This window comes from Zea mays, chromosome 4, assembly GCF_902167145.1.
Source record: "Zea mays cultivar B73 chromosome 4, Zm-B73-REFERENCE-NAM-5.0, whole genome shotgun sequence".
Lineage (NCBI taxonomy): Eukaryota > Viridiplantae > Streptophyta > Magnoliopsida > Poales > Poaceae > Zea > Zea mays.
Window position 1 is genome coordinate 9,639,061 of NC_050099.1, and position 72,089 is coordinate 9,711,149.

Genomic DNA, 72,089 nt, shown 5'->3' on the forward strand with positions numbered 1-72,089 from the left:
AACCAAAGCAAATGTATAATTGCAGAATTGAACTAGTTTGCATAAGGTAAGTGCAAAGGTTGCTTGGAGTGAAACCAATAATTATTTCTACTAGATATGCATGGATTGTTTTCTTCTTATTTAACATATTGGACCACGCTTACACCACTATTTTTGTTTTGCAAATTCTTTGTAAAATTCTTTTCAAGAACTTTTTGCAAATAGTCAAAGGTATATGAATAAGATTGAAGTAAGCATTTTCAAGATTTTGAAATTTTCTCCCCCTGTTTCAAATGCTTTTCCTTTGACTAAAAACAAAACTCCCCCTCAATGAAATTCTCCTCTTAGTGTTCGAGAGGGTTTTACAAATTTTTGAAAATACTTTCTCCCCTTTTGAAAACACATTAAGATACCAATTTGAAAACTTTATTTTTAAAATTCAGTGGTGGTGTGGTCCTTTTGCTTTGGGCTAATACTTTCTCCCCCTTTTGCATGAATCGCCAAAAACGGATACTTGTGAGTGAAATATAAGCCCTTTTTACTTTCTCCTTAATGGTAAATAAATACGAGTGAAGATTATACCAAAGTGGAGAGTATTATGTGGAGTGATGACGAAGGATAAATAATATTGATGGAGTTGAGTGGAAGCCTTGTCTTCGCCGAAGACTCCATTTCCCTTTCAATCTATGACTTAGCATAGAAATCACTTGAAAGCACATTAGTCATAGACATAAAGATGATCAAAAGATATATCAAATTAAGCATAATCATAGTTCTATGAAACATAGATTGCTCCTCCTAAATATGTGCATGGAGAGGAACACATATTTTGGCCTTAAATGCCAATTGCACATAATTAGGTTAATGAGAACATATCTATATCATAGAGAATGTGAAGTGCATTGTGTCATAGTATAAGTGTGATGCTCATGACAGTTTATGCACGTATGAAAGCATGTTATAAACATCTTAAGCATTTGCCCTTAAGGATTTCAAAGAGGCTTAAGGACCATCCACATTTGGAACAAAAGCAGCTTATCCTCGTTACAAGGTTAAGCTTTAAGCTCTTTGACAATAAAATTACTTCATCTAGTTTTAACAAAGATGCATTAATGCAGGAGTTAGATTTTTGAGAAGTTAAACTAGGTATGAAGCAGGGCTAATGCATGGACATGCTTTCTCTTCCTTTTATACAAGATATGCAAAGAATGTATATAAGAGGAAGATTTAGGTACATGTATAAATGAGAGGAAGTAGTTTTACCCTTTTGTACCTTCGCATAGAGACACTCTCTTCATTATGCTTTGTCCTTAGTCTTAGTTGCTTAAGACCTATATTCAAGACAATGTATGGAAATATTTTGCATAGGAGAGAGTTTTACAACTAGTGATCCTTCTCCAAGTCATTTGTTAGCATATATCAAATGGATCACAAATTGCATAAATGTATCATGAATTCTCCTTTTAACTTAGTGCATATCAAGAGAGATATCGATTGATAGTATATGCGGCACTAAGAAACTTAAGTGTTAATTGAAGTTATTCAATGATCAAACAAATAACAGATGTGATCAATAGAACAACATATGCATTAGATAAGCTTAGAATAGGAGAATCCAGTAAATATGCTACTTTAGCAATGAAAGCTACAATCCTTGATAAAGGTGACATTATTTTAACTAGGTTGGATTGATATATAGTAGCATACTTCATGAGAAACTTATTCTCATGCAAGAGACTATATGAGATTACTAAGATAAAGCGATAGTCTCAACATAATCAAGATATAGAAATGGACTCCCCCTAAAGATATGCATCAAGAATTTGTATGGGTTGGATAGATGCACCAACTTTTAAAGACAAATAGGGAGAAGCATTATACATCTTCATCAAGGCTTATAAAATTTGCAATAAACAACTTATGCTAGGCATACTCACAATGAAAAAGGTTTAGAATGCTTACAACCACACCATTGATTGTTTTGATGATATTATTGTCCCAGTAGGTGTTGTTGTTCTTGATGTCTTTCTCTTTCATTTGAGTGTCCTCCCTTTGTAATTGTCTCTTTTTCCTTTCAAACTTATTGAAAATACTTAAGAGAGATGTTAATAGCTCAAGGGATTATATGATGAAGGATGATTTCTTTATATAAAGAAATATTAACAATTCATCATCCAAAAGTCACACAGACAAGAAGTAAACTCCTTAATATTAGTGCACATCATTAAGAAAAAGAAATATGCACCTTTTAAACATTTTGATTAATCATAGGAAATTTACTTCTTCATATTGAATTTATTAATCATTATTTAGAAGCAATTCAATATGAGAACATATATAGCAAAGGCATGAAATAAATTCTAATGGACTAGTGCATTTATGAGAACGAGATTGAATGCACACTTAGCAAAAATTAAGTCCAATAAAGAATATTTTCTTCACATAGGTAGAATAAGATAATTTAGAGTAAATAACCATTGATGGGAAAAAGAGTTCCCATACCTTTGCTTTTACCTTTCTTCCTTTAGGTGAAGAGTACCCCTAGAGGCTTGTGACTTAAACATGCACTTTCTCTTTTGTAGATTTCCATAAGTAAGCTCAAGAGATACGTTGTTAGTAACACAAGCACTAGTTTCCCTTTTTGTAATCATTTTGATTTTGACAATGAATGAAAAGTGGATTCTAAAGCATGGAAATTTTATAATGTGAACTAGATTATTCCATGATATATGCTTAGTTTTAACTTATAAAACAAGCATAGTTAATTCCTTAAGATAACAGGAACAAATCTAATTCAATCATGGAGAGCGATGAATGTAGAAGAATCCTATCCAATTTAAGCAAGAAGCACAATAGCATAAGTCATTGGATTGAATTTTATTTTTATGTTAGATTACACACTTCCAAAGAGAAACTTATTCTCTACAAGTGAGACTACTTGGGTTACTTAGATAAAAGCATTAGTCTCACTATTCTAGTTGTAGAGAGAATTTTCCTTTTATAAGTGTCCTAAGGATTTGAATTCCTTATATGACACCTTATTGGAATATCTCTCTATAACTAGAATCATGGCAATATTAAGATAATTAGTGAAAAGCATGCCATGAGGTACTTGCAACAATTTAAAGCATCTAGATTGCCATAGTATAGAAATGATGAGTATGCAATCTACCATATGAGAGAAATTTCTCCAAAGAATGGTGACATATTTTTTAAAGACATTTGAAGTGCTTCTTTTTCTATGTGACTACACAAGACACATGAGAAATGATAATTTAAGATACTTGCACTTACAAACATAAGTGTTACCATCCTTTGGCTTTCCTCCATGTTATAAGCCTTGATTTTTCCGCACAGTATTATTCCTTATTTCCTACAACATCAATATATTCCCCGAGATGATATGAGTTTTGGACATAATAAATTGAAATAGCTTTGGGTCAATTTTGGAAATATAGATCATTGAAGATTGATAGCTTGAGTTAATAAGAATTCAATTGGCTCTCTCAAGCACCCTAAAGCTTCATATCATCTCCTTCTCCTGCAAAGCTTATCAAGCATATTTTGGTACCCATCTCTTGATGGGTCCATCAAGGTTAGTCAATAAAGATCTAGGAACCCAAACGTTCTTTGTTTTAGCACTAGGTAAACTCATTACCTTTCTAGCACAAGTTGCAATTTTGGGTTGCCTAGTTACATGAGAATTAATTGATAAGCTAGGAGTGGGATGGTTACCAATGGGACAATCCTTGCATTGATGTCCCTTTTTTCGGCATAGGTAGCATAGGCGATCTTCAAGTCTTGAAGATTTCTTCCTTCCTTGTTTCTTGCTTGCTACATGGTTAGTGAATATTTTCTTTTCTAACATTATGCCTTTTTGTTTTAAATGGGGACAAGACCTAACTAAGTGTCCCTTCTTTGAGCATTTAAAACAAAGTTTATCATCCTTGTTAATAATCAAGTCATTTTTAATATAGGGACATGACCTAATCGAGTGTCCCTTTTCAAAGCATTCACTACACTTCTTACTTCTCTTAGTGTGAAGTGTGGCTTGATCATTACCTTGGATGTTACCTTGCATGGAGGCATGGTTGAGGCCTTTGGCAGAGGTATTGATCTTCTTCTTTTGTTCCTTCCTCTTGACAATCCTCAAGTCCTTGACATTTTCTTCAAGGGAATTAGTGCATGCTACGGTTGTTCCCGTCTCAAGCTTCTTCACCATGTGATCACGGTTATCTTGAGAAGGTTGAGCAATGCACTTCCTTTTTAGTTGTGTCAAGCTCATTTTAGCCTCTCATTGTCTTCTTTGAGCTTTTGATATGTATCATATTTTGTTCTTGCAAATTCTAGCTCAAAGGAAGATTTGCTTGTCGACGGACAACAAGCACTAGCACATGGTAATATAGTTTTAATTTGAATACATGTGCATGAGTGAGGTTGTTGGGATTTTATGTTTTCTATCACAACCTCATCAGCAATGTTTAATTTGATATGATCATCCATAAGATTTTCATTAGAATCTCGAAGCATATCATATTTATCTTGAAAAGCTAGATTTTCAATTTTTAGCTTTTCTACTTGGTCCTTAAGCAAGGCATTCTTATTTACTAATTGAGCGATACAATATAAAGAGTTATCTTGCTCAATTGAAATATTTTCATACCTTTGGACCAAATCAACATGAGAGCACTTTAGCTTCTCATGTTCTTTAGTCAACTCATCAAAGCTTAGCATTTTTATGGAGAGAATATCTTCTAGCCTTTGACGAGCTTCGCTTTGCTCTCTCGCTCTTTTTAGAAGTTTGAGCATGACCGCCTTATCTTCTTGACTTAATGAGCGAAGAGTTGCATGAAGCTTTTTTCATCATCCTCATCCTCATTTGTGCTTCCACTATCATTTTCATTAGCCACACAACATATGTGGGAATCGAAATGGGAAGACACACCTTTTGGAGAGGTGGATTCATCGTTTGGTCTCCATCGTTCATTTTATTCTTCTTCCTTGCAAGGGTTAGTATCATAAAGACTAAAGTAAGTGGAAGCAACAAATGAACTAACATGTTTGGACTCATCAAATTTACTTTTAATTCTAGTCCAAATATCAAGTGCATCAGGAATATTTTCATAATAATTCATTATGAAGGCATGATAATCTTCCTTGCTAAGAGAATTAACTAAGATGTCAAAAGCTAGATAGTTTAAGCGTATATATCTTTGATCTTCCTCGGAAGCATTTTTCCTACCATAACTAGGAGGAATAATACTCTTGTCTAAAATTTGTTCTAATTGTGGATCTACAGTTCTAAAAGCATTTATCACCCTAGTAGACCATGAATCACAGTTAGAACAGTCGGGAAGTAATATCTCAAGAGTTACCTCCTTCGGAGTTGTCTTCTTGTTCTTTTGGGATCTTCTTCGAGCCATCACTTCGAGTTGTTAGACTCAAAATGAAGTGCCTAGCTTTGATACCAATTGAAAGTCGCCTAGAGGGGGGTGGATAGGCGAAACCTAAAAATTATAACTTTACACCCCAACTAGATCCCTTGATTAGTGGTTAGAACAAGATACACAATTAACGGAGAAAGAACTAAGTCCTTTGCTTGTAAAGAGTATTGCTTTCAAATAATGCGGAATTGATAAATCAATACAACTAATAGGTCTATGAGAATAAAGCAAGAGGGCTTAAATAAGAAGAGCAATAACACAAGTTCTTTCTTGCAAGGTGTTGCTTCACTAAATGAGAATTTAATTTGAAGCAACACTAAATAATGTTAGAAAAGAATAGTGCAAGAAAACTTAGCATGAGGGAAAGCAAACAAATCACAAGAAATGAACACAAGAGACACCGGTGATTTGTTTTACCGAGGTTCGGCCCTCGAAGGCCTAGTCCCCGTTGAGGAGTCCACTAAGGACGGGTCTCTTTCAACCCTTTCCCTCTCTCCACCGATCACCAAAGACCGGCGAGCTCTTCTTCTTCTCAAGGATCACTTAAGACCCCGCAAGGATCACCACACTCTTTGGTGTCTCTTGCTAGCTTTACAAGCCTCCAAAACTTTGGAGGAAGTTCAATGGGAGTCAAAACACCACACACAAATGAACACAAGATATAGCACACACTTTCTATCAATAAATCTCACAAGGCACTAGTGCTAAACTCACACGAGTAGCTCTCTCTTGCTTGCTCTCTCTTTTGTGGCACTTGTGTTGGTTGTAGTGGTCTAAATCTCGTGTATAGGATGGATCAATGAATATAGGTGGTTCGGAGGGATTGAATATGTCAACTATATGACTTAGAATGTTGCTTGGGCTCCCACACCTTGAAGTGGCCGGTTGGGGTGGTATTTATAGCCACCAACCAAATTGTAGCCGTTGGAGAAGGCTGCTGGCGATGGGCGCACCGGACAGTCCGGTGCGCCACCGGACAATGTCCGGTGTGCCACCATGTCATCCTGCCGTTAGGGCTTGGAGCTGGTCGACCGTTGGAGGCTTTGTCCTCATGCGCCACCGCACAGTCTAGTGCTACACTAGACTGTTCGGTGCCCCTCTGACCTTCTGCTCTGACATCTGAATTGCACTGTTTACTTTGTAGAGTCGACCGTTGCGCGTAGATAGTCGTTGCTCCGCTGGCACACCAGATAGTCTGGTGAATTATAGCGGAGTTGCGCCCGAGAAACCCGAAGGTGAAGACTTTGAAGTCGATCCTCCCTGGTGCACCGGACACTGTCCGGTGGTGTACCGGACACTGCCCGGTGGCACATCGGACAGTCTGGTGCGCCAGACCAGGGCACACTTTGGTTTCCTTTTTGCTCCTTTCTTTTGAAGCCTAACTTGTTCTTTTTATTGGTTTGTGTTGAACCTTTGGCACCTATAGAATATATAATCTAGAGCAAACTAGTTAGTCCAATTATTTGTGTTGGGCAATTCAACCACCAAAATCATTTAGGAAAAGGTTTGACCCTATTTCTCATTCACTCTCGCTATATAGAGGGCTAGCCTGCCCTGCTAGCTAGCTATCAAGTTCTAGGCACGGATCGGATCGGATCAATCAACATTAATTTAATTACTTAATCATTAGTTCCCGATGAAATTAATATATGTTGAACAAAGTCTTTAATTTTTATTATATCCTTATATATATTATATAGTCATTATTAGTTTTAATTTAATCTAGAAAACCATTGTGATGTATGTGATGACATGTATATGTGCATGTGTGTACTACTACTCGCATAAGCAGTAAACAACAGTAAAACATGCACAATCACTAAGAACATAATGTACCCTGCGGAGGGACCCATGCTCAAGACATCGTTGGCTCTATTCACACGAGACATCTCGTGTGTATGTTCGATTTAGTCGTATGCAGTCGATGCAGGCAAATGTACGCATTGCAGTCCCTCGAACGACGTCGACAACGAAGAACCAGATCATCCTTGGTCGAGCGGACCGAGCGAGCAGTCGCGAGTACGCTCCCCAAAAACCTGATCACCCGCACACCTGTCCGATTTATCATGAGCCACGGCCCGGCTCGGCCGGCGGCGCCTGCGCACGATTGGGCAGTCCTCCATCATTTTCTCAACTTCTCAATAGATACACCAATTGTCCACCTATCTAAGTTAATTGATTTGTCCTTTGAACTTCCGGTATGGTACTAAAATATTAGTACACCATAGCATTAAAGTGGACCTTTAACATTTACTATTATTGAATATTAATTTGGGCCAAGCCCACATTAATCCAACAATCCCCACCAAGTGCTAAGTTACAATAAAAATGCTCTTATCATCTCAAACGTTTGATATAGAGGTGTTTCGATGGAGACAGTTAAGTTGAACATCCACCTAGAACCTAGACTACACTTAACCACAACTGCACCTAGAACTAATGAAGATATTTCAGTAATAACCAATTGGGTGAAACTTTATATATATACCATAGCTATTTGTTAGTATACTCAACCGATAATTATTGAGTGGACTTCAGTAATAATCGAGAACTAATGAACATCGTTCAGTAATAACCAATTAGGTGAAACTTTACTTAGGGTGACGAAAACCATATAGGATTTTTTTAATTATTTTTTACATTGAAGCACCGAGGAAACTCACCACCCAAGCAATGTGCAAATGGATGCCTCCTCATCCACCTCTTTCGTAACCAAGCATCAAAATTTTAGCACAATTTTCCTTGTGTAGAACTCCATCAGACGGTATATCTTTCCACATTCATTCTCAACTAATTTTCCTAGCAGCCTCATCCTTCTTGAGCCTTTGTTAATACAACCTAAAGGCCAGTATAAAATAACCAAAAATGACAAAATACATAAAACAAATAAATCACAAGAATAAATTTCTCCATGACATCTGCATTCAATCTGCTAGCTGATCATTCTATCGTGATTAGTGGGTTTTCTAAAGCACCAGAATAGGCAGTAGAATGAAGAGCCTCTAAAAGGAAAGTTTCAGGGTCACTTGATGATTTCGCAAGCTCTACCTTTAGCCTTAAAATCTAAAAAGTAAACCTGACACTATGTCAACAAAGAACATGATCTTTTAATCTAAAACGACATGTACAAGGGGATGACATCAAGATCAAATACCTATTCATTGAGCTCCCAATTAAGAGAGCAGGGTTGCGTACACAATCAATAAGCACCTCAACCTGGAATTCCAGGCATATAAGTCTTTAGGGCTCTATAACACCCCTGGATCCACAAACACCCCAGAATACTACTAAACTACACATCTAACATTCGTATATAAAATTTCGACAACATCTCCTTTGAAAATTGCATAAACGAGGAAGCAACAAAGTATAAATAGATATCATGATAAGAAAACATAATAGACATTAATAATCTGCTAGTAATGGGAAGACAACCATAACGGCATGAACTAAATTAACCAGTGCGCATAACTAGTTAGAAACAAACATCCTTTGACAAGAAGGTTCTAATTAAATCATGACTACGCCTAAGCAGCGTTATAATGAGAGTGAAGGTGGATTTGCTGCTACTTCCCACTTCCCTTAATGAGCAACAAGCACCTGCATTGAGTAATGCAAGTGTGAGATGAAACATCTCAGCAAGCGAATTGTTTTGATAAGATATTTAAACCACAAATTGAATTAATCAACATTTTTAAAAGAATCACAATTAAGATCAGAAATACTTGTAGATATAGAACTCAGTAGTCCCAATATAACCAATACCACCTCATTTCCTCGAACAACTACAATAGGTTGTATAACACTTCCCTGCATCAACAATACCTGCAAATATCACTTCAATGTATGCATAGGAATGCAATCTGTAGGTACATTCACTTGCCTTCATCGAAGAAGAAGAAATGTACTAGGCATGATCTGGAGTGTAGCCACCTTCTAGCGGGCATAAAACTTAGTACAAATATTTCACAAACATTTGCCAACAATCAACAAATCGCTCCTACACTTGAAACCAAGACCTAGTGGAAAGCCTCCCACCGTGAACCACATGCCATACAGCAGCAGTGCTGTTTGATAATTTTGTATCTTTAAAATTATAACAGTAGTGATATAAAACAAATAATCTAGGAGTATCTACACAAAATACCCTACAACTTAGGTATTTAATGGATAATTAAATTTTGCCATCTATAAGTTCTAAAACATCTGACAAGATAACTGACTGAATCTATTTTAGACAGCAGCGTAGTTAACTTCAAAATTCGATATCTTACAAACTACCCAACCAAAAATCATGAAATTCTAATGATAGTAAGAACTTTTATCCCTCTACAGAAGTCTCCATAGTTGTAAGAGCCAGTTCGGCCATTTACCTAGTGAAACCTACCAGTGAATATACCCGCTCATTTTTGTCAGGCAAACATGAACAGCCACAGTAAAACAAACATAACTGGAGTTTCATAATTCATATGAATGCACTCTTTAACAATCTGGAAAGCTTATGACATTATCTACAACTTTTCTTACAAACCCAAGGTTAAATTCTGTTGATAAAATTGCCTAAATCATAAGAGAACATATTCTGCACAGACTTATGAGACTGAAGAACTGCTATAATCAAACTACAATAACTTTCTGATTTGATGTCTGATTGAGGTGTTCTTCGTGGCCACAGAAATATCTACAAATTATCTACGACTTATATATAAAGTTTTCATTTTTTTGAGGTAACTAAGACCATGGAAAACTAACATAAACAGAAACTATTGAATCTGCCATTCCGTAGAAAACTAAATTCGAGATCAAAACCTAACCCCACATCTAATCCAACCTCTAATCCTTTAATCCCCATGATCCACAACCTCCAAAAGCACATAATTACAGGGAGGAACAAGGATTTCATCCATACCTAGGGTTTTCCCCAAGAAAATCTTCAAGAAGAGATGGGGAAGAACATCTCCTTGATCGTCTCTCCCTCTTCAATTCAACGTGCTCCACCCCTTCTCGATCCTTGCTGCGTGGAGGGAGATCTAAAGAGAGGAGGAAGCCGTGGAGAGGGGCTTCCATGGGAGGAGAGGGCAGCCAGCCAAGGGGAAAGGGGGAGGGGCGACCAAGAGTGTGGGGGGAGAAAGGGGGGCGGCCAAGAAGGGGCAAAAGGGGGAAAGGGCCAACACTAGGGTTTCTTTGCGGGAGAAACGAAACGACGCCATAGATGACTCTGACTTAGCATCCAACAGCCCACAATCCTTTTCCCAAATCCACGCACCGAAGATCAACCTTTGGCAACATTTTTTTGGGATATTACAGGCTCCACAAGTGTAGCTCATCATTTCACGACAAGTAGATGCTTTGGAACAACCACCTATTGCCTCAATTTCACACACACCACACAATTCGCTCTTGTTGGTAGTGAATGCAAAGTCCATTGTGTCTTCAATAGCTGACCGACACCTGCTTAGAACCATAATCAACATAAACTCCAACAGAATCAGATGGCCCCTAAATAGAAAATATGAACACCCTATTATCATCAGCTACTGTTGAGGGATTGGATGGAATGTGTAACCATATAAAAATAAAGACAACATACTGCAGATGTCTCAGAGGCTATTTTAGAACATACAATGTTGAGTTGCTGCTCTCCATTAATATCTATTGTATTAACACTAAGGAGGGTGCAACAAATGCTCATAAAAGTAATATTAAACTGTGAATTGGAGTTACCATTATGAAAGACATTTGTTAGGCACTACCACACGACAATGTATGCACATGTCTCTTTAAAACAGAAAGAATAGAAGTGTAACAAATAACGTATAGACAATTTATTTGGTAAAAAAAGGACAACAAGAAGAGTAGGATGGATCACGATGGGCATCCAAGTTGTTTCATCTCTCTGTGAAGAATCTTAGATGTATTGCACCCCTTGCAGCAGTTCTAAAAAGTTATTTAACCATATGATAAAAGTAGAAATATCTACGGTTGGATGAACAACATCCAAGAATATATAAAGTAATAAAAATTTGCATTTTGAATTTTAAAATTTTGAATGTAATTTTTGAGAGCAGAGATGATTTCTAATAAAAAAGTTGTCAACTAAAAAGTTTCATAACTTTTTGGAGATCCACAACTTTCATGTTGGTGGTTTTATCATCCAAAATCGTTTTGAAAACTCAAAAAATTAAGGATATAAATGATTTCTAGTGGCAGTTTTTTTAAGAAAACTGCCACTAGAAATTATGGTGGTTTTCTTAAGAAACCACCACTAAAAAATAGCACTTGAGGTTGATAACAGAATTCGTCTTTAAAAAAATAGTCCGCACTATGCAGGCTTTGGTGTAAAGCGATCACCGTGCATCGTCGTCCTCAACACACTTAGAAAAACTATATATATAAAATCCATAAATAAGAGAGGAAAGAACCCGTGCAGAAATCTTTTTGTTTACTGAATCTTTCTGGGAAACTTTTTCTTTATTAAATCGTTTTGGGGGAACATTTTCTTTACTAAACTACTAGGAGGCTGACATGAAGGGCCCTTCTTCCCTGATCCATTATTCTTGCCTCGCACCGGCTTCTCGTCATGGGCACATGCAGGCTTCTGGCTCGATCGGGCAGGGAGGGCCGGGCCTATATGTATGGGATGCTGCCGCCGTTAGCCAGCGAAGACGCGCACAAAGGTAAATGTGTAAGGCTAGGAGCTAGTGTACCATCAGATCAGATCGATCACAGCTTATAGGGGATGGTAGGCGGCGTGAGGAGGTGCGGCCTGGGCCTGGCCATGGCGGTGGCGCAGCTGCTCGCTGCGCTGGTTGTCGTTGCAAGCGGCGGCGCGGAGATGAGGCAGAAGCTGCCTGCTGGCAGTGGTAATGATGACGACCACGAAGCCGTTCTTAGCCGCCTGTCCAACGTCATTGATCCGTCGGGGAGCTGGCCTCCGCGTGCGGATGCTGTCATGGTGAAGCGGTGCGGCGGCGTCGCTGCTCCGCCGCCTTGCTACATCAGCATCCAGGCAGCCCTGAATATCGCACCAGCACCACAAGAAGCCAAGGAGGTGGAGGACAAGTACGTCGTGCATTTGCTCGCTGGCGTCTACGATGAGACCGTCAACATAACAAGAAGGAACGTGATGCTGATCCGCGATGGGGTCGTAGCCACTGTCATCACGGGGAACAAGAGCAATGCAACAGGCATCCCCATGAATATCACTACAGTTGAGCTATCATGCATGCATACAGTAAATCAGAACAGAACTATTAATTTGCTGCTGCTGCTGTAGATGCCTTAGGTCATGGCTTCATAGCACAGAACTTGACAATCAGAAACACAGCAGGGCCGGAAGCCAGTCAGGCCATGGCGCTAAGGTCAAATTTGAACAAGTCGGTCGTCTACCGGTGCAGCATTGAAGGTCATGAGTACACCTTGTACATGGAGAACGGTATCCAGTTCTACCAGCAGACCTCGATCTGGGGCACCGTGGCCTTTGTGTTTGGCAATACCCAGGCCATGTTCCAGAGCTGCCCGCAGCTGGTGCGCTGCCCACCGAAAGGCAAGCACAATGTGCTGACGGCATAGGGCTGCAACAACGCAAGCCACGAGTCCAGCTTCTCGTTCCACATGTGCACCGTGGAAGCGACACCGGGCGTGGACCTCGAAGGCGTGGAGACCTACCTCAGCCGCCCCTACAGGAACTTCTCCCACGTCACCTTCATCAAGTTGTATCTCAGTCGCGTGGTCAGCCCCAATGGCTGGGTCGTGTGGAACAAGAACAAGGTCGTCGAGGATACCACCCGGACCATCTTATACCTGGAATACGGCAACGACGGCGCCGGTGCCGACACAGCCGGCCGCGTCAAGTGGCCGGGCTTTCGCGTCCTCAACGCTGACGCCGAGGCGGCCGCGTACACGGTGGACACATTCATCAACGCAAGCAAGTGGGTCCCTGAGCCTATCCTGTACGACCACACCCTCGGTGCGGCGCCGCTGCCGCGCGCCTCACAGTGCTTCGCTCGGCGCGCTTAAGTTAGTACTATACTACGCAGGCTGGCGTTCCGTTTCAGATCCCACCACCTTATTACTATGGTATTTTATGTCTCTAGTATCCAGCCATGCATCATTGCCGAGATGAATTAAGGCATATTATGGCATGCATGACGTTGTATATTTCGCATATGCATGCATGTACCTAGACGGCTGGACCTCTACCTGTAGCTACCATTTCTCTACCGTTATTGTATGTATACTCTCTGTATGTGTGTCTATATAATATATATGTATCCTCAATCTATATAAATGGATTATATCTGTCATTATTTTATATGAGCTGATACACACAAGTAATTGTGATACAAGACCTACAAAAGTTGGTAATAGTACTGCTATATATAAGTAAGTCAACGGCCGGCCGACAAAATTTATACAATAACACAACTGTGCAAATAGATTTGAAAACAAATATTTTCTAGTATAAATTTTGACTATGTTGGTTGCTGTGATTGGCCACGCGGACACACAAATCGATCAGAATTCTTTTTGCAGTGATAACATTTTAGTGTTATGCGGTGCATAGGACTCACAAAAAATCAAATTAACTACCACATCATATCCACCTTCTCTCATCTTTATATATATATATATATATGGTTGGCAAGAGCTAATTAAATATGTGCAAAGCCAGCCAGACTGCATGTGGTTGCAATGGATGATATGCCACCCGCTGTAGCACGAATGCATGCATGATGGAGATTCTCTAACTAGAAGAGTTTCTGGCCGGGGGCTGAGCAGGTATGGAGCTGGGATAGTAGTAACGTGCAGTGCTCCAGCGCTTTCCGAAAGTTGTACGTGTCATCGATTTGTTAGCGCGCACGCACACACACGTACGTACGTAGAAATGCATGACAAGCTAGCCAACAGTCTTGGCAACTCCATTGGCCACCACGAGGTTCTCAGTTGTTGTGCCTAGGCAGTACATAGAGTTCTCTCTACTCTCACAATCAATCTTACAAATATTTTAGAAAATCAGGAAAAAGTAGGCAATGTGCTCAAACCTTGAATCAGCAATTAATGTATTTTAGTTTGAATGCACCCGCTTTTAACTTGGATCTGCTGCTATTGTTTCGGCCATGATAAGGACCGACAAAAGTGATTAATTCCCTGTTGCTGGGCCCACACACTAATACCCGTCGGTTTTTATTCTTGTGGGTATTTGAAGAGGCCAATGAGAGTTATTTAATCCCCATCGGCTGGCTGACTTCTTGGTCGGACGATGGAAATTAACTTAAGTCGGCTTCGCCACTAAAAAATAGCACTGACGGTTGACAACGGAATCCGCCTGTAAAAAAATGCACCCCACTATGCAGGTTTTGGTCTAAAGCAATCCCCGTGCATCGTCGTCATCAACACACTCGGGAAAACTATATATAGAATCCATATATGAGAGGGGAAAGAACTCGTTCAGAAATCTTTTTTATTTACTGAATCTTTCTGGGAAACTTTTTCTTTACTAAATCATTTTGGGGGAACATTTTCCTTTACTAAACTACTAGGAAGCTGACATGAAGGGCCCTTCTTCCCTGATCCATTCTTCTTGCCCCGCGCCGGCCTCTGGGGTGGTCGATCTCATCGTGGGCACATGGCTGGCTCGATCGGGCAGGGCAGGGCGGGCCTATATATATGGGATGCTGCCGCTGTTGGCTAGCGAAGAGACGCACAAAGGTAAGTGTGTAAGGTTAGGAGCCAGTGTACCATCACTCAGATCAGATCGATCGCTCGCTGGAGCTTATAGGGGATGGTAGGTGACGTGAGGAGGTGCGGCCTAGGCCTGACAATGGAGGTGGCCCTGATGCTCGCTGCGCTGGTTGTCGTTGCAAGCGGTGGCGCTGAGACGAGGCAGAAGCTGCCTGCTGGTAGTGGCAACGACGACGACCACTCAGCCATTCTTAGCCGCCTATCCAACATCATTGATCCAACATCATTGATCCACCGGGGAGCTGGCCTATCCAACATCATTGATTTGGGAATGATATATGTGGTTGATTCCCATCTTGGATGAAGTTGAAGTATCTTTTTGCATCATGTTATATGAAGTGTTGTAGGCATGTCATGCACATCGCATCATCCATCTTGCATTTTGAAGTTATGTCGATATCTTATGGTCCGACCGTACCGGTACATTTTTAGCATCGTACGTTGCTCGAGAAGGGGTATGATGCGGCTTCGTATCCTTAGAGGTATGAAGGCAGAAGTCATCCTTGCATTTGTAGACATTTGCACTCATGAGGTATATATGAAGTGTGACATTACTATGTTACTATTGTGGTTTCTACCTGCGAGGTGGGGTAACTAGGTGTGTTGTACGTTGTATTCGTGCTGCACCTTCTTAATAAGAAGTTTGTGAAATCAAGGGGTGGTAAAACTATGTTCTTATGTGGTTAAACAATTTGATATTATTTTACTTGCTGAGATGTGTCATCTCACTCTTGCATTACTCAATGCATGTACTTGATACATGTTAGGAATGAGGGGAGTAACAGCACATCCACTTTCACTCATAATAACGCTGCCCAGGCGCAGCCATGATTTAATTAGAAACCTGTTGTCAAAAGATGTTTGTTTTTTAACTAGTCGTGTGCACTGGTTAATTTAGTTCATGTCGCATGTTTAACTTCTCTTTGCTAGCCGATTAATAATACTTAGTATGTTTTTTTGTCATGATATATGTTTATACACTGTTGCCCCCTCATTCATGCAATCTTGCAAAGTAGATGCTGTTGAAATTTTATATATGGATGTCAGAAGTGTAGTTCAGTAGCATTCCGAGGTGTTTATGGATCCCGGGTTGTTATACCGCCCCTATAGGAACTTCTCCCACGTCGCCTTCATCAAGAAGTCTCTCAGTCGCATGGTCAGCCCCAACGACTGGGTAGCGTGGAACATGAACAAGGTCGTCGAGGATACCACCCGGACCATCGTCTACCTGGAATACGGCAACGACAACGCCGTTGCCGACACGTCCAGTCACGTGAAGTGGCTGGGCTTCCGCGTCCTAAACGCCGCCACCGAGGCGGCCACGTACACGGCGGACACATTCATCAACGCGAGCAAGTGGGTCCCTGAGCCTATCCAGTACGACCACACCCTAAGCGCGGCATCGCCGCTGTGCGCCTGACAGTGCTCCGCTCAGCGCGCTTAATTTAGTATTGTACTACATAGGCTAGCGTTCCATTTCGAGATCCCACCACCTTATTACTACAACATTGTATGTCTCTAGTATCCATCCATGCATCATTGTATGAATTAAGGCATATTATGGCATGCATGACGTCGTATATATCGTGTATGCATGCATGTACCTGGACCTCTACCTCTATCTACCATTTCTCTACCGTTATTGTATGTACTCTCTCTGTATGTATGTATATATATAGTATGTATCCTCAATCTATATAAATGTATTATATCTATCATTATTTCATATGAGCTAATACACACAAGTAATTGTTGATATAAGCTCTACACAAGTTGGTAATAGTACTGCTATATATAAGTAAGTCACCGGTCGGCTGACAAAATTTATACAATAACACAACTATGCAAATAGATTTGAAAAAAATATTTCCTAATATGAATTTTGACTACATTGGTTGCTGTGATTGGCCGCGGACACACAAATCGATCAGAATTCTTTTTGCAATGATAACATTTTAGTTTTATGCGGTGCATAGGACCCACAAAAAGAATCAAAGGCAACCTACAACGTTGTCTTCAAGAACGACGTGCCGCTACCAAAGCTAGGGGAAAAGAAAGGTGAGGCACCAGCACTGCGAGTGATGGGAACAAAGGCAACCTTCTACAATTGCACCATCGAAGGCGGTCAGGGTGCTCTGTATGACTAGACGGGTCTGCACTACTTCAAGGCATGTGCCATCAAGGGAACCATAGACTTCATCTTTGGATCTACCAAGTTATTTTAATGCAAAATCGTTTCGGTGTTGAAGGAGGAGGTGGCATTACCAATGGCGCCACCGGAGCAGGACTAGTCTAGAAATCCCATCAAAATCGCCCTAGGCAAGAGCGGGTTGGCATTCAAGACTTTCATAGTCGAGGGGGAAGGAGAAAAAATTTACTTGGGTAGGGTGGGTACGCATGTGATCTACTCCTACACCGATATAGGTAAGGAGATTGTAGGCATAATATCTGATGGTTAGGACGTCCAGACTGTCGAGAGGTACCACTCCTACGTCCATTACATCCTCTACTTTGTTTGTATATGATTATGTGATTAAAGGTGTTGTTGATTATGTATACTGATGAAAGGTGTTGTTGGGTTGCATTCTTTTTTATAGGGGGTACTACTGCGCCACTTTCAAGTGTTACGGGCTCGGGATGTCTCCAATGGTAACCTCAACTTTGACCTATGTGCAGGCAATACCCTTTATCGGGATACACTACATCTCGGGGGAGTCATGGATCCCGTCCCTACCACCCGCTGAAGAATAGGCTATTGCAAGAAGCATTTAGAGTCATATATGCTACTAGGAGCACCCCTAAAGTCAAAACAAGAAAGTTGTTTTGTTAGACATGAATTCTGCAGAACTAATTAAATTATCCACATTTGTTGGCCATGATTTTTAATTTGTATTACACCGTCCACATTATTTATCAAGGGTTTCGTCTACATATATAAATTGTATATCGTCTTTGACTTTTTCATGTGCATAGTTTTTTTTTACCGTGCACGTAAATATAGTGTATGCCTCCCTCTCTTTGGTGCGAGTGTGCCTAAGGAGAGCCAGAGCAGAGGTCGTAGCAAGCAGTGTTGATAGGTAGGCCGGCCGTAGGTGGCATAGGCGGCGGCCGCTGCAATGTTGATGGCCGGCGCTGTAACACCCTGGGATCCACAAACACCCCAAAATGCTACTAAACTACACATCTAACATTCGTATATAAAATTTCGACAGCATCTCCTTTGAAAATTGCATAAACGGGGAAGCAACAAAATATAAATAGATATCATGATAAGAAAACATAATAGGCATTAATAATCTGCTAGCAATGGGAAGACAACCATAACGGCATGAACTAAATTAACCAGTGCGCACAACTAGTTAGAAACAAACATCCTTTGACAAGAAGCTTTAATTAAATCATTACTATGCCTAAGCAGCGTTATTATGAGAGTGAAGGTGGATGTGCTACTACTTCCCACTTCCCTTGATGAGCAACAAGCACCTGCATTGAGTAATGCAAGAGTGAGATGAAACATCTCAGCAAGCGAATTGTTTTGACGAGATATTTAAACCACAAATTGAATTAATCAACATTTTAGAAGAATCACAATTAAGATCAGAAATACTTGTAGATATAGAACTCAGTAGTCCCAATATAACCAATACCATCTCATTTCCTCGAACAACCACAATAGGTTGTATAACACTTCCCTGCGTCAACAATACCTGCAAATATCACTTCAATGTATGCATAGGAATGCAATGTGTAGGTACTCTGTCTTCATACCTCTAAGGGTATAAAACCACATCATCCATAGATATCACTTCAATGAATGCATATGAATGCAATGCATATGTCCTCTGCCTTCATACCTCTAAGGGTATGAAGCCGCATCGTACCCCTCCTCGGGCAACGTACGATGCTAAGTTGTACCGGTACGGTCGGACCATAGGTCACGACCCAACTTCAGATGCAAGTGAATCATGAAATGTATATGGCATGCTGCATTAATCAATATACTTCACTTCCTTCACATACAATACAACCTCAAATAATACTTCATTTACCTTCAGATACAATACCAACCTCAAATAATACTTCATTTACCTTCAGGGGTGTGAATTAATCTCATGAGCCATACTCGAATCATAATCATCATCAATATATGATTGAGCATCAGTATAATGCAAGCAAGTAAAGCATCACTATAGAGTCCAATTATGAAAGAATCCAATACTTCTCAATATTGCAGGGTAGGCAATAGAAACAACAGGTCAGAACGGAAGCAACCACCGCTACATTCACTTGCCTTCATCGAAAAAGAAGAAATGTACTAGGCATGATCTGGAGTGTAGCCACCTATGGTTTTCCCCAAGAAAATCTTCAAGAATAGATGGTGAAGAACACCTCCTTGATCCTCTCTCCCTCTTCAATTCAACGTGCTTGTAACGCCCTGAATTTGGGGGTAGAATTTTTCTCTTCTTTTACTCACCAAATTCAGGCGTTACTCTCTTTTCTCTTCCCGTTTCGCTCCTTCTTCCCAATTTCAAAGCAATATAGCGACTGGTGTCCATATCATGTGTAAACAAAACCTAAGTGTCATGGGTGTTGCATCAGGTCGAAGCATATTTCTTTGTCTGATGTCGTGTTTAATCGCGTGTTCGTCTCGTCTCGTTGTGAATTTCATTTTGCGTTTGGATTCTGATCTGTGGTTGCGTGTGTCGTGGGTTTTTGACCCGTGGTGCGACCTAGCCCGACCCAGCCTAGCCCAGCCCGGCCTGGCCCGACGTGCCCCTGGCATCCCTGCCCCTCCCCCTGCGCACCCCCCTCCCCTGACCTCTTCCTCTCATTTGGGTTTTCCTGTGTAGCAACCTCCTCTCCCATCTCTCTCTCTCCCCATGGTGCCCTAGGTTTTGGAGACGGTGATCACCGGATTTGGACCCCGAGGTGAGCTTCCCTCTCCCTCTCTCCCTCCCTCTTCCCCTCCCCTTCTTCTTCGTGGCGCGCGGCTCCCCTAGCGCGCGGCCCCCCGGCGGCGCGGCCCCTTGGTGCGCGGCTCCCCAACGATGTGGCCCCTGCGCACGGCCCCCCGGCGGCGCGGCCCCTGCGCATGACTCCACCAGCGGCGTGGCCCCCTCCCCGCGGCCCCTACGCGCGACGGCGCCCCTTCCCCTGGCCCCGGCAGCGTGGTCCCCAGCCCCCTCGCACACCGCCCCTCCGCGGTGCGGCTCCCTAGCCCCCGGCGTGGCCCCTCGGCCCCTCCCCGGCGCGGCCCCTTGGCCCCCTCGCGCGAGGCCATCCTGGCCCCTGCGCGCGACCCAGTGGCTCCGGCGGCGCGGCCCCTCGGCCCCTGCGCGCGGCTCCCCGGCCCCGGTGCGCTCGTTCCCGCGGCGCGGCCCCTTCGCGCGCCCCGGCACGGCTTGCACCCCCCATTCAACCAACGCGTTCCCGCGCGCGCAACCTTACGCACGCAGTGATTGATTCTTGGTTTTATATAATTTAAAACTCTGTTTAGTTAGCATGCCGCGTCACGCGCTTCATCACGTGATGAATTTGTTTAATTTCAGATTCTATTAAAGTGCTGTGTCGCGCGCTTCGTCGCGCGACGTCCCATTTTATTTCAGGTTGTTTAATGTTTGACGTCGCGCGTCCAATCGTGCGACGTTCCATTTTAAATTTAGTTCAGTTGACGTATGCCATTGTGTGTTTCGTCGCGTGACGCTTAACGTCTCTTTATAATTATTGCAAGTGTCTCGTTGCGCGCTCTGTCACGCGACGAGTCGTTTATTTCCTAATTCAATTTAAGTGTTGTGTCGCGCGTTTCGCCGTGCGACAATCCTTTTAACTTACCTTAATTTGTTCGTAATAATTAAACATGGAACGTGACTTTACCTTATGCTTAACGCGATGGCTAAATTAATACTATTCTGTTTAGACGAGTACTCTGATTTATAATCGTGTAACGTGATCGCTCTTCGACCATATCCTCGACCGTTACTTTCTCTTTCTCGTTTAGTTGTAGGTGCGAGCCCTGCGTCGAACGTCTGTCTATTTATTGCATTCTATCGTATGGTATACTATTCCTTTGTATTAAAACTTGTGGAATATATGTTTGAAACTCGTATAGATAACAGTTAGTTGGCGGAGTCCGAAGGAGTTGCAAGTGAAGACCCTGAGCAGCAGTCGGTTGGTGAAGGCAAGTGTCCCTTGACCCATCTATGTCCTACTCATTCATATAATTCACTTCTCGCATTTACACACTTTATACCTAAGGATTGACTAGCTTTTGTTTATCTTGTCCTTGTTTACCTATTTTAGTTGGGTTATTATGGTTTAGCTTTATGCTGGTGCTTCACATTAATCAATGAACATGATGAGTGTTGGGGTCTTGTTCTCAAATGCTAAGGATTAAGAACAAGGCAACATAAAAAGTGTTAAATATTAGACTCCTTCGTCCTTGAGATCATTATGTCCCTTCGGATATAATGTATCTTGGACGAAGGTTATAAAGAGAAAAACCTTCGTAAGATTAATAAATGGTAGAAGAAAGCACATATATACAGAATATGAGTAATGATGTAGGTACGATCATCAACTTATTTTTATTGCCAATTTCATAAAAACAAATTACAAATGTACCTTCAGGTCGATGGAAAATAAAGGTACAATCGTGATGCGCGAAAGTGTATGTCAAGTCAGCGTGAACAGTACATACTGTTCATCTATTTATAGGCACGGGACGCAGCCCGTGTAAAATTACATTGATGCCCTTTACATTTGATAATAACTTTATGGCAATCCTTCGAGGTTTAACTTGACTTTTCATCCTTAATTTGGTTCCTCTTTTCCTTCGTCATGCCGAAGCTTTTCTGCACGTAGCTTCGTGATCGTCCTATCCTTCGTCGTGATCGCTTTCCACCCCAATCAAGCTTCGTCTTAACCATGTTCTTGTATATCCGCAACCTGACTCTGAAGATACCTGTTCACATGTTTCACTCGAAAAATATTGTCAAATTATGTTTTTGAGGAGCTTCGGAAGCCGAAGGCCCCCAATAGTAGCCCCTCGCAATATTAATTTACTGCAATGATAAATTCATATTGCGACATGGACGAAGGCTTTGAGCCGAAGGTCCGAAAAAACACCTTCCTTCTGCTAGAATAGCAGCAGTCATTGACAAACGGGGCCCTCCAGTTTCCAACATACTGGGTGTATAAATAAGAGCTCACCGCAAGTTTATTTGGCACGCTCTCTTGCCACCCGCTTTGACTCACCAAAAAAATAAAAATTTAGCTTGCACGCAACAGCACTTGCTCGGTTTTAGATTTTAAGCTTTGGTTTCGAGTGTGTTTTGCCAGCATTTTCGAAGATGCCTAAGGATAAGAAAGCCGTTGGTGGTTCGAAGCTAAGCCTTTCTGAGGAGATGCACCTGGGTTTTCTTGAATCAATGTCAAAGACTAATACGGAGAACATTACCAGGGAGATTTTGGAGGGTTTATCTAGAGATACTGGCGACAGTGAAAGTTATGATGTGGATAGCGGTGGTGAAGATTCCGAAGATCGACCCTAGCGACCAAGCCATGCAGTTTTTGGTAAGTCCAGTATTAAGGAAAATCATCTTGTCAACATGAGAGGAAGATACTTTCGGGACTTGTCTGTTGTGAGGGCTGACGAAGGAGAGAAGACTTGTCCGACTCCCGAAGAAAATGAAGTCGTGATATTCCGAAGCTTCTTAAAAGCTGGATTACGATTTCCCCTGAGTAGCTTTGTCGTGGAAGTGCTGAAGACATTTGAAATCTACCTTCACCAACTTATCCCCGAAGCAATCATAAGGATGAACATCTTTGTGTGGGCCGCGAGAAGCCAAGGTTTGGAACCTAACGCAAAAAGCTTCTATAACGTACACGAGCTATTGTATGAGACAAAACCATGGGGCAAAGAGCAGTATCACAACAACTTTGGGTGCTACAGCTTCGGCGCTCGGTCCGGGTCAAGCTGTCCTGTGCCAACTTTTCGAAAGAGGTGGCCCGGCGACTGGATGATAGAATGGTTTTACGTGAAAAATGACTTGAAATCACGTGAAGATATCAAAGGTATCATTATGCGCCCTATCTGGCAACGCTTTGGCCTCCGAAAGCCGAAGGTGGAAATGGATGAAGCAACCGAAGAATGCCAGAGAGCCTTCGGCGTGGTTTGCTCTTTTATTGGGACAAGGGATTTGGTCCAAGAGCATATTGCCTTCAGAGTATGGCCACTTGTAGAAAAATGGGAAATGCCGAAGGAGACCGTCCGGGAACCTGACGAAGGTGGACTAGTCAGGCTGAAATACACATTCAAATACGGAGATAAGTTTGTTGAACCAGATGACGACTGGTTAAAAAGTATTGATGCCATAAGTGACGAATTGCTTGGGGTATACTCGAAAGCCGAAGATACTGCACTATCAGCGGCCTTCGGAGGTCGAAAGAAGAAGAGGCTTAACCGAGTATTTGATGCAATTGGGTTTATCTACCCCGACTACCATTACCCAATGCGAGGCCAAAAAAGGAAAAATACTTCTCCTGCAAAGGAAATTGCTTCAGCTGCTCCTAGTGAGCCAGCACCGAAGAGGAAAAAGGTAAAGGTGCTCACACACCCTCCACGTTATATTGAGCCGGCCACAGTGCCTGAGTTTATTTGTGAGGCCTCTTCGGCCACCGAAGCCAGAGAACCAACTCCAGTGGCAAAAATCGAGGAAATGGACGAAGTACCAGCAACAGAGAGGACAGAAGAACCAAGGACTAAAGAAGCAAAAACATTAGAAATTTCAAGTCCTCCAACAAAAATTGAGGCCACAAAAAGCCAAAAGGGTCCAGCAGCGACCCCGAAAAGAAAAAGGATGGTTAATGTGCTAGATGTTTTGGAAACAATTAAATCTTCAAGCATAACTCCAAAGAAAACTGCTGAAGCTTCTGAAATGTCTACTGAAGCCTTTGTTGCTGAAGCTCTGAAGCAACAATTTGAAACTGAAGCTGGGCCCTCAGAGCCCACCAAGGTAAAACCTTTGAAAGCTGAAGAAAGAAAATTGACAGAGGTAACTTTGGAAACGGAAAAAATAAAAATGACAGAGCCAATTTTGATTGAAGAAATTGACACTGGTGCCCCCGAAGCATTTTCCAAAATACATGATTATATTGTGCGACATGCTTCGGGGAAGAAACTATCTGAAGAAGAGATTTTTGAAGCCAATCACTATGCCCGAGAACTGAAGTATCCGAAGGGGGCCGTAGTGTTCAATGGAACAGACGAAGATGACTTCCTGTACTGTCTCCCAGACAATAAAGAATTATCCGTCTGCCGAGAGATGGCTAGGAGCATGGGGTTCCCGAAGCTTGAAGCTGGCCTTTGCGCCATGACGAAGGAGGATCTTGCAGATAGCCTTGCATATAATAGTCTGAAGGTACAAAAATTGTAAATTTTGAAATTTATGAATTTTGAATTAGTCCTTTGCTGTTGTGTTAATCCATTTATTCTTTTGAATAGGGCTTAATACTCAGCAATGCCTTAAGGGCACAAAAGAATGCTGAAGACGAGAGCTGCACTATTGCTCTTAACAACCTTCGAACAGAGGTTATCAGGCTAAGAAACGAAGCCTTGGAAAAGGACAAAATCCTGGTTACATTAGTGGATAAGATAAAGGAAAACGAAGCTAATTCTAAAATTCAAGCCGAAGCTCAGAAGCGCGAAATCAAAGATCTTCGGAAACAACTAGCCCGAGCTAAAGAAGAACGCATTCTTGAAGAAACAAAGCGAGAACTAAGTGATCAATGGGCAAATCATTTGGAAGTAAATGTTGAAGAGCTTCGTGCTTCGAAGAAAAGGTGCTATGATAAATCCATAGAGTGTGTTAAAAAGATAAAATCCATCTTCGCCAGCGTCGGTGCATTTTCTAGTGAAGAAAATTTCACAAGAGGGAATCCAGAAGGCCCAATTGAATGGATTAGTCACGAAGCTGAGGCCTTCGAGGAAATCTTGAACAGTCGCGGGGACATTTGTGCTTTTTCGGGCGCCAGAGGGATTGTTACTATTTTGGAGAAGAAAGGGTGCGAACATGTAAAATCTTTAGCACAATCTGAAACTGCTTTATCCTCTGAAGATATTAAAGACCCTTCAGCCGAAGCAAGCCAGGTTGGTGGAAAATTTTTCACCGACGTTTGGGACAATGGCGGCCGAGAAATGGCTCAAGAAATCATTCAGAGGAGCGAAAAAGGCATTTATGACGCTAGGAAGGTAGCGGAGGCTGCTGAAAAAAGCACAGGGCCCGAAGGGCAGATAGGTATTAATTAGTGGTTTTTAATTCTGTTGTGATTTTTGATTTTGAACTTTGTTCGCGATTTGTAATAGTAATATAGCCGTGTCCTCTCCTCCCTCAGAACCTGCTGAGGCAGCTCCGGACCCCCCTGAAGGGGGACGACGAAATTAGACAAATGGCCGAAGCCATCATGGACAAAGTTGTCAATCAGCTACTAAACGAAGCTGCAGAAGTAGTTCTTAGGGAAGATTAAGTGCTATTGTAAAAATACTTGGAACCTGACATGTGTAAAACTTTGTAACTTTGAATGTAACATATAATCTATTTTTGGTTCAATTCTTTACGATGCATGAAATTTCGCGTACATACCGTTTTTGAGCCTTCGGCAAAAAAACACCTTCCCTTCTTTTCATGCTTCGTGAAGAAAATCTTTTATGTATCACAAGAATTTCCATACTTCTCTGATGAAGAATATCCAAGCTTCGTGAAAACATTCTTCGAAGCTATAAAAAAGTTTTACGTTGCCTCTCTGACAAAGCTATCCTTCGAAGATCAATACTGTGTCCCCTTCTTGTTCTACATGCGATATGAAGTATGATGCTTATGTTATGCAAAATGATGTGATGATGTTATGCTATGCAAAATGATATTTATGTCGAAGATACACACATCTCTGCAATAGAACACACAATCTTTTTATTTCAGCGCTGACTTTTCGCTGTAAGCCTCCCTTAGGAGCTTCTTCGCCTTTTACTTTCAGCGGAATCAGCGTTTATTTTTCGCTGTAAGCCTCCCTTAGGAGCTTCTTCGCCTTTTACTTTCAGCGAAATCAGCGTTTATTTTTCGCTGTAAGCTCTGCATTCCCTTCGGAACGACTTTTGAGCAGAAAACTTACACTGCGCTCCTTTAGGAATGACTTTTTACTACTTCGAAGAAGTTACAGTGTGCTCCTTAGATCAAGTTTTTGATAATTCGAAGGTTCCCCGTGCCTCCATAAATTCTTGTGCTTCGGTAACTCAAGCCTATGGAGAAGATATATTTTCATTATGATGATAAGCTAAACTGTTACAAGAATTTGGAAAAACGATAAAAGACACTTAAACTTCCCATAATTGTTCTTTACTACAAAGAAAGTAAAACTGAATGCGAAAATGCGAAAAGCTGTTGTCGAGGTAGGATATTTTGTCAGTAAATATGCTTCGACTCTGGCACAGTGCTATTGACTGTGCGAGCTTCGGACTCCTCCCTGAGGTCCCTCTGGGGGTGAGAGTGCTGGCTCCCTTCTGGCTGCGGACCACGTTGTATTGGTGGTGGTGGTGGAAGCTGCTGCCAGGAAGCTTGGGGTTGGCTTGCCGAAGCAACAGAGGCTGCAGGGTGATTGCCTACATATTCTGGAATGTAAGGCGAATGGTACGAAGCAGTATGCATGACCTGCTTTGACTGGTTCTGTTGCGCTGCAGCCTCTGCTAGCTCCTTTTGCTTCTGGATGGTAACATGGCACATCCTGGTGGTATGGCCCTTGCCTTCACCACAGAATAGGCAATACATTTTTCTTGGTTGATCTCCAAATCTTCCGCCGAAGCCCCTGCTGCCTCTGCCCCTTGGCGCTGGCGGCCGAAAAGGGCTTTGCTGTTGCCCCGAAACGTGCGATGAACATTGTGGCCTTTGTTGTTGAGTCCCTTTGTCATCACTTTGGGTAGAATTGTGAATTGACCTGACGTGCCTTGGATAAAATCTTCCTCCGAAGCCCCTGGCCATTTCAGAGAACCTGAAAGCTTCTTCCCTTCTTTGGCGAAAATCATTGTCAGCTCGAATATACTCATCCATCTTCTGGAGCAGCTTCTCCAAAGTTTGAGGAGGCTTCCTGGCAAAGTACTGGGCTGCAAGTCCTGGCCGAAGCCCCTTGATCATGGCCTCAATGACAATTTCATTGGGCACTATTGGTGCATGTGCCCTCAGACGTAGAAACCTTCGGACATATGCCTGAAGGTATTCTTCGTGATCCTGGGTGCACTGGAATAAAGCTTGAGCAGTGACTGGCTTCGTCTGAAACCCTTGGAAGCTGGTTATCAACATATCCTTCAGCTTTTGCCATGAGGTGATTGTCCCTGGCCTAAGGGAGGAGTACCAGGTTTGTGCGACGCTCCTGACAGCCATGACGAAGGACTTTGCCATGACCGCCGTGTTGCCACCGTACGAAGATATAGTTGCCTCATAGCTCATCAAGAATTGTTTTGGGTCTGAATGACCGTCGTACATGGGCAGCTGGGGCGGCTTGTAAGATTGTGGCCAAGGAATAGCCTGCAGTTCTGTTGACAAGGGAGAAGCATCATCAAAAGCAAAATTTCCGTGATGGAAATCTTCAAACCAGTCGCCCTCGTTGTAGAAGCCCTCTTGATGAAGCTCTCTGCGCGAGGGCCTTTGGTTCTGGTCATCTTGAGCAAGATGCCGAAGCTCTTCAGAGGCTTCGTCTATCTGCTTTTGAAGATCAGCTAGACGAGCCATCTTCTCCTTCTTCCGTTGGACCTGTTGATTGATCATCTCTAAATTTTGGATTTCTTGATCCAAGTCGTCCTCCGGAGGTGTTGGACTGGTGACCTTCCTCTTCTGGCTTCAGGCCTCCTTGAGAGAAACGACATCTTGGTTGGGGTCCAGCGGCTGCAGAGTGGCAGCCCCTGTCGTGGAAGCTTTTTTCAGCGGCATGACGAAGGTGACGCTTGCCGAAGGTGTTCAAAACTTAAAAAATGGAAGTGAGTTCACCGGAGGTGGGCGCCAATGTTGGGGTCTTGTTCTCAAATGCTAAGGATTAAGAACAAGGCAACATAAAAAGTGTTAAATATTAGACTCCTTCGTCCTTGAGATCATTATGTCCCTTCGGATATAATGTATCTTGGACGAATGTTATAAAGAGAAAAACCTTCGTAAGATTAATAAATGGTAGAAGAAAGCACATATATACAGAATATGAGTAATGATGTAGGTACGATCATCAACTTATTTTTATTGCCAATTTCATAAAAACAAATTACAAATGTACCTTCAGGTCGATGGAAAATAAAGGTACAATCGTGATGTGCGAAAGTGTATGTCAAGTCAGCGTGAACAGTACGGGAGTACTGTTCATCTATTTATAGGCACGGGACGCAGCCCGTGTAAAATTACATTGATGGCCTTTACATTTGATAATAACTTTATGGCAATCCTTCGAGGTTTAACTTGACTTTTCATCCTTAAGTTGGTTCCTCTTTTCCTTTGTCATGCCGAAGCTTTTCTGCACGTAGCTTCGTGATCGTCCTATCCTTCGTCGTGATCGCTTTCCACCCCAATCAAGCTTCGTCTTAACCATGTTCTTGTATATCCGCAACTTGACTCCGAAGATACCTGTTCACATGTTTCACTCGGAAAATATTGTCAAATTATGTTTTTGAGGAGCTTCGGAAGCCGAAGGCCCCCAACAATGAGATTATCTATGATACGCTATTTTCCCTTTTGGTTATGATGATGGTACTGTGACATTTAAGGGGGCTCGAGCTGTTTCTCGAGTGCCTCTCCGTAAGGACTGGTTCGTTGGATGATCGCCCGAGAAAACAGTGCAACCCTAAGGGTGGAATGGGACGCCCTTAGCTGAATAATTAGAAGAACTGAGTTGTAGTTCGCTTCGCCATCGTGCCGTCAATGGGGCTCGGTTTATGCGGCTCGCTCTGCCATGGTTGGTTTGCCCCTTGGGGAGGAGTACAGTACATTTAGGAAACCTAACAGGCGGCTACAACATCAGGAAATCTTTGTAAAGGCTACGTAGTGAGACCCTGCCTATTCACCTTAGTAGTGTTTAAGGGTTTGATCGGCTCGAGGCAATAGGGAATCACGGCTTGTGGGTAAAGTGCACAACCTCTGCAGAGTGTTATGAAACTGATATATCAGCCGTGCTCACGGTTATGAGTGGCCAAGGGTGCTCCATTGATTAGAGATACTTGATCAGAGATGTATGGTTTACAGGTGGTTATGAGGATGATGATTTTGGTTATGACTATGGTACTGGTAAGTGGTATTCTTTCTGTTTGGTTACATCGGGTTAATAACTTGGGTTAATTCTAAAACCTAGCCTTCTACTAGTAAATAATAACCTGACCAACTAAAAGCAACTGCTTGACTTAACTCCACATAAAGCTAGTCCACTACAGCCAAACGGGACATTTTGCTAAGTATTTTGATGTGTACTCACCCTTGCTTTACACACCAAACCCCCCCTAGTTTGTCCGCATTGCAACCACTACTTAGGTGAAGATGAAGCTGTGGCGGAAGGCTTCCAGAAGTTCCAAGAGTACGATGAGTTCTAGGCGTGGGTTAGCGGCAAACCCTAGTCGGCTGCCTGTGTAGGCCGTGTGTATCTACGTTTCTTTTCCGCACTTTGATTATTGTTAAAGACTATGTGGATATCTCGGACATCATGATGTAATTGACTATTATACCATCTTTTATGTCATTATTTGAGCACTGTGTGATGATGTCCAGTTATGTAATTGCTGTGTACGTGAATTGCTGATCCTGGCATGTACATGGTTCACATTCGGTTTGCCTTCTAAAACCGGGTGTGACATAGGTGGTATCAAAGCCGTGCTGACTGTAGGACCGCTAACCTAGAATAGAATGGTCATTCTAAGGATTATAGACCCCTATTCTTACCTTGACTTTGGTATCCCTTCAAAAGTTGGTCATATCGACCAAACCTATGTTCTACTATATATTATTATACCTTGCTGAAAATTTTGTTTTATTCTAATTCCTTACTTATTTATGGTCTACTTGCTGGTCATATTAGTTCTGTTCTCACTCTTATGCTTACAGTGTCTTTAGTAGATGGCTCGTCTTAGACACACTGCACAGAAGTCAGTCATTCCTTTCTTGCCCTCTCATCTCACTGAGCGTCTGCTTCGCCGTCCAGTGACTGGTCAGTGTAGCCATTTGGAGAGGCTGCACCACCGCCTGCACGAGGAGCAGGAGCGTCGACGACAGGAGCTAGAGCAGCAGGGCTCTTCTTTCTCGCTTTAGCAGGAGATAGAGTCTGTGAGGAGCTGTTCCCTGTGCTCCTGCTGGAGGCGCCCCCTACATCACCACTAAGCACCGCAGCCGCTGGAGTAGCTGCTGGAGGAGACCCAGACGACGGAGGTGGCGACAGCAGCTCGAGTCACGACATCGACCTTTCTGAGGAGCAGGAGTTGGAAGGATGGGTTGCTCAACCCATCACTCGTGACGTTGCTCGCGGGCGTCACTTCCACGATGCGCTCAACACCTTGCTACGCCAGGCACTCGACCGACGTACTTGGTCTATCGTGTATCACTGTGTGGTCTTCCAGCACAGTCGCAGGGTTTACCCGGACCGTTGGGAGGCGACCTGCTTGGTGCGCCATCCGGAGAATAGTCTCCGGGGTGCAGAGGTCTGCTCAGAGCACTATTTTATCTCTAAGCGAGACTCAGCTGAGGCGGCCATGCAAGATGCTGCACGGCGTGCACTTTCGCACTACTACTCAGTGCTCGGTGGGGTAGCTGATGGTCTCAACCTGAAGTATTACCCTCACCGCCCATCTGGCAGCACAGGAGGCGTGGTTGTCTCACCTGTCAGTGAGGACAATCCTAGGTTGAGCAGCACAGTCAACCTAGCCGCCATGCTAAACACGGAGGTGGACCATGCATTAGACGAGCTGAGTAGGGCTCGTGCTGAGATCGCCTAGCTGTGGGCTGAGCGCGCGGAGCATCGTCACCTGGAGGATCATTCTCCTGCTCCCGTCGGGACTCAGCACCCGTACCGCTCACCTTAGCGTGGACACAAGGTTTATGGCAATCCCGACTGCAGGGCCAAGATAAATTTAGAACCATAGCTCATCAGCGTCAGATCATGTAATTAATGAAAATATAAATATAGAAGCTATAGTTTTAGCATTAGTCTTACTCTTAGTTAGCCTTAGATAGACAGGGTAGCTTGCTTATCCTGTGCTTTTATGTTTGTCATGATGAACTATGTTGGAGTTGGATCTTTGTATTGACTATCGCCAGGGTGTAGGTATCCCTTGCACTTTGGTTTACTTGTTAAGTGTTAATAAAATTAGTTACTTAGTTGGGAAGCCCTTTTGTTCTACTTCCCTCTTTATCTAAGAAGTTGTGTTGGTTTGTGTTGGAGATCAGTGAAGATGTTCATCTGTTCAGTATGGTGGAAGAATTCTATACTCTTTTCTTATGATGCAAGATTTGCAAGATCAGTTCTGATGTGTGGTTGCATTATGCAGATGTCAGAAAACAGGCGCAGAGGAGGAAGGCGTGCTCAACAGGAGCGGCCAGCTCAGCATGATGAGGCACCCCAGCAATAGCAACTGCCACCACCACCCCCGATGACGATCGAGCAGATGTTCTTGATGCAGACTTAGGCAGTTCAAGCCATTGGTCAGACTCTAGCCACCATTCAGTAGCAGCAGCAGCAGCCACCACCTCAACCTCAGATGCCTCAGATGCCCAGGGACAAGCGTGCTAAATTCATGAGAGGTCATCCCCTAACGTTTGCCCACTCTTCTGACCCCATGGATGCTGAAGATTGGCTACGCACTGTGGAGCAGGAGTTGCACACCACTCAGTGTGATGACTGGGAGAAAGTTCTGTATGGTCCCCGTCTGTTGAAAGGAGCAGCCCAGTCTTGGTGGGAGTCTTACCTCGCCACCCATGCCAACCCCGACGCCATTACGTGGGAAGAATTCAGAAACAATTTCCGCCAGTACCATGTTCTAGCAAGCCTGATGACAGTGAAGAAGGAGGAGTTCCTAGCACTCAAGCAAGGGCCTATGTCGGTCAGTGAGTACCGAGACAAGTTTCTGCAGCTTTCTCGCTATGCTCCTGAAGATGTCAACACCAATGCCAAGCGGCAGTACCGTTTCTTGAGAGGCTCAGTTGACCCTCTATAGTATCAGTTGATGAATCATACCTTCCCCACATTTCAGCACCTGATCGACAGAGCGATCATGACAGAGAGGAAGCGCAAGGAAATGGAAGATCGCAAGCGTAAGATCAGTGGACCCCAGCCTGGAAGCAGCAATCGCCCTCGTTTCTCAGGCAACCCACCTCTGCAGTTCAGGCAGAACCAGCGCCCACCTCAGCAGCAGCAGTTCCAAAGGTAGTACCCTTAGCACCAGCAGTAGAATCGCCAGAACAATCAGTCAGGAGGAGGTCAGTTCTAGCGGCAGAATCAGCTGGCACCTCGTCTTCCCACCTCAGCAACCAACAAGGGCAGTCAGGCAACACCTGTTCAGGGTGGAAGCAGAGCATGTTTCCATTGTGGAGAGCAAGGCCATTGGGTGATGCAATGTCCAAAGAAGGCAGCCCAGCAGCAGTCAGGCACCAATGCCCCAGCAAAGCAAAATGTGTCTTAGCCTAGAGCAGGCAACCGCTCTCAGCCATGCTACAACCATGGGAGACTGAATCACTTGGAGGCTGAAGCAGTTCAGGAAATCCCCAGCATGACAGTAGGTATGTTTCCAATCAACTCCCATATTGCAGAAGTGTTATTTGATGCTGGAGCAACGCATTCTTTTATTACTGCATCTTGGGTAGAAGCACATAATCTTCCAATCACTACCATGTCAACCCCCATCCAAATTGACTCAGCCGGTGGTAGAATTCGAGCCGATAGCATTTGTTTGAATGTAAGTGTGGAAATAAGGAGGATAGCATTTCCCGCTAATCTCATAGTAATGGGTACTCAGGGAATAGATGTCATCCTTGGGATGAATTGGCTAGATAAGTATTAGGCAGTTATCAGTTGTTATAAGAGGACAATTAAGTTGATGTCCCCACTAAGAGAATAAGTGGTAGCCGAGTTAATCTCACCTGAGCCAAGGGAAGGAAGTTGTCATCAGATGGTTATTGATAGCAAGGAGTCAGATTCACTCGATATTATCAAAGTTGTGTCAGAATTTCCAGATGTGTTTCCGAAAGATTTACCAGGCATGCCACCAGAGCAGAAAGTTGAGTTTGCTATAGAGCTTCTTCCTGGCACCGCCCCCATTTCTAAAAGAGCCTACAGAGTATCTGGACCAGAGTTGGTTGAACTTAAGAAGCAGATCGATGAGCTGTCAGAGAAAGGTTATATAAGGCCAAGCACCTCGCCTTGGGCCGCCCCTATCCTATTCGTGGAGAAGAAAGATGGCACCAGAAGGATGTGTATCGATTATCGAGCTCTGAATGAGGTCACGATCAAGAACAAGTATCACTTGCCCAGAATAGAAGATCTGTCGACCAGTTGAGAGGAGCCAACGTGTTTTCAAAGATAGATCTGAGGTCAGGTTATCACCAGCTCAGGATTCGAACTTCAGACATTTCGAAGACGGCATTCATTACCAAGTATGGGTTTTATGAGTTCACTATGATGTCCTTTGGTCTAACAAATGCACCAGCCTTCCTCATGAATCTGATGAACAGTGTATTCATGGATCATCTTGACAAGTTTGTGGTGGTATTTATTGATGATATTCTTATATATTCTCAAAGTGAAGAAGAGCATGTGAATAATTTGAGGATGGTATTGCAGAGATTGTGAGAGCACCAGTTGTATGCAAAGCTGAGCAAGTGTGAGTTCTAGATTGAGGATGTCCTGTTCTTGGGTCACATAATCAATAAAGAAGGATTGGCTATGGATCCGAAGAAAGTGGCAGACATTCTAAACTGGAAAGCGCCAACAGATGCCCGAGGAATCAAGAGCTTCATTGGAATGGCCGGATATTATCAGTGATTCATTGAAGGGTTCTCGAAGATTGCGAAACCGATGACAGCTTTGCTAAGCAACAAAGTTGAGTTCAAGTGGACCTAGAAATGCCAAGAAGCCTTTGAAGCGCTGAAAGAGAAGTTGACTACAGCGCCTGTCTTAGTCTTGCCTGATGTGCACAAGCCCTTCTCAGTGTATTGTGATGCTTGTTACACTAGTTTGGGATGCGTGTTGATGCAGGAGGGAAGAGTTGTGGCTTACTCGTCCCGACAGCTGAAGGTTCATGAGAAGAATTATCCAATCCATGACCTAGAGTTGGCAGCAGTGGTTCACGCACTGAAGACATGGAGGCACTATCTGTATAGGCAGAAATGTGATGTTTACACAGACCATAAGAGTCTGAAGTACATATTCACTCAGTCGGAGTTGAATATGAGGCAACGAAGATGGTTAGAGTTGATCAAGGACTATGAATTGGAGATTCATTACAATCCAGGCAAAGCGAACGTAGTGGCAGATGCTTTGAGCAGGAAGAGTCAAGTCAACCTGATGGTCGCTTATCCGATGCCTTTTGAGTTGGCCAAAGAGTTTGACAGGTTGAGCCTCAGATTTCTTAACAATACGCGAGGAGTAACAGTTGAGTTAGAGCCTACCCTAGAGCGAGAAATCAAAGAAGCATAGAAGAATGATGAGAAGATCAGTGAAATTCTGCAGCTGATTCTGGAAGGAAGAGGTAAAGATTTTTGAGAAGATGCAGAAGGTGTGATATGGTTCAAGGACCGCTTGTGTGTTCCCAATGTCCAGTCTATTCGGGAGTTGATACTCAAGGAAGCTCATGAGTCAGCTTATTCTATACACCCTAGAAGTGAGAAGATGTATCAAGATCTGAAGAAGAAATTCTGGTGGTACGGAATGAAAAGGGAGATCGCAGAGCATGTGGCTATTTGTGAAAGTTGTCAAAGGATCAAAGCAGAGCATCAGAGGCCAGCTGGATTGTTGCAACCGTTACGAATTCCTCAATGGAAATGGGATGAAATCGGAATGGATTTCATAGTTGGATTGCCTCGTACTCGAGCCGGCTACGATTCCATTTGGGTAGTAGTGGACCATTTGACCAAGTCAGCCCACTTCATAGACGTCAAGACCAATTACAGCAGTGTAGTATTGATAGAGTTGTACATGTCCCAGATCGTTTGTCTTCATGGTGTGCCAAAGAAGATAGTGTCAGACAGAGGAACGCAGTTCACCTCTCATTTCTGGCAGCAGTTGCATGAAGCTTTGGGTACACATCTGAATTTCAGTTTAGCTTACCATCCGTAGACAGATGGTCAAACCCAAATAACTAATCAAATCCTCGAAGACATGTTGAGAGCTTGTGCGTTGCAAGATCAGTCCGGATGGGACAAGAGGTTACCATACGCAGAATTCTCCTATAACAACAGCTACCAGGCCAGCTTGAAGATGTCACCATTTCAGGCGCTTTATGGGAGGAGTTATAGAACTCCATTGCAATGGGATCAGCCTAGAGAAAAGCAAGTGTTCATGCCAGACATTTTGCTCAAAGCTAAAGAGAACATCAAGATGGTTCGGGAGAATCTAAAGATAGCATAGTCAAGGCAGCGAAGTTATGCAGACACAAGAAGGAGAGAGCTGAGTTTCGAAGTCGGAGATTTTGTCTACTTGAAAGTATCGCCTATCAAAGGAGTCAGAAGATTCGGAGTCAAAGGCAAGCTAGCGCCCCGCTATGTTGGTCCATACCAAATTCTCGCAAGGCGTGGAGAAGTGGCCTATCAGCTTAGTTTGCCAGAAGGCTTGTCCACAGTGCATGATGTCTTTCATGTGCCTCAGTTGAAGAAGTGTCTGCGTGTACGAGAAGAGCAGTTGCCAATGGAAGGTCTAGAAGTCCAGGAGGACTTGACCTACATAGAGAAGCCAGCGTAGATTCTTGAGACTGCAGACAGAGTCACCCGGAGGAAAACTATCAGAATGTGCAAAGTCAGATGGAGTCACCACTCTGAGGAAGAAGCAATCTGGGAGCGTGAGGATGATCTGATGGCCAAATACCCTAAACTCTTTGCTGGCCAACCTTGAATCTCGAGGGCGAGATTCTTTTAAGGGGGATAGGTTTGTAACACCCTGAATTTGGGGGTAGAATTTTTCTCTTCTTTTACTCACCAAATTCAGGCGTTACTATCTTTTCTCTTCCCGTTTCATTCCTTCTTCCCAATTTCAAAGAAATATAGCGACTGGTGTCCATATCGTGTGTAAACAAAACCTAAGTGTCATGGGTGTTGCATCATGCTGAAGCATATTTCTTTGTCTGATGTCGTGTTTAATCGCGTGTTCATCTCGTCTCGTTGCGAATTTTGTTTTGCGTTTGGATTCCGATCTGTGGTTGCGCATGTCGTGGGTTTTTGACCCACGGTGCGACCTAGCCCGACCCAGCCTAGCCCAGCCCGGCCCGACCCGGCGCGCCCCTGGCGCCCCTACCCTAGCCCCTCCCCCTGTGCCCCCCTCCCCTGACCTCTTCCTCTCATTTGGTTTTTCCCACGTAGCAACCTCCTCTCCCATCTCTCTCTCTCCCCATGGTGCCCTAGGTTTTGGAGACGGTGATCGCCGGATTTGGACCCTGAGGTGAGCTTCCCCTTCCCTCTCCCTCTCCCTCTCTCCCTCCCTTTTCCCCTCCCCTTCTTCTCCCTGCCGCGCGGCTCCCCTGGCGCGCGGCTCCTGCGCGCGGCCCCGCGGTGGCGTGGCCCCTGGCGCGCGGCTCCCTGGCGGCGCGGCCCCTGCGTGGTCCCCCCGGGCGGCGCAGCCCCCTCCCCGCGGCCCCTGCTCGCGGTGGCGCCCCTTCCCCCGGCCCCGGCGGCACGGTCCCCCAGCCACCTCGCGCGCGACCCCTCCCCGGCGCGGCCCCTTGGCCCCCTCGCGCGCGGCCGTCCCGGCTCCTGCGCACGGCCCTGTGGCTCCGGCGGCGCGGCTCCCCGGCCCCCAGAGCGGCCCCTCGGCCCCTGCGCGCAGCTCCCCAGCCTCGATGCACGCGTTCCCGCGGCACGGCCCCTGCGCGTGCCTCGTCGCGGCTCGCATGGCCTCGACACGGCTTGCGCCCCCCGTTCACCCAACGTGTTCCCGCGCGCGCAACCTCACGCGTGCAGTGATTGATCTTTGTTTTAATTAATTTTAAACTCTGTTTAGTTAGCATGTCGCGTTGCGCGCTTCATTGCGCGACGAATTTGTTTAATTTCATGTTGTTTAATGTGTGATGTCGCGCGTCCAGTCGTGCGATGTTCCATTTTAAACTTAGTTCAGTTCACGTATGCCGTTCTGCGTTTCGTCGCATGACACTTAACGTCTCTTTATAATTATTGCAAGTGTCTCGTTGTGAGCTCTGTCGCGCGACGAGCCGTTTATTTCCTAATTCAATTTAAGTGCTGTGTCGCGCGTTTCGCCACGCGACAATCCTTTTAACTTACCTTAATTTGTTTGTAATAATTAAACATGGAACGTGACTTTACCTTATGCTTAACGCGATGGCTAAATTAATACTATTCTGGTTAGACGAGTATTCTGATTTATAATCGTGTAACGTGATCGCTCTTCGACCGTATCCTCGACTGTTACTTTCTCTTTCTCGTTTAGTTGTAGGTGCGAGCCTTGCGTCAAACGTCTGTCTATTTATTGCATTCTATCGTATGGTGTACTGTTCCTTTGTACTAAAACTTGTGGAATGTATGTTTGAAACTTGTATAGATAACGGTCAGTTGGCGGAGTCCGAAGGAGTTGCAGGTGAAGACCCTGAGCAGCAGTCGATTAGTGAAGGCAAGTGTCCCTTGACCAATCTATGTCCTACTCATTCTTATAATTCACTTCCCGCATTTACACACTTTATAACTAAGGATTGACTAGCTTTTGTTTATCTTGTCCGTGTTTACCTATTTTGGTTGGGTTATTATGGTTTAGCTTTATGCTAGTGCTTCACATTAATCAATGAACATGATGAGATTATCTATGATATGTTGTTTTCCCTTTTGGTTATGATGATGGTACTGTGACATTTAAGGGGGCTCGAGCTGTTTCTCGAGTGCCTCTTCGTAAGGACTGGTTCGTTGGATGACCGCCCGGGAAAACAGTGCAACCATGAGGGTGGAATGGGACGCCCTTAGCTAAATAATTAGAAGAACTGAGGTGTAGTTCACTTCGCCGTCGTGCCGTCAATGGAGCTCGGTGTATGCGGCTCGCTCTGCCAAGGTTGGTTTGCCCCTTGGGGAGGAGTGAGGTACATTTAGGAAACCTAACGGGCGGCTACAGCCTCAGGAAATCTTTGTAAAGGCTACGTAGTGAGACCCTGCCTATTCACCTTGGTAGTGTTTAAGGGTTTGATCGGCCCGAGGCAAGAGGGAATCACGGCTTGTCGGTAAAGTGCGCAACCTCTGCAGAGTGTTATGAAACTTGATTAGAGATGTATGGTTTATAGGTGGTGATGAGGATGATGATTTTGGTTATGACTATGGTAATGGCAAGTGGTATTCTTTCCATTTGGAAAGGGTACATCGGGTTAAAAACTTGGGTTAATTCTAAAACCTGGCCTTCTACTAGTAAATAATAACCTGACCAACTACAAGCAACTGCTTGACTTAACTCCACATAATGCTAGTCCACTACAGCCAAACGGGACATTTTGCTGAGTATGTTGATGTGTACTCACCCTTGCTTTACACACCAAACCCCCCCAGGTTGTCCGCATTGCAACCACTGCTCAGGTGAAGATGAAGCTGTGGCGGAAGACTTCCAGAAGTTCCAAGAGTACGATGTGTTCTAGGCATGGGTTAGCGGCAAACCCCCAGTCGGCTGCCTGTGTAGGCCGTGTGTATCTACGTTTCTTTTCCGCACTTTGATTATTGTTAAAGACTATGTGGATGTCTCGGACATCATGATGTAATCGACTATTATACCCTCTTTTATTTCATTATTTGAGCACTGTGTGATGATGTCCAGTTATGTAACTACTGTGTACGTGAATTGCTGATCCTGGCACGTACATGGTTCGCATTCGATTTGCCTTCTAAAACCGGGTGTGACAGTGCTCATCCTCTTCTCGATCCTTGCTGCGTGGGGGAGATCTAGAGGGAGGAGGAAGCCGTGGAGAGGGGCTTCCCTGGGAGGAGAGGGCGGCCAGCCAAGGGGAAAGGGGGAGGGGCGGCCAAGTGTGTGGGGGGAGAAAGGGGGGCGGCCAAGAAGGGGCAAAAGGGGGAAAGGGTGACCACTAGGGTTTATTTGCGGGAGAAACGAAACGACGCCACAGATGACTCTGACTTAGCATCCAACGGCCCACAACCCTTTTCCCACATCCACGCACCGAAGATCAACCTTTGGCAACATTTTTTTGGGATATTATAGGAGCGATGCAGGCCAGCCCGCCCATCCGACGATCCAGTGCTCGACCGAGTTGCAGTAGCAAGATATGCTTGGGTATAGCTAGAGCGAAGTTGGCCGGCCAGAACAATGCTAGGCGAGAGAGGGAAGTGGTGGTGATAGGAATGTGAGAGGAGAGGGATTGTTATCTGTTAGGTCTTATGAATATGGAGGACCGGCCGGCAGCAAACAAAAAAGTGAACACTCATCATAGCTGCTGTTGGGTAGGGATTCTTTTCCATCTCGCGTCCTCTGGTTGAGAGATATATATGTCTGCTGCTCTCGCTATATAGAGGGCCAGCCTGCCCTGCTAGCTAGCTAGCTAGTTCAAGTTCTAGGCACGGATCGGATCGGATCGATCAACATTAATTTAATTACTTAATTATTAGTTCCAGACGAAATTAATATATGTTAAACAAAGACTTTAATTTTTATTATATCCTTATATATATATTATATAGTCATTATCAGTTTTAATTTAATCCAGAAAACTAGTGTGATGTATGTGATGACATGTATATGTGCATGTGTGTACTACTACTTGCATAAGCAGTAAACAACAGTAAAACATGCACAATCACTAAGAACATAATGTACCCTCCGGAGGGACCGATGCTCAAGACATCGTTGGCTCTATTTACATGAGACATCTCGTGTGTATGTTCGATTTAGTCGTATGCAGTCGATGCAGGCAAATGTACGCAGTGCAGTCCCTCGAACGGCGTCGACGACGAAGAACCGGATCATCGTTGGTCGAGCGGACGGAGCGAGCAGTCGCGGGTACGCTCCCCAAAAACCTGATTGCCCGCACACCCGTGCAAGTGTAGCTCTTCGGACGGCGATTTCGGAGGCCTACTCTCCCACTCTCACTGTGCTCGCAGACGGTGGGACGGGAATGGGCTGTGTGTAATGCGTCTGAGAGACTGTTCGCGTAACCGGAAGAGCGTCCACCTCCTCCATATTTATACACACGCAGTGGGAGTGGAACAGACTATAACGGTCGCCATCAGAGTCAGAAACTGACAGCCATTACAGCCAGCAAGAAATCGATGTACCATAAGAGACGTCTATTACTAGCCATAAGACAGGAAACAACTGGTCATTACTCTAGGCAAAATGCGCAATCGTTAGAAAGAAATATTCGGACTAAGGTCCAATTTACCACGAGCCACGGCCCGGCTCGGCCGGCGGTGCCTGCGCACGATTGGGCAGTCCTCCATCCTTTTATCAACTTCTCAATAGATGTTTTATGTGACATGTTGTGTATTGTGGCTGTTAAATATATTTGTTATGTATGCAATGTGTTGAATTACCAAAAATAAATTGTATTTTTAGTGCTGGTCAATTTAACTTTCGAGAGGAATAGTAAACGGTAGGAAGTTAACCATTAACTTCCGAGAGGCCGTCGGAAGTTATTCTCATACGGCGTTACCCCTATACTGGACGGCGTTAGCCCTTAACTTTCGAGAGGGAGTCGCCCTCTAGGAAGTTAACCATTAACTTCCGAGATGCGAACAGCCCTCTAGGAAGTTACCTTAACTTCCGAGAGGCAAATAGCCCTCTAGGAAGTTAGCTTAACTTCCGAGAGGCCCTCGGAAGTTACCCTAACTTCCGACCAAATTGTTCCGACGGGCTAACTTCTGACGGTTTCTGCTAACTTCCGACGGTTTGCATAACTTCCGAGAGTTTTGCTCTAACTTCCTACGGTTTAGGCCCTAGGAAGTTAAGCATTTTGGTGTAGTGACACCAATGGTCCACCTAAGTTAATTGATTTGTCCTTTGAACTTCCGGTATGGTACTAAAATATTAGTACACCATAGCAACAAAGTGGACCTTTAACATTTACTAGCTTTGGCGGAACCGCTCGAATTATTCCAAATTAAGTGCCTAAGTCCCACCTGGAAGGCTAGACCACACTTAAATAGGAATAAAACGTCGATGCCTCGGATCTAGTCCGACAAGGCCACTAACAGGATCAAGTACCACGTACTCTCTCGAAGGTGAGGCACAGAGCAAATACAATAAAGCATAAAACCATGCATTAAGAGTATTTAATTTATTACATCATCATCAGAGTTTCTCAAAAGTAGTGATCATTGTTCGGAATGCAGCGGAACATAACTAACGGTAAAATAAATGGAGGGATGGGGAAGCCCGGCCCATCACTCCTCATGCTCCTCCTCTGCCGAGGTAGGGTCCCACTCGACTGTCCAACCCGACGGCAAGATGGACGGCCAAGTCACTCTAGCAACCATGTCCTCCAGGGAACCTGTCAAAAATTATGCCACAAGCAAGGCTGAGTATACTAATACTCAGCTAGACTTACCCGGTGTGAGGAGTCTACTCCTCTAGCTCTAGACATGCAGCTGTTTGGCTGAGGGGTTAGGTTTGCCAAAAGCACTAGCTGAGTCTAAAATCAAGTTTAGCTTTTCAAGTTTTAGTGTGACTCTCTTAAGACTAAATGTATACCTAGCTAATCATACATGGTAGCAATCATTTTTAGCAATCAACATCTTTTGCCAAATCAACACATTTCCACTTGTTACTCAATGTAGCAGCATGGATCAAGCAGTCTCATTAGCTGCAAGAAGCAGACGATTCGAATCAAGTTTTTATCCTTGCAAGGTAAACCTAAACACACGAAATGGCGAGGCACTTCGTCCCCACACATATCAACTGTCCCCGTCGATTCCCCATCAGCAGATCAGGGCTCACCGCCTTGGCGTACAATGCCTCACTTACCCTGACTGCCGTCGTGCAGTGACCGCACTTGTAACCACCATAACCGGAATGGGAGACCATGTCTCAGGTCACATGAGGGATAAAGTCTGCTGCCATGTTCACTCAGGTACTAGGCTTACCGATTTACCATATTTCTCGGCATGTGCTTAGTACGTTCAAACGCTTGACACACGGTACCACACCTTAATCCATATTCCAATTTCCGTCTTGTAGACAACGCATCCCCATGGACCGTTATCCACAGAGCATCATCATTACAATAAACAAATGGATACAACCAATTCCTGACCTCGCGCGAGTGCTAGAAAAATCACTCGACTTCTACCGAGATCCCTAATTAGTAAAGCAGCTACTCGGCCTAGCATACTAGTATCCATCTCAAAAGGAATCCTGAGTTCATGCAACTAGGGTTTTAGTCAACTCCTACACTTAAGTGCACAACACAAGCCTACAATCATTAAGTGCAGTAAAATAGCATATAGAATTGGTTATGCATAAAACCGGGGCTTGCCTTCCAAAGCTGGGGCAGGTAGATTCTCGATGGGAGGCTCTGGTGCTGGCTCCTGGACTATCTCCTGAGCAACTCCTTGCTCCAGAATAAGAATGTAGTCCCCGTCAGCGAGATTACAGTCTATCGAAATGCAATGAATAAGACATATGCATATTAATGATATGGTACTTTGTAAAGGTTATGCAGTAATAATACAGTACTAAATTTAGTGGTACTCTAGGGTTTCCTTTGGTTAAACTTAAAGGTTTTATATATTTAATTTAGGGTTTTGACTAAACTTAAATTTTCAGTCATCCTTTAGAGGTTGGTTTTGGCTCTTGGAAGATTTAAGGTTGCACTCCACTATTCTTTCCACATTCCTTATTTTACTTTCACTTAAGCTTCTTAGTGAGTGCTTTTACATTGTCATGGCAAGTTAACATTTTCCAAAAAATGTTGTAAAAATTATAGTTGGTAAACATTGACCTCTGTGGGTTACTCTAAAAATTTGAGGTTGAAATTAATTCAGATGCCCCTTGTGCAAAATTAACAAAAATAAGGGTAAAAGGGCACTTTACACTATAGCTCTAATTTAGGTGAGGTTTCTGGACTAAACTTTATTTTTGCCATGCTCCATAGGTGATAATAGGCCTCTGTGCCAAAAATCACAGAAAAAGACCCACTGGGTATTTAGTTATGATTTTCTAAAGTTTAAAGCCAAAAAGATACTTACAACTAACTTGTTATTTGAAAAATATCAAACAACAGAACTTAGATTTTTCCTAGATTCATATTAGCATATTATTTGTTATCCCAAGGATTGGGGTGGGTTCTCCTTAGGATTATTTTTCTAGGATTTTTCTAAATTTTCAATGTTTTCATGAAACAAAAGGTAGCTCATTTCTTTTGTACTAACAGAGGGTCTAACAAAATTTTCTATGGTAGGATGTTACATAAGTGAGCTAGCAAAAATGTGGTTGCCTCCTGGTACTTATTTTAAGCTAACTTTTCTATTTTCCTTAACTTCGAGCCAAAATGAGTTTAAATGGTAAACCCTTCCTTAATTTGATGTACTGAGGGGTGTACTATTTTTAAACGGACTAGGTAGTGGTCTAGTACCTCCTTGATTTTTCTTAACCCTAGTCTAACAGTGTAGCTATTTTTCCCTCTTTTATTTAGCTTTTGAACAGTTTACTATTTAAATCAAAACTTTAAAATCTTCGACAATACTTAGGGTGTTTTGCATTTTTTAAGTAGCTCACATTATTTAGAACCCAACAAAATTGGTTTGACCAAATTTGGCTGAATAAAACTAAAGTTATGAATTTTACAAGCTCTGTTTGTATTTAAATGAATAATGTTTAAAAGGTTTTCTGAAAAGCTAGTTTACACCGAGGACCCTACGTTTTTCCTAAACCAACTCTTTAACTTCTGCCACTGCGCAACTATTCACCTAAGTCTCTGACCATTCAAAACCCCCCTGACTTCTTCTCCTTTCTCCCCGAGGTCCCTCCCCCCTTTGAAATAGTAACCGCGGAAGTAAACAGGGCGGCGCGGCTTACCGGTGGCGAGGGAGGTCCGGCGAAGGGTGGGGTTAGCTTCGGGAAGTCTTGACGGTCACGACGAGGTACGGCTCATCGACGGTGATGGCCGGAATCGGTCGGTCCACGTGCGCAGGCGGGCAGGCTCGTCGGTGGCGTGTGCTCCGGCCTGCTCACGGCGGTATGGTTCAATCCAAGGGCACACAAAGCTTCATGGGGTGCTAAGGAGTCTACCCGTGCAAGGAATTGAAGAAAGACTCACCGTGGAGCTCGGTCTACGTACGCCAGCGATCTGGTGAAGTCCGGCGACGTTGAACTGGTGCCTCCGGCGAGGTAGAGCTCGATTCCTGGCTCTGGGAGCTTCACCGAGGCACGTAGAGGCTCACTCGAGGGTCGGACGGGGCGGGGAAAGGCTAGGGTGGCCGGTCTACGGTGGTCGGGTCTCGGGCGGCCGCTGGCACGTCGTGTGCAGAGCAATTGCCGGTGAACTTACGCTCCGGCGAGGTTGAGAGTGAGCGGGGGCGTACGGTCGAGGCCTCGGTCGGCTTTATAGTCATGGGCGCGGGCGTGAGCATGGGTTTGGCTTGGTGCGGCGCGGTGCGTGCTGGGTCGAGCGCCGGGGCGTGCTCTAGCGCGCCAGAACGCGTCGAACACGTGGGCGTTTGCTTCTGCCTCTGTTCAACCATTTATAGAGATCACAAACGTGCGAATCTTGCCATAAGTCTTGCACAAATCTCTTCCTGGCACCTAGGGCTAGCTATTATGTGTGATTTCCAATGGTAGATATGCCCTAGTTTACAAGATATGGGGACGCCAAATCGGGTCTGTCTCACTGTTCACCCCGAGACAAAATGGATGTCAAATCATGTCCAAAGGTCTTGGCTTCGGTTCAAATTTTTCCAGGGTGTTCCTTAGGTAATTTAGCTCCTTTTTTATATTTAGACCTCATGGGTTTGGCGCCATTAAAAAGGTGAACACATCTGATCATTGGATTAGGGTAGTTTTAGGGACTTAGAGAGAAAATGGAGGGCTCTAGTGTGCTCTCTACTTAGTGAATTGATTTGGGGTCTTTGTGGGGCCTTTTTGTAATATTTCTCTTATTGAGTTTTGTAGATATTTTAGTGTACTTAAACTTTGGTAAAGGGTTTAGGTCAAGAAATGGCCATTTGATTAGCTTTCCCACTAATCTCATGCTTGGAGGTCTAATGCTTTAAGAGGGGGTTCTAGGGTTTGAACCTCTTTTGTCTAAGGTGATAATTGCATAAAATGCTTGGGTAAGGCTTTTATCATGAACATTCCTTAGTTAACCCATGGTTTCCAAAGTTCTGGTGCTCCCTCTCCTCCACTTAAACACATGTGATAACAAGTCATAAGTGCATGTAGGAACCCAGGGCCTTGGGTAACACCTGTGGTGTTACAGCCCTCCCCCCTTTAAGGAATCTCGTCCCGAGATTTGAGTAGGGATCCTTTAGAGGGGTACCAAGAAGGTGTGTTGGTGTGTTGTCGTTTCCCTTAACCCATGGTTTCCAAAGTTCTGGTGCTCCCTCTCCTCCACTTAAACACATGTGATAACAAGTCATAAGTGCATGTAGTAACCCAGGGCCTTGGGTAACACCTGGGGTGTTACACTATTATTGAATATTAATTTGGGCCAAGCCCACATTAATCCAACAATCCCCACCAAGTGCTAAGTCACACTAAAAATGCTCATATCATCTCAAACGTTTGATATACAGGTGTTTCGATGGAGACTGTTAAGTTGAACATCCACCTAGAACCTAGACTACACTTAACCACAACTGCACCTAGAACTAATGAAGATATTTCAGTAATAACCAATTGGGTGAAACTTTATATATATACCATTGCTATTTGTCAGTCTACCCAATCGATAATTATTGAGCAGACTTCAGTAATAATCGAGAACTAATGAACATCGTTCAATAATAACCAATTAGGTGAAACTTTACTTAGGGTGACGAAAACCATGTAGGATTTTTTAATTATTTTTTACATTGAAGCACCGAGGAAACTCACCACCCAAGCAATGTGCAAATGGATGCCTCCTCATCCACCTCTTTTATAACCAAGCACCGAAATTTTAGCACAATTTTCCTTGTGTAGAACTCCATCAGACGGTCTATCTTTCCACATTCGTTCTCAACTAATTTTCCTAGCAGCCTCATCCTTCTTGAGCCTCTGTTAATACAACCTAAAGGCCAGTATAAAATAACCAAACATGACAAAATACATAAAACAAATAAATCACAAGAATAAATTTCTCCATGACAACTACATTCAATCTGCTAGCTGAACATTCTATCATGATTAGTGGGTTTGCTAAAGCACCAAAATAGGCAGTAGAACGAAGAGCCTCTGAAAGGAAAGTTTTAGGGTCACTTGATGATTTCGCAAGCTCTTCCTTTAGCCTTAAAATCTAAAAAGTAAATATGACACTATGTCAGCCAAGAACATGATCTTTTAATCTAAAATGACATGTAGAAGGGGATGACATCAAGATCAAATACCTATTCATTGAGCTCCCAATTAAGAGAGCAGGGTTGCGTACACAATCAATAAGCACGTCAACCTTGAATTCCAGGCATATAAGTGTTTAGGGCTCCACAAGTGTAGCTCATCATCTCATGACAAGTAGATGCTTTGGAACAACCACCTATTGCCTCAATTTCATGCACACCACACAATTCGCTCTTGTTGGTAGTGAATGCAAAGTCCATTGTGTCTTCAATAGCTGATCGGCACCTGCTCAGAACCATAATCAACATAAACTCCAACAGAATCAGATGGACCAGAATAGAAAATATGAACACCCTATTATCATCAGCTACTGCTGAGGGATTGGATGGAATGTGTAACCATATAAAAATAAAGACAACATACTGCAGATGTCTTAGAGGCTATTTTAGAACATACAATGTTGAGTTGTTGCTCTCCACTAATATCTGTTGTATTAACACTGAGGAGGGTGCAACAAATGCTCATAAAAGTAATATCAAACTGTGAATTGGAGTTACCATTATGAAAGACATTTGTTAGGCACTACCACACGACAATGTATGCACATGTCTCTTTAAAACAAAAAGAATAGAAGTGTAACAAATAACGTATAGACAATTTATTTGGTAAAAAAAGGCCAGCAAGAAGAGTAGGATGGATCACGACGGGCATCCAAGTTGTTTCATCTCTCTGTGAAGAATCTTAGATGTATTGCACCCCTTACAACAGTTCTAAAAAGTTATTTAACCAAATCATAAAAGTAGAAATATCTACGGTTGGATGAACAACATCCAAGAATATATAAAGTAATAAAAATTTGCATTTTGAATTTTAAAATTTTGAATGTAATTTTTGAGACTAGAGATGATTTCAAATAAAAAAGTTGTCAACTAAAAGTTTCATAACTTTTCGAGATCCACAACTTTTATGTTGGTGGTTTTATCATCCAAGATCGTTTGGAAAACTCAAAAAATTAAGGATATAAATGATTTCTAGTGGTGGTTTTTTAAGAAAACCGCCACTAGAAATTATGGCGGTTTTCTTAAGGAACCACCACTAAAAAATAGCACTGACTATTGATAACGGAATCCGTCTTTAAAAAAAATACACCCCACTATGCAGGCTTTGGTGTAAAGCAATCAGTATGCATCGTCGTCCTCAACAAACTCGGAAAAACTATGTATATAGAATCCATAAATAAGAGAGGAAAGAACTCGTGCAGAAATCTTTTTAGTTTACTGAATCTTTCTGGGAAACTTTTTCTTTATTAAATCATTTTGGGGAACATTTTCCTTTACTTAACCACTAGGAGGCTGACATGAAGGGCCCTTCTTCCCTGATCCATTATTCTTGCCCCGCGCCGGCTTCTCGTCGTGGGCACATGTAGGCTTCTGGCTCGATCGGGCAGAGAGGGCCGGGCCTATATATATGGGATGCTGCCAGTGTTAGCCAACGAAGACACGAACAAAGGTAAGTGTGTAAGGTTAGGAGCCAGTGTACCATCACATCAGATCAGATCAATCGCAGCTTATAGGGGATGGTAGGCGACGTGAGGTGGTGCAGCCTGGGCCTGTCCATGGCGGTGGCCCTGCTGCTCGCTACGCTGGTTGTCGTTGCAAGCGGTGGTGCAGAGATGTGCTGGCAGTGGTAACGACGACGACCACGCAGCCGTTCTCAGCCGCCTATCCAACGTCATTGATCCATCGGGGAGCTGGCCTCCGCGTGCGGATGCTATCATGGTGAAGCGGTGTGGTGGCGTCGCTGCTCCGCTGCCTTGCTACACCAGCATCTAGGTAGCCCTGAATGCCGCACCAGCACCACAAGAAGCCGAGGAGGTGGAGGACAAGTACGTCGTGCATGTGCTCGCTAGCGTCTACGACGTGACCATCAACATAACAAGAAGGAACGTGATGCTGATCGGCGATGGGGTCGTTGCCACCTCCATCACGGGGAACAAGAGCAATGCAACAGGCGTCCCCATGAACATGACAGCGACAGTGAGTGAGTAACTCTAGCGATCTATATTTCACTGCAGTTGAGCTGTCATGCATGCATACTATAAATCAGAACAGAACTATTAATTTGCTATGCAGATGCCTTGGGTCACGGCTTCATAGCACAGAACCTGACAATCAGAAACACGGCTGGGCCGGAAGGCAGGCAGGCCGTGGCGCTACCGTCAAATTCAAACAAGTCGGTCGCCTACCGGTGCAGCATTGAAGGTCATGAGGACACCTTGTACGTGGAGAACGGGATCCAGTTCTACCTGCAGACCTCGATCTAGGGCACCATGGACTTTATGTTTGGCAATGCCCAGGCCATGTTCCAGAGCTGCCCACTGCTGCTGCGCCGCCCACCGAAAGGCAAGCACAATGTGCTGACAGCCCAGGGCTGCAACAACACAAACGTGAGTCCGGCTTCTCGTTACACATGTGCACCGTGGAAGCGGCGCCGAGCGTGGACCTCGACAGCGTGGAGACCTACCTCGGCCGCCCCTACAGGAACTTCTCCCACGTCGTCTTCATCAAGTTGTATCTCAGTCGCGTGGTCAGCCCCAATGGCTGGGTCACGTGGACCAAGAACAAGGTCGTCGAGGATACCACCCAGACCATATTATACCTGGAATATGGCAACAACGGCACCGGTGCCGACACAGCCGACCGCCTCAAGTGGTCGGGCTTCCGCGTCCTCCACGCCGACGTCAAGGCGGCCGTGTACACGGCGAACACATTCATCAATGCGAGCAAGTGGGTCCCTAAGCCTATCCAGTACGACCACACCCTCGGCGCGGCGCCGCCGCCGCGCGCCTGACGGTGCTCCGCTCGGCACGCTTAAGTTAGTACTGTACTACACAGGCTGGCGTTCCGTTTTAGGTCCCACCACCTTATTACTACGGTATTGTATGTCTCTAGTATCCAGCCATGCATCATTGCCGAGATGAATTAAGGCATATTATGGCATGCATGACGCCGTATATTTCGCGTATGCATGCATGTACCTGGACGGCTGGACCTCTACCTGTAGCTACCATTTCTCTACCGGTATTGTATGTACTCTCTTTGTATGTGTGTCTATATAATATACATGTATCCTCGATCTATATAAATGGATTATATCTATCATTATTTCATATGAGCTGATACACACAAGTAATTGTGATACAAGCCCTACACAAGTTGGTAATAGTACTGCTATATATAAGTAAGTCACCGGCCGACCGACAAAATTTATAAAATAACACAACTGTGCAAATAGATTTGAAAACAAATATTTGCTAGTATAAATTTTGACTACGTTAGTTGCTGTGATTGGCCGCGCGGACACACAAAGCGATCAGAATTCTTATTGCAGTGATAACATTTTAGTTTTATGCGGTGCATAGGACCCCAAAAAAATCAAATTAACTACAACATCATATCCACCTTCTCTCATCTTTATATATATATATATATATATATATATATATATATATATATATATATATATATATATATATATATATATATATATATATATATATATATATATATATATATATATATATATATATATATGGTTGGCAAGAGCTAATTAAATATGTGCAAAGCCAGCCAGACTGCCTGTGGTTGCATTGGATGATATGCCACCCGCTGTAGCACGAATGCATGCATGATGGAGCTTCTCTAACCAGCAGAGTTTCTGGCCGGGGGCTGAGCAGGTATGGAGCTGGGATAGTAGTAACGTGCAGTGCTCCAGCGCTTTCTGAAAGTTGTACGTGTCATCGATCTGTTGGCGCGCGCGCCCACACGTACATACGTAGAAATGCATGACAAGCTAGCCAACAGTCTTGGCAACTCCATTGGCCACCACGAGGTTCTCGGTTGTTGTGCCTAGGCAGTACATAGAGTTCTCTCTACTCTCAAAATCAACCTTACAAATATTTTAGAAAATCAGGAAAAAGTAGGCAATGTGCTAAAACCTTGAATCAGCAATTAATGTATTTTAGTTTGAATGCACTCGCTTTTAACTTGGATCTGCTGCTGTTGTTTCGGCCAGGATAAGGACCAACAAAAGTGATTAATTCCCTGTTGTCGGGCCCACACACTAATCCCCGTCGGTATTTATTCTTGTGGGTATTTGACGAGGCCAATGAGAGTTATTTAATCCCCATCGTGTAATATCCCAAAAAATGTTGCCAAAGGTTGATCTTTGGTGCGTGGATGTGGGAAAAGGGTTGTGGGTCGTTGGATGCTAAGTCAGAGTCATCTATGGCGTCATTTCGTTTCTCCCGCCAAGAAACCTTAGTAGTCACCTTTCCCCCTTTTGCCCCTTCTTGGTTGCCCCCCCTTTCTCCCCCCACACACTTGTCCACCCCTCCCCCTTTCCCCTTTGTGATACCCAATTTGCAAAGAAGAGTATTGGAGGTTATTCTTTCTTTTTTTTCTTCTTCTCTCTTTCGGGTGATGCGCTTTAGGGGTTTGGAATTATGGGAGGCATTCATCAGTAAATCAGTAGCAAGGAATTGAAGAAAGACTCACCGTGGAGCTCAGTCTACGTACGCCGGCGATCTGGTGAAGTCCGGCGACGTTGAACTGGTGCCTCCGGCGAGGTAGATCTCGATTCCTGGTTCTAGAAGCTTCACCGAGGCACGTAGAGGCTCACTCGAGGGTCGGACGGGGCGAGGAAAGGCTAGGGTGGCCGGTCTATGGTGGTCGGGTCTCGGGCGGCCGCTGGCACGTCATGCGCAGAGCAATTGCCGGTGAACTTGCGCTTCGGCGAGGTTGAGAGTGAGCGAGGGCATACGATCGAGGCCTCGGTCGGCTTTATAGGCGCGGGCGTGGGCATGGGTTTGGCTTGGCGCGGTGCGGTGCGCGCTGGGTCGAGCGTTGGGGCGTGCTCTGGCACGCCAGAACACGTCGAACACGTGGGCGTTTGCTTCTGCCTCTGTTCAACCGTTTGCAGAGATCACAAATGTGTGAATCTTGCCATGAGACTTGCACAAATCTCTTCCTGGAACCTAGGGCTAGCTATTATGTGTGAGTTCCAATGGGAGATATGCCCTAGTTCACAAGATATGGGGATGCCAAATCGGGTCTGTTTCACTATTCGCCCTAAGACAAAATGGATGTCAAATCATGTCCAAAGGTCTTGGCTTCGGTTCAAATTTTTCCAGGGTGTTCCTTAGGTAATTTAGCTCCTTTTTGCTATTTAGACCTCATGGGTTTGGCGCCATTATAAAGGTGAACGCATCTGATCATTGGATTAGGGTAGTTTTGGGGACTTAGAGAGAAAATGGAGAGCTCTAGTGTGCTCTCTACTTAGTGAATTGATTTGGGGTCTTTGTGGGGCCTTTTTGTAATATTTCTCTTACTAAGTTTTGTAGATATTTTAGTGTACTTAAACTTTGGTAAAGGGTTTAGGTCAAGAAATGGCCATTTGATTAGCTTTCCCACTAATCTCATGCTTGGAGGTCTAATGCTTTAAGATGGGGGGTCTAGGGTTTGAACCTCTTTTGTCTAAGGTGATAATTGCATAAAATGCTTGGGTAAGGCTTTTATCATGAACATTCCTTAGTTAACCCATGGTTTCCAAAGTTCTGGTGCTCCCTCTCCTCCACTTAAACACATGTGATAACAAGTCATAAGTGCATGTAGGAACCTAGGGCCTTGGGTAACACCTGGGGTGTTACAGCCCTCCCCCCTTAACGGAATCTCATCCCGAGATTTGGGTAGGGATCCTTTAGAGGGGTACCAAGAAGGTGTGTTGGTGTGTTGCCGTTTCCCTTAACCAAATTGCTCTAATTAACTGCTCTTCGAATGTCATCCTCTTTGCAACTTCAGAAGGAAGTCCTTTTAGAGTTATTTCCAAAACTTACTCTACTCTTAACAACTAAGTTTTTCTTATATTTAGATTCAAAAGGGCAGGTGGGGTGGGGCTTTGGATTACGTACCGACTCCTTTAGGCAGAAAGTCGGGGAAGCGAGAACGTAGAAAATCCTCAGTCTCCCACGTAGCCTCTTCTACTGAATGGTTGCTCCACTGAACCTTATACATTTTGATCGGCCTTGCCCGGGTTGATCTCTCTTTTTGGTCCAATATCTCGATGGGGTGCTCTTGATAAGACAAGTCTGGTTCTATCTCCAATTCTGGTTTAGGTAGCACTTCCGTGGGTAAGCGGACACACTTTCGCAGCTGAGATACGTGGAATACATCATGAAGTGATGACATATGGGGTGGCAACTTCAATTGGTATGCTACAGGTGCACAAGTTTCTTTGATCTCATAGGGCCCAATGTAGCTTGGAGCTAACTTGCCCTTGATTCCAAATCTCTGAACACCTTTGGTGGGTGACACCTTAAGATAAACATGATCTCCCACTTCAAATTGTAGAGGCTTCCTCCTCTTATCATGATAGCTCTTCTGTTTGGCCTGAGCAGCTTCCAGGTTCTTCTTAATGACTCTGACTTTCTCTTCGGCTTCAAGTAGCAGGTCAGGTCCAAATATTTCCCTCTCTCCAGCTTGTGACCAATTTAGCGGTGTTCTACACCTTCTCCCATACTAGGCCTCGAACGATGCCATCTTTAGGCTAGACTGGTAACTGTTGTTATAAGAGAATTCTACCAAGGAAAGGCACTTATCCCAATTCTTCCCATAGTGCAACACACATGCCCTCAACATGTCCTCCAAAATCTGATTTACCCTTTCTGTCTGACCATCTGTTTGAGGATGGTTTGCTGAGCTTCTTATTACATGGGTCCCAAATGATTCTTGCAGTTGCTCCCAGAAACGTGCTATGAACAGTGCTCCTCTGTCTGACACGATAGTCCTTGGTATTCTGTGCAAACAAACTATCTGGTCAATATAAATTTTTGCATACTTTTTTGCCCTGTGGGTGGTATGTACTAGCAAGAAATGAGCTGTCTTGGTCAACCTATCCACAATGACCCAAATAGAATCGTGGTGTCGGGATGTGTTGGGTAAACCCACAATAAAATCCATGCAAATATCCTCCCATTTCCAAGCTAGTACGGGAAGAGGCTGTAAGGCACCAGCTACCTTCAAATGACTAGCTTTGACTCTCTAGCAAGTGTCGCATTCAGATACATACTTAGCAATTTCCCTCTTCATTCTGGTCCAACAGTATAAGGATCTGAGATAATTATACATCTTGTTACTGCCGGGGTGCATGGAGAATTTGGAAAGGTGAGCTTCATTCAATATTTTCTTTTTGAGTTCGGGATTCTTAGGAACAACCAATCTGTCTTCAAACCATAGAACTCCCTTGCTATCCTGACGGAAGCATTTGTACTTATCTACCTTTTGTTCGAGTATTTCCTTGATGACTTGAACACCCTTGTCATCCATCTGGGCCATGATTATCTGCTCATGTAGAGTGGGCTCTACTAAAATATAGCCCAATGTACCTGAGGAAACCACTTCCATATTCAATTTGCACAACTCATCACACAGGGTAGCGATCTTAGAGTCCATAGTTACACAGTTGCACTGGGCCTTCTGACTTAAGGCATCTGCCACAACATTGGCTTTGCCCGGATGGTAATGCACCTCCAAATCATAGTCCTTGATTAATTCCAACCATCTTCTCTGCCTCATATTAAGATCGGCCTGAGTGAAAATATACTTGAGACTCTTGTGATCGGTATAGATATTACAATGAGCTCCCATCAAATAATGTCTCCATATCTTCTGAGCATGAACTACGGCAGCCAATTCCAGATCATGGGTGGGGTAGTTCTGCTCATGAGGCCTGAGTGCTCGGGATGCATAGGCAATAACTCTGTTGTCTTGCATCAAGACACATCCCAATCCAGTGCCTGAAGCATCGCAATAAACCTCAAAAGATTTGGTGTTGTCAGGCTGTGCTAGCACAGGTGCTGTCATCAGATGCTGCCTCAATGTATGAAAGGCATCTTCACAATTCTGACTCCATTCATACTTTACTCCTTTCTTCAATAATTCAGTCATTGGATTGGCAATCCTGGAGAAATCTGGAATGAAGCGCCGATCATATCCTGCCAATCCCAGAAAACTCTGAATCTGTCATACAGTAGTAGGAGGCTTCCAAGCCATCACTTCTTGTACTTTCTCAGGATCAACCGATACCCTATCTTGAGAAATGGTGTGACCCAAAAATTTAATTTCCTTCAGCCAGAAATCACATTTGGACAATTTAGCATACAAGCGATGATCGCGCAGTCGCTGAAGTACTATGTGTAGATGCTCTGTATGCTCGTCTTCATTCTTTGAATAGACCAGAATATCATCAATGAAGACCACCACAAACTTGTCCAGCTCTGGCATAAACACTGAGTTCATCAAATACATGAAATATGTTGGGGCATTGGTCAGCCCGAAAGGCATCACCAGGTACTCATAAAGCCCATATCTGGTAGAGAAAGCCGTCTTCGGAATATCACTAGCCCTGATCTTGATCTGATGGTAGCCGAAGCGAAGGTCTATCTTGGAAAATAGCTTGGCCCTCACCAACTGATCAAATAATACATCAATGCGGGGCAATGGATACTTATTTTTGATGGTTACCGCATTGAGAGGGTGGTAATCAACACACACTCTCAGACTCTCATCTTTCTTCTTCACGAACAAGGCTGGACATCCCCATGGAGAAGTACTTGGGCGAATGAACCCCTTGTCCAGCAACTCTTGTAACTGCTTTTTCAATTTTGCCAATTCTGCTGGAGGCAACCTATAGGGTCTCTTAGATATAGGTGCGGTTCCGGGTTGCAGCTCAATTGCAAACTCTATGTATCTGTCGGGCGGCATCCCTGGGAATTCATCTGGTAAAACATCGGGGTATTCGCATACCCCTGGGATTCTCTCAACAGGTGACTCTATTAGGGCGAAGGCACAGGAACGGGTACAACCCTGGTTAGGCAAGTACAATGTGATTTCTCCACAAAAAGGTGAGCGTATCTCAATGGCTCTCGCTGCTACATCGATCAAGGCATGGTGTCGTGATAACTAGTCAGTCCCCAAGATGATATCTTGTAACACTCCGGGTTCCACAAACAACCCGGAATGCTACTGAACTACACTTCCGACGTCCATATATAAAATTTCGGCAGCATCCCCTTTGCAAGATTGCATAAATGAGGGGGCAACAGTGTATAAACATATATCATGACAAAAATATACTAATTATTATTAATCGGCTAGCAAGGAAAGATAAACATACGACCTGAACTGAATTAACTAGTGCGCACGACTATATAAAAAAACAAACTTCCTTTGACAATAAGTTTCTAATTAAATCATGGCTGCGCCTGGGTAGCGTTATTGTGAGAGTGAAAGTGGACGTGCTGCTACTCCCCTCATTCCCAACATGTATCAAGTACCTGCATTGAGTAATGCAAGAGTGAGATGACACATCTCAGCATGTAAAATAATATCAAACTGTTTAACCACATAAGAACATTGTTTTACCACCACTTGATTCCACAACCTTCTTATTACGAAGGTGCAGCACGTATACAACGTACAACACACCTAGTTACCACACCTCGCAGGTAGAAACCACAATAGTAACATAGTAATGTCACACTTCATATATTCCTCATAAGTGCAAATGTCTGCAAATGCAAGGATGACTTCTGCCTTCATACCTCTAAGGATATGAAGCCACATTGTACCCCTCCTCGGGCAATGTACCGGTACGGTCGGACCATAAGATTACGACATAACTTAAAATGCAAGATGGATGATGCGATGTGCATGATATGCCTACAACACTTCATATAATGTGATTCAAAAAAAACACTTCAACTTCATCCAAGATGGGAATCAACCACATATATCATTACCAAATTATGATCATCCACAATATTAGACAATTGAGAGTTAATACTTTCAAACCAACAAACTTCATCATAGAATTCAATGATTAATATATTTAAAACTTATGCATACTCAATGACAGGGAATAGGATGCAAACCACACGGTAGCAACCACCACTGTATTTACTTGCCTTCATCGGAAATTTGGAATGGTACTAAGTATGATCCGGAAGTCCACCACCTATTTTTGACACACACCTTAGTGCACAAATTCACATAACAAACGCTAATAAACAACGCCGCACCTACGCACAATTCCAACCCGTCGCGAGCGACAACTCTCCCCATCACCACCAAATTGCAGCTGTGCTGCTTGATAATTTTATAAGTTTAAAATTATAACAGCAGTGATATCAATCAAAAACTCCGGAAGCATCTACATAAAATTCCCCACAAGTTTTGTATTCCAAAGATAATTAAATTCCCACATCTACTTAGCCCAAAACCGTTCACAAGATACATCCTGCAATCTGTTTTTGGACAGCAACGTACCCAGATTCAAACAGCGATAGCTCCTAAATTATAACTCCGAATCAAGCGCATAAGTACTCGTTGGAAAGGTATGACAAAGCTCTACATGATTATCATATTGATTATCACTAATTTCCCACGAAAAATACCCAGAATCTGCTAATACTAATGCTGTTCGCCCACCTGCGGAAATCTGTTTTTTGGACAGCAACATACCAGGATTCAAACAGCGATATCTCCTAAATTATAACTCCGAATCGAGCGCATAAGTACTCGTTGGAAAGGTATGACAAAGCTCTACATGATTATCATAGTGATTACAGCTAATTACCGCCACAAAACCCCCAGAAACTGCCCACAATACTTCTGTCCGCCTGCCACCCAAAATCAGGACAGCACTACCACCAATTCGCTTAGGGGAACGGTTAATCAAACATAATCGCAGCAAAAATACAAAATAAACATAAGATCACCTTGAGTTATTCCTTCACCTCTTTGTTCTTCCTCCACCAATTCTCCAATTAGAGGCTTGCACCACTCGATGGAGATCCCAAAGGAGAGGGGCTGCACCTTGGGAGGGGGATTGGGGAAGGGGGTGGCTAGGGTTTGATGGGCAATGGGCGGCTGTAGCCAAGAGGAGAGGAATTGGGGCGGCTGCAAGAGTGGAAGAGAGGAAAAGAGAGGGGGGGGGGCAAAGGGGTGGGGGAGTGAGAGGGAGGGGGCGGCTCGGGTTAAGGGGGGAAACTAATGGGCTCCCCACCGCCGGATCGAGATCCACGGCCCAAACTCGCTCTCACGTCTGCTCCCGACCCCAGCGCACAAGTCCAACAAGTATTCTACTGTTTTACTGGTGAATGCTTCCTAAAAAACTCCAACCCCAACTACACAGATCACGAAAGAAAAGGGAAAAATAAATTTAACTTCTTTTCAGAAAATTGGGTATCACACTCTACCCCCCTTAAAAGAATTCGACCTCGAATTCCGACGCTTCTATCGGAACAACAAAAGAAAGATTAATGAATCAACAAAACTCACACATAAAGAAAAGTTCGAGTACTTCTGCCGCATCAGCTCCTCAAGCTCCTAGGATTCTAAGATACGCAGCAGACGACACTCTAGAGTCTGGTCTTGCTACACAGGAATCGGCTCTAGCTCGATTTGATGGTCTGGATTCCGCAAATACTTCCTCAACATAAAGACATGGAATACATGGTGTACTCTGATCATAGATTCCGACAATTACATGTGCTAAGCCCAGCTGCCAACTTGGCCAAGATAGTAGACGGTCCTATATACCTCGGACCAAGCTTTCCTGACACCAAATCAATCATTGACATATGCAAGTACTTCAAGAAATGTATATATGAATGCAAGGCATATAATGTTCCTATAGCCTAAACCAAACTTAGCCAAACAAGAGCAACTTCAAGAGAGCAACTTAATGCTTGCATATTCCTAGATAGCAGCACAGCGGTTAATTGTTTTGCTCCTAACTCACAAAATATGCATCGAAAATTAGTAAACTAGGACTTTATGGAAAGCTTATAAAGTCCACTATACCCTTGGTATTATCATCACAACAAGATTTGACACTTAGAAAGGTCAAACAATGCTAAACGTAAATTCTGTCCAGACTTGGACATAATTCAACTACTCAATTCAAAAAATCCATAATTGGAGTCTCAATCATCCAATTCAGGTGCTCCTAGACTTTTTAGAAAGCTAGTAGAATTGTCTATAATTCATTTATAAACATATCAAGTTAATTCAATGCATATTAAGGTCAAAAGACACGAGAAAGGCTCTGCTGTCCAAATTTGGACAGATTCAGAGATCACACTTAAAACAGCTGTAACTTAACTTATAGATCTCCAAAAAAAAAATTAATCCAAAATTTGTTGAAAAGATTAAGAAAAGTACTACAACTTCTTTATAATTTATAATAAGTTATTCGAAGTTTAAATTGGGCAAACAAGGTCAGCTTCGAAATCTGTATAGAATCTGCACAGATTTCAAGACTGGACTTGAGAAAATCATAACTCCCAAACTACTAGACCTATGGTCATGAATTTTTTACACAAGTAAGATAAAGAAGTTGGCTACAACTTTTATAAATAACATCTCTACAGAAAAGATGGTTTACTTCATTGAACTAGCTGCATAACTAAAACTGGTCCTGCAGTCCCAACAGCAAGCAATAGATTTTATCAGGTTCATTACTCAACTAAGATTAAGCGTTCATTGAAAGACTAATAACTTTAGGTTCTTCATTAAGGGACACCTAGAACAAATATAAGTATAGAAGCAATATGATAACTTTTTAAATCATTTAAGCCTAATCTCACATCATGCAAACAAGAATCAATTTAAGCATGTTATGTCTGCCCATATATTCATCCAAGCACATTCTATACATTATATCATAACTCCCTGCAGCTAACAAAATTTTGCAAATACAAACTCATTGAAAAGATTATAACATTCCCTAGAACTTTTATTATAATGAGTGTCTCGGAATTGGTTTCCAAACCGATAAAACAATGCAACTCTTTTGTTGCAAAACGGATAGGATTGAAACAATGGACAACTAAAATTCAAAAACCTATAACTCCTGCTATACTCAACTTAAACTACAACGAACACGCGTTGGAAAAGTTTTGAAAATTGTCCATGACTTTTGCAATAAAGTTGCACCCTAATTTATCCTTATAGCCCTCAACTCTGCATGACCTACAACTAAACTCAGCCTGAGATACTACACATTAGAGATTTGACTTATATCCGGGCAACCACCTCTCCAAATCTATTTAACAGACAGTTACAAGTAAATACCCATTAAAAAGGTACTGAAAAGACCTACAAGTTTTGCTTAAAGAGAATTCGCAAATTTGGGCTCTGCAACTATCAAAACACGGTCGATTTATTGGTGATTATAACGACGCCTAAAGTTCAGACACAACAGTGCAACAACTTCAGAGCAACCTAACTCCAATTATATGCAATGAGAATTAGAAACCCATACTCTTTGAAAAGATCATGAAATTACTAAAACTTTCATAATCCACAAAGTCCAAATTATACCGTCTTCAATATCTACTCTTCCGTACAAAATTAAAGACTCACTCTGCTAGAGACACCAACAAGGATGTTTTAAGAAACCCATATCTCTCAAATGTTTAGACCAAACATGGTGATTAAGCATCCTATGGAAAGATGAAGAAACATACTACAAAACATTCTAGATAAGTGAAGCCTGATTCAGCCTCCAACTAATTTGAAATGCCTCCCGAAACCAAACAACACATTATCAACAATAAAAAAACAATATAAAATGAAACCCAAGTCATTGGCAGGTGCAATCAACACTAGGATTTTCCACTACGAAACTGGGATGAAACTCCACAAAGTCTTTAAATAACACTACCAAATAGGTTAGAACACTAAGCACAACAATCAATGAAATCAACAACCTCGTTTGTTAATGCCACTAAGGTCAAACATCCATGTATCGACAATGTATGAAACACCTGACATACCCGTCTCCAGCACTATAAAACATGGTTGTTATTACACTAGAATCCAACTACTAGAAATCTCCAAAACTATTCTGTTGACGTGAAGCAAATGGTGCTCATGTCATATAACCTCTTTTTCTCCTCTTAAAAGAGATAAAATCTGCAATACTCATAAAGCAATGGAGGGATAACAACAAGAAAAACTAATGTACTTCTTGACACAGACTCATGCAAAAGCTTCATAAATATTACTTTCAACACTAAAATAATAACACGATACTATGCTCAACAGGAGTAATTGGACTTCAATAAGACAATCCACCTAACCAAACTACCTTGATTAACCTCACATACAACAATACCTCCTATTATTGCACTTGAACAATTTGTACCTAGTGATGTCATAGGATGAATTCAAAGTAGTAGACATACATGACCTATCAAACCATCATTCATATAAAAAAATCTCCATCTGATGCAACAACCACATCATTATAGAGATAGATGACTAACAAACATAAGCAACTTCCAGTTAAACATTGACTTTGTTTAAGATAAAGCGGTCCAAATAATAATTCAACAAGCATGCATATAGAACTGATCATATAAAAAACTACCATATATCATCGGCGATTAAAAACAATATAAAATGGGTTGTCCATATCGTCCACATGACTAGCCTCCAACAAATAAAAATTATGCATAACCTTTTTGGCTATAGAAACAAACCATAAAAGGAAAACATGCATGCCTCTTCAACTATAATATAGACATAAAATCCACTTGAAATCACCCTATTTATTATTAAAGATAAGGTTGCACACAATAAGAAAACCTATCATGTAAACATGGTTGAACTTATCTATCCACGTCATCTTACAAATTCACTTGAGTTCTACTAGTCTCAAGATTTCATAGACAGTACAACATTGCCTTTGCTCTATGGAGACAAACCTATTGTACTCTAAGATCAAGTTGGCAAGTAGCCACACTAGCCAAAAAAAGGTGAGGTGTAAAGCACTGCACCCATGGAAATATTACATTGATAAGTTGGGTTGTAACCCAACAGTCAATCAAACTCAACAACACCATAAAACTACATTGTATAGTGTTTTCACACTACACCAAGTCGGATTAGATCCTCTATACACAAGCTCAATAAACAATCGGTCCTACAAGTACTAGAACCCAAGAATCCTTTTGGAAAAAAAACATCCACAGTCAAGCATACAGAAATGTATGATAGTAATAGCTCAGAGATTAGTAAACATTGCATCAAAAAAAACATCATGATAATATGTATATAAAACAAGTACATTAGTAGCTTCACTTGCATAATAATTTCAATAACAACCACATCATGAAATCAATATTAAATAGAAGTAACATTTCATATCAAGCATTACGTCGTTAACGACATACCCCATCAAACCATAAAGGGATTTGGAGTAAGGAAATTCTAGTCATCTATACAATAAAATACTAATATGAAAGATATATGAACCCATACCCTTCCTATATGTGCAAGTGTGTCAAATTTATCTTCAAATTGTGTAGAATCTAAAGCCTATCCTCTGATACCAATTGTAACACTCCGGGTTCCACAAACAACCCGGAATGCTACTGAACTACACTTCCGACGTCCATATATAAAATTTCGGCAGCATCCCCTTTGCAAGATTGCATAAATGAGGGGGCAACAGTGTATAAACATATATCATGACAAAAACATACTAAGTATTATTAATCGGCTAGCAAGGAAAGATAAACATACGACCTGAACTGAATTAACTAGTGCGCACGACTATATAAAAAAACAAACTTCCTTTGACAATAAGTTTCTAATTAAATCATGGCTGCGCCTGGGTAGCGTTATTGTGAGAGTGAAAGTGCACGTGCTGCTACTCCCCTCATTCCCAACATGTATCAACTACCTGCATTGAGTAATGCAAGAGTGAGATGACACATCTCAGCAAGTAAAATAATATCAAACTATTTAACCACATAAGAACATTGTTTTACCACCACTTGATTCCACAACCTTCTTATTACGAAGGTGCAGCACGTATACAACGTACAACACACCTAGTTACCACACCTCGCAGGTAGAAACCACAATAGTAACATAGTAATGTCACACTTCATATATTCCTCATGAGTGCAAATGTCTGCAAATGCAAGGATGACTTCTGCCTTCATACCTCTAAGGATATGAAGCCGCATCCTACCCCTCCTCGGGCAACGTACGATGCTAAAAATGTATCAGTACGGTCGGACCATAAGATCACGATATAACTTCAAAATGCAAGATGGATGATGTGAGGTGCATGATATGCCTACAACACTTCATATACCATGATTCAAAAAAAACACTTCAACTTCATCCAAGATGGGAATCAACCACATATATCATTACCAAATTATGATCATCCACAATATTAGACAATTGAGAGTTAATACTTTCAAACCAATAAACTTCATCATAGAATTCAATGATTAATATATTTAAAACTTATGCATACTCAATGATAGGGAATAGGATGCAAACCAAACGGTAGCAACCACCACTGTATTTACTTGCCTTCACCGGAAATTTGGAATGGTACTAAGTATGATCGGAAGTCCACCACCTATTTTTGACACACACCTTAGTGCACAAATTCACATAACAAACGCTAATAAACAACGCCGCACCTACGCACAATTCCAACCCGTCGCGAGCGACAACTCTCCCCATCACCACCAAATTGCAGCGGCGCTGCTTGATAATTTCATAACTTTAAAATTATAACCGCAGTGATATCAATCAAAAACTCCGGAAGCATCTACATAAAATTCCTCACAAGTTTTGTATTCCAAAGATAATAAAATTCCCACATCTACTTAGCCCAAAACCGTTCACAAGATACATCATGCAATCTGTTTTTGGACAGCAACGTACCCAGATTCAAACAGCGATAGCTCCTAAATTATAACTCCGAATCAAGCGCATAAGTACTCGTTGGAAAGGTATGACAAAGCTATACATGATTATCATATTGATTATCACTAATTTCCCACGAAAAATACCCATAATCTGATAATACTAATGTTGTTCGCCCACCTGCGGAAATCTGTTTTTTGGACAGCAACATACCCGGATTCAAACAGCGATATCTCCTAAATTATAACTCCGAATCGAGCGCATAAGTACTCGTTGGAAAGGTAAGACAAAGCTCTACATGATTATCATAGTGATTACAGCTAATTACCACCGCAAAAATCCCAGAAACTGCCCACAATACTTCTGTCCGCCTGCCACCCAAAATCAGGACATCACTACCACCAATTCGCTTAGGGGAACGGTTAATCAAACGTAATCGCAGTAAAAATACAAAATAAACATAAGATCACCTTGAGTTATTCCTTCACCTCTTTGTTCTTCCTCCACCAATTCTCCAATTAGAGGCTTGCACCACTCGATGGAGATCCCAAAGGAGAGGGGCTGCACCTTGGGAGGGGGATTGGGGAAGGGGTGGCTAGGGTTTGATGAGGAGTGGGCGGCTGTAGCCAAGAGGAGAGGAATTGGGGCAGCTGCAAGAGTGGAAGAGAGGAAAAGAGAGGGGGCGGCCAAAGGGGTGGGGGAGTGAGAGGGAGGGGGCGGCTAGGGTTAAGGGGGGAAACTAATGGGCTCCCCACCGACGGATCGAGATCCACGGCCCAAACTCGCTCTCACGTCTGCTCCCGACCCCAGCGCACAAGTCCAACAAGTATTCTACAGTTTTATTGGTGAATGCTTCCTAAAAAATTCCAACCCCAACTACACAGATCATGAAAGAAAAGGAAAAAATAAATTTAACTTCTTTTCAGAAAATTGGGTATCACATATCCACGCTCTCCAATCCCATGATCAGGAAAGTGGTTTTAAATACAAGACTACCCAATTTAATTGGCACGCGCTGGTTGAGTTGATAGGTGGCAACCCTGCCTCCTGCGGTTGCAATCGTAATGCCCCCATTTGTGTGGTAAAAAGTTAGCTGACATTTGGCACTAAATTTTGCGCTGATGAAGTTGTGTGAAGCGCCTGAATCAAAAAGAATAACTGCAGGATAATTCAAAACGAAAAAGATACTAGTCATGATGGGTGCTCCCTCTGGAATGTCAGCCATAGTGGTGAAGTTCAGCCTGCCTTGCCTCACTTGCACCTTCTACCTCTTGCCTTGGTTCTGATTATAATTCTGCCCCTGCCTCTGCTGGTTCTTGGGACAATTCTTGGCGTAGTGTCTAGTGCTACCACAAGTGAAACATCTGTTGTCGTTGGCCTGACAGTACTGCTGCTGCGGCTGGTTGTTGTTCCTCTGAACTGGGGGTTGAGAGCGGTTGGGTGCCTGCTGCTGCTGCTGGGGCTGGAACACCCATCGCCCTTGCTGCTGCTACTGAGGTCCCCGGTTCTGAGTGTCAGACGCAATCCTGAAGCGCTGAGGCTGAGCTGAAGGTCCTGCCACAGGGGTCTTCCTCTTCTTCTCTGCCTGGCGAGCTGTGATGCAATCTTCCTGAAAAATGGCCAAGTTGACTAACTCATTGTAGCTATTGGCCCTAACTATGTTGAGACGGTCGCGGAGCTTAGTACTGAGACCTCTCCTAAACCTGTCCCTCTTCTTCTCATCTGTGTCAGCATGATAGCCTGCATACTGACACAGGTCATTGAAGGCCTGAGCATACTGCAACACAGTACGATTCCCCTCAGTGAGTGCCAGAAACTCATTAAGCTTGCGGTCCATAATGCCTGCTGGTATGTGATACCCTCTGAATGCTGCCTTGAACTCTCTCCATTCCAACACGTGGTCAACTTGCTGCATAGCAAGGAAGTGATCCCACCATGTCCGCGCGGGTCCGCGAAGCTGCTGGGTGGCGAACCGGACCTTAGCCACATCTGAACAAATTTCATTAAGCAGTGGGAATTTGGATTCCACTACCCTGAGCCACACATCAACATCAAGTGGATCCTCTGCCCGAGTGAACAACGACGACTGAGTGTTGAGGAACTCCTGATAAGTGGCTACTGCTAGGGGTCGCTGATGGTGAACACCACCACCATAGTGCTGAGGTGGTGGCTGCCGCTGAGCCAACTGTCGCAGAATCTCATTCTGCTAAGCCATCAGTTCTTGCATGGTAGGAGGCGGCGGCGGTGGTGGAGGAATGCGATCATTCTGTCCACAACGCGCTCTTCCTGCCATCTAAAAATTTAGGATGCTCTTAATACCAAACTTTTGACATTAGGGTTCATACGTGGTAAAAGGTTTGAAAAGACAAAGTTTGTAAAAGGTCAAACATTTCCTTGCATTTTCCATAAAAGATACCACATGACATAAAACCTTCTTCATAAGTTAGATTTGACATCATCCATCATTCATAAATCCAAAAGAGTTTTCTAATAGTTACAGTAGTGTCCAAAATACTTGACTCTCTCTAGCCTAGTACCCCAAAGGTGCAAAAGCTAAGCTAGTTTTGAGGAGTTTTACTGCCGCACACTTCTATCCAAATTTCCGAAACCTAATGGGCAAACGAGGCAACACCAGACTCGGGGGAAGGTGGTCTCCCTGAGCCAGCGGTGTCCAAGCTCGATGCAGGCTCTGGCTCCTCTCCTCCCTCGATATCAACCTCCTCGTCGGCCCCGTCGGCCTCCATGTCCTGAATCTCCTGATGGTGCATATCCAAGTGCTCGTTAGCTTCCTCAAGTTGCTGCTGAGTGTTCAGAAGCTGATGCTCGAGAACCTCGATGGTGTTCTCCCTGGCTCCTACTTGCTCCTCAAGCTCTTGAATCTGGGTGGCCATCTGCTCCACCTGGAGGTCCTTCTCCACCAGCTCAGTGGACAGGTCTACCACAAGGTCCTCCCTGTTATCCAAGGTGATCTTAGTAGCCTCCACCAGGCCCATCAGCTGGGACATTGCCTCGCCTCGCACTGCTTGCAGACGGTACAGGGCATTCATGCACCACACCGTCCGGTGAGTAGTTTGCCCCGGGTAAAGAGCCCATATATCCTTGGCATGCTCCACTCTGTCCTTCCACATTGGGTTGTCCTCCTTTTCGGCGGGGAATAAGCCAATGGGATGAGTGGACAGCTCCAAGGGGTGAAAGCCACAAAAGGTCGTCAGCCCATGGAGAGCAATGGCCTCAATAGTGTCTTCAGCCCGGTATCCGAAGGACTCGGAGTCCAACGAACGCCAGCCTGGCAGCAAGGGATGAGGCTCCAAGGTCATCCTCACCCTACATCGGGTACCCGGTGCTCCTCGAACAACTGCACCACGTACTGGGGAGGCGTCGTATAACCGGCTCCCTACAGTACCTCCCATAAAATGCGGGGAAAACCCTCTCGTGCAAGCCCGTCCGTGTGGGATTGTGTGTTCCCTCCTTCCGAGGACTCGTGAGAAGTCATCTATGTAAGGGTAAGCGTAAGCGAAAAAAATTACAAAAATAAAGGGAATAAGTGCTTGGCTTTTCTAAGGTTACGTTGAGGTCTTGGAGTGTACTTAATCTTTTATTATCATGCCACATAGCTTTTGAAGTTCCCGACCCCTTACCAAGTAGTTTAGATAAAATGATGCATGCATGCTCGTCCTAAGCGACCTCACATCAACCTATAGGGAATAGGGAAATCCCCATCCCTTATAGTAGCCCGTAGGGCTTACTCAATAGCCACCTAGTTAACCCCCCAGTATCCTAAGGCTTCACGCTCTATGTTCATCCCTATCGCCTTACCGATCTATCCGACATTGGTTTCTAACAAGTTTTAGTTTTCGAAAAGATGGTAATTATGGTTTATTGATTCCTCTGTGGTGGTACAAGCTTCGATACCAGCTATGGCGGAATCGACCCTTTATTCCTATTTAAGTGTGGTCTAGCCTTCCAGGTGGGACTTAGGCACTTAAGTTGGAATAATTCGGGCGGTTCCGCCACACTCTCTCCCTCTTCAATTCAACGTGCTCCTCCCCTTCTCAATCCTTGCTACGTGGGGGAGATCTAGAGGGAGGAGGAAGCCGTGGATAGGGGCTTCCATGGGAGGAGAGGGCGACCAGCCAAGAGGAAAGGGGGAGGGGCGGCCAAGAGTGTGGGGGAGAAAGGGGGCGGCCAAGAAGGGGCAAAAGGGGGAAAGGGCCAACACTAGGGTTTCTTTGCGGGAGAAACGAAACGATGCCATAGATGACTCTGACTTAGCATCCAACGGCCCACAACCCTTTTCCCACATCCACGCACCAAAGATCAACCTTTGGCAACATTTTTTTTGAGATATTACACTCTACCCCCCTTAAAAAGAATTCGTCCTCGAATTCGACCACTCCAAACAAAACATCCAAGGTCCCCATATAGCAGCACCATTCAAAACATGGGTCCATTATTGGTCTTAATTAACACAAGAACTTCTACCTCGACTAATTGTCTAAGGAAACTACACCACCCGACATCAAGCATGAACCAACATGTAATGAAGCTCAAACCAAGTCATAGATGCAATCAACACTACGATTTCACAACATCGAATTTGGATGCAGCCATACATCAACATCAATGTCTTAAAATGACACTCTTTTAAAACAACCTTTACCAACTTCAACAATTCAGTTTAATTCAATGGTGAAACATCCACACCAGATGAATGTATAAGATCAAACACCTCACCTCACAGCACCACGAAACAAGTAGTTCTATTGAAACAAAACTCCTAATCTTCTTAAACCTTGTTCTTGCCATAATGAAAAGATAATCATGTAATCTAACATACTTTGCACCCCACCAAAAGGGGGAAATCAACAGAACTAATGGAGCAATAAAGCCGACAAGAAGCCAATAACATTTTGCGCGGCACAGTTCATCGAAGAAATGCCAAAAACTCTACATAGAGCACTGAGAGCCCAACAACAACACAATACTTGCTTAACCCATGTCACTATACTTCATCCAACATCTCAACTAAGAAAAATATCCAACTAGTAAGGTTAACCTACACATAATATAAGTCTTCATCTAATGTAGTTCAGAAACTTACATTTCATTCTATCATATGATGCACTCAAAGTACCAGACCTAAAGGGTCAATACTAACCCCGTAATCCTTCACACATTTGGCAAACATCTCAAGCTGATGTAAAAACCACATCATTTAGGAATAGGTGACTAACCACGCACAACCAACTCTAGGCTAGGCAATGACTTCATTCAAACCAATAGATAAGTGGTCCAACAATGGCTCCACAACATGCATCAGGAAGAGAACCATCAGATCCTCGACGTATTAATACATAATCAATGGATCAAGAAAATCAAAGATTTTATTCTACAATTAGCATGACTAACATGCAACCACTTTAAACCACACCTAGGCTTTGTGGCTACTAAAACACAGATAGAAGAGAGACATGTAAGCCATTCTGGCTATGTAAAGACTTCCCCAAAATCCATATAAAAGTACCAATATTCATTTCTTTTATATACTCAACAACTTAAATTATATCAAGCATTAAGCCATAAACAACTTACCAACCACTCAACAACTTAAATTCAACAACTTAAATTCAAATTGGTTTCTCGACATAAACAATCATTCTTTGCAAAGATAGTTGGAGCTATCCACCAACCACTCAACAACTTAAATTCAAATTGATGATTACCTTGTACCCCAAAACATGCAATTCACACTCCTCTTAGAAACATCCTCAATCAAGCATATATAACAATATTATTGTAATAAAACTCAACCATGAAAACATGGTGAAAACAACGTAGGCATACTTTTATATGACAAGCATAGTAACAACTTCAATCTCACAAATGACCAGCGATATCAACCACATTAATAAAACAATATGAAAATTTCAGAAATAAATTATATCAAGCATTAAGCCATAAACAACTTACCGCATCACCGTAAAGGAATAAGGAGGGGTGAAATTATTATCATCTGCACTTCAAAGACACTAATATATATCAAAGATACTTGAACCCATACCCTTCCTATATGTGCAAGTGTGTCAAATTTATCTTCAAATTGCCAAGAATCTAAAGCCTAAGCTTTGATACCAACTATAACACCCCGGGATCCACAAACACCCCAGAATGCTACTAAACTACACATCTAACATTCGTATATAAAATTTCAACATCATCCCCTTTGAAAATTGCATAAACCTGGAAGCAACAAAGTATAAATAGATATCATGATAAGAAAACATAATAGACATTAATAATCTGCTAGCAATGGCAAGACAAGCATAACGGCATGAACTAAATTAACCAGTGCGCATAACTAGTTAGAAACAATCATCCTTTGACAAGAAGCTTCTAATTAAATCATGACTGCGCCTAAGCAGCGTTATTATGAGAGTGAAGGTGGTTGTGCTGCTACTTCCCACTTCCCTTGATGAGCAACAAGCACCTGCATTGAGTAATGCAAGAGTGAGATGAAACATCTCAGCAAGCGAATTGTTTTGACGAGATATTTAAACCACAAATTGAATTAATCAACATTTTAAAAGAATCACAATTAAGATCAGAAATACTTGTAGATATAGAACTCAGTAGTCCCAATATAACCAATACCATCTCATTTCCTCGAACAACTGCAATAGGTTGTATAACACTTCCTTGCGTCAACGATACCTGCAAATATCACTTCAATGTATGCAAAGGAATGCAATGTGTAGGTACTCTGTCTTCATACCTCTAAGGGTATAAAACCACATCATCTACAAATATCACTTCAATGAATGCATATGTCCTCTGCCTTCATACCTCTAAGGGTATGAATCCGCATCGTACCCCTCCTCGGGCAACGTACGATGTTAAGTTGTACCGGTACGGTCGGACCATAGGTCACGACCCAACTTTAGATGCAAGTGAATCATGCAATGTATATGGCATGCTGCATTTATCAATATACTTTACTTCCTTCACATACAATACAACCTCAAGTAATACTTCATTTACCTTCAAATACAATAGCAACCTCAAATAATACTTCATTTACCTTCACGGGTGTGAATTAATCTCATAAATCATACTCGAATCATAATCATCATCAATATATGATTGAGCATCAGTATAATGCAAGCAAGTAAAGCATCACCATAGAGTCCAATTATGAAAGAATCCAATACTTCTGAATATTAGAGTGTAGGCAATAGAAATAATAGGTCAGAACAGAAGCAACCACCGCTACATTCACTTGCCTTCATCGAAGAAGAAGAAATGTACTAGGCATGATCTGGAGTGTAGCCACCTTCTAGCGGGCATAAAACTTAATACAAATATTTCACAAACATTTGCTAACAATGAACAAATTGCTCCTACACTTGAAACTAAGACCTGGTGGAAAGCCTCTGTCAGTGTTTTGGGTCCGACTGCGCACCTGGGGTTGCCCCTCGAGGTGCTTTCTGGAGTAGGATGGTGTAACCGACTGTAGCTCGATGGTTCATGCTAGATGCACGAGAGACAGTGGGCAATTTTGCACAGGTTCGGGCCGCTTTGAGATGCGTAACACCCTACGTCCTGGTGTGCATCTTTATGGGGCAGGCTACAGGGGGTTCTCTAGTACGAGGGATGCTAGAGAGTTGAGTAGTTGGCTAATGAATGAGATCCACCTTTTGATGGGGTGCCCCCTGGGCCTTATATACTTGACCGTGGGGCGATACATGCGGATATGATAACAATGTGCGCCTAAGTAATAGTGAACCGACTGAATTATCTTCCTACGATCCCGCTGACTTATCATCGTTCAGTTCCGACGCCTGAGGCCGCAGTGCGGGAGAATCGGATCACTGCTGTGGATAATGCTTGAATTCATTGGGCTGCCCGGGCTCGAGTTGATCCAATCTTTCGCCGATCCATTCCGCCAGACATTCCTCCCCTGGCCCACGAAGGGATGGCCTTGCGAAATAATGGGCCTAAGGCCTTTCACGAGGCCTTCTTGCCTTCTAGTGGACCCGGGGATATCTGTCCCCCATAAGCCCCCAATCTTTGAGTTGATTTTGAAATAATCGGCCCAAAGATTCTAGGTCCAGCTTGCAGTTTTTGATTTCGGTAAGGAATGCTTTGAGGACATGCCTATCGAGTTGTTGCTTCCAAACTCTGAGTAGCTTGGTAAAAACAATCTTCTATTATCTTCTCCTGCCATTATTCACCAGTCTTCACTTTATTCTTCGAACATCTGTGATCTGACTCTGGTTTATGATTTGGAGATCAGCATTCTGCTCTCTGGGGTTCAGGATTCATTGGGTGCACTGGAGGTGCACCCAATGGGTGTAGCCCCCGAGCTTTGAGTGGATTACTAAAAATAATCCACTCAAAGGTCTTCATCCCATGCTCATCCCATGCTTTTTTAGAGGTCACTATTTCTGTT

The 72,089-nt window shown here is 43.3% G+C and overlaps 2 pseudogenes; both read left to right on the forward strand.

Annotated features, from left to right (window-relative positions):
- The first annotated feature begins 12,162 nt into the window (after positions 1-12,162).
- Positions 12,163-13,442, forward strand: LOC118477051 (putative pectinesterase/pectinesterase inhibitor 38; annotated as a pseudogene).
- A 1,765-nt stretch (positions 13,443-15,207) lies between these two features.
- On the forward strand, positions 15,208-49,691 carry LOC118476873 (putative pectinesterase/pectinesterase inhibitor 38; annotated as a pseudogene).
- The last annotated feature ends 22,398 nt before the right edge of the window (positions 49,692-72,089 follow it).